The sequence below is a fragment of the Quercus suber genome, unplaced genomic scaffold, assembly GCF_002906115.3.
Source record: "Quercus suber isolate HL8 unplaced genomic scaffold, Cork oak 2.0 scaffold_162, whole genome shotgun sequence".
NCBI lineage: Eukaryota > Viridiplantae > Streptophyta > Magnoliopsida > Fagales > Fagaceae > Quercus > Quercus suber.
Window position 1 is genome coordinate 906,997 of NW_027069623.1, and position 65,329 is coordinate 972,325.

The 65,329-nt window shown below is 35.8% G+C and overlaps 3 protein-coding genes and 1 pseudogene across 3 annotated transcripts; 3 read left to right on the forward strand and 1 right to left on the reverse strand.

Moving 5' to 3' along the window:
- The first annotated feature begins 4,221 nt into the window (after positions 1-4,221).
- Positions 4,222-10,049, forward strand: LOC112006819 (xanthotoxin 5-hydroxylase CYP82C4-like; annotated as a pseudogene).
- Positions 10,050-34,049: 24,000 nt separating this feature from the next.
- On the forward strand, positions 34,050-36,725 carry LOC112006794 (cytochrome P450 CYP82D47). The gene is made up of 2 exons (XM_024039108.2): positions 34,050-35,083; positions 35,762-36,725. The coding sequence occupies exons 1-2, from the start codon at positions 34,133-34,135 to the stop codon at positions 36,383-36,385; spliced, it is 1,575 nt and encodes a 524-aa protein (XP_023894876.1). The 5' UTR covers positions 34,050-34,132; the 3' UTR covers positions 36,386-36,725.
- Positions 36,726-42,081: 5,356 nt separating this feature from the next.
- On the forward strand, positions 42,082-45,182 carry LOC112000977 (cytochrome P450 CYP82D47). Its single transcript, XM_024033147.2, has 2 exons — positions 42,082-43,172; positions 44,184-45,182. Exons 1-2 carry the CDS (start codon positions 42,207-42,209, stop codon positions 44,805-44,807), a joined length of 1,590 nt encoding a protein of 529 aa, XP_023888915.2. The 5' UTR covers positions 42,082-42,206; the 3' UTR covers positions 44,808-45,182.
- Positions 45,183-47,472: 2,290 nt separating this feature from the next.
- LOC112006796 (cytochrome P450 CYP82D47) lies at positions 47,473-50,043 on the reverse strand. The gene is made up of 2 exons (XM_065777733.1): positions 48,973-50,043; positions 47,473-48,496 (listed from the first exon to the last, which is right to left on the reverse strand). Exons 1-2 carry the CDS (start codon positions 49,943-49,945, stop codon positions 47,856-47,858), a joined length of 1,614 nt encoding a protein of 537 aa, XP_065633805.1. The 5' UTR covers positions 49,946-50,043; the 3' UTR covers positions 47,473-47,855.
- Positions 50,044-65,329: the final 15,286 nt, after the last annotated feature.

Sequence of the window (65,329 nt, forward strand, 5' to 3'; positions counted from 1 at the left end):
AAAATCAAGCTTTGCCTGTTAGAAAGGTCTTGGTTATCCCTCGAAGTATAACCATATATTTCCTCATCTACTGTTTTATTTTTGAAAATCCTTAGATTTAACCATAGCCCCTCGAGGGAAAAGAGGAGCTGCACGTGGCCGTGGAGGGGGTCGTATCATGCTCTTTTGGGGAAGTTAAAGGATTAAAGATGTTAGGTGGGAGGATAAGTTCTATCGGACAAGATTATTTGAACACTTCGTAGATTTTAGGAATTTTTTTTTGGGAGTTTTGAACTCTGATGGTCCAGAATTAGTAAATCGATACGCTATGGTAGGATCGAGTATCTGGTTCGAGAGGAATGCAGATCGTACGGTGCAAGGATCACTACCATACCATCAGATCTACTCTGATGCAGTGGCAAGATTACAAGAATTCTATGCCGTTTTCATACCATCTAGTTTGCCTTGGCCTGTATTTCAGTCTGAGCATTGGGTACCCCCCTGATCCGCCTTTTTACAAAGCTAACTTTGATAGAACTCTCTTTAGGGGCTTCTCATCAGCTGGCATTGGAGTTGTTGTTAGAGACTTTAAAGGTACTGTTATCAGAGCTTTGTCTAAATGGATTGGTCTACCTCCATCCGATGTGGATGTGGAAGCTCTTGCTTGCAAGAGAGATGTTTCTTTTGCTATTGAAATTGGTCTGCAGGAAGCTGTTTCTGAAAGGGACTCCGAGATGATCATTAACTCTTTAAATTCAGATTGTTCTTCCCTTGCCCATTTTGGTCATCCAGTTGAAGATTGCAGAGTTCATGTGGGCAACCTTAGATTCTTTGCTTTGACTCGTGCGTAGAATCTGTAATGTGGTGGCAAAAAAATTAGCTAAGAAAGCAAGATATTTGCTTTCCCCCCAATTTTGGCTTGAGGACATCCCTGTTGATGTCTCTCCATTTGTAATGCAGGACAGAAATTTTATGTCAAACCATTAATAAAATTCCAGTTGGTTTACTCAAAAAAAAAAAAAAAAATTGTTACGCATTTGTAAAGGTTTTTATTTGTAGATTTCGAAGAAAGGGGACAAATGGTAGGATGGGCTTTAGACCTCTCGTGTAAATTTTGACTGCCATCAATGGCATCATCCCTGAAGTTTTCTTGTGAAAGCTCAATTATTTGTTTCTTCATATCTGTTTTAGAGGGTTCAAGAATGGGACTGGAGCTACTGTTCCTGTAAAGTGGTTTTTCTAAGTGATGAGTTTCTTTGAAGTTGCAATGGTGGATAGGAGTGTTGTCATGAGAGGGGGTAGTATCTACAAAAATCACAAGCTAGTAAAAAAGCTTAGACACAAATATAAACTATAGTCTTCCTTTTTTTTAATAAAAAGAGTCTATGCCTTTATGAGATAGAAGTTAAAAAGTAAATATATATAAGTAAGCCAAATTTTAAAACAAATTGAAAACAACTCTCACCACCATTGACACTGAAGAAATCTTCACAATCAAATTCTAAGTAGACTGTAGATCAATATATACTCTCTGTTTTTACCTTCCTCTTTAGAACCTGCATAACGAGCACCATTCTGTTAAAGTTGCTGTATAGTTCACGAGGAAGTCAAGAGGAAATGGGTCTAATGGTTTGAAAATGTAAAACAGTTTACTAAAATGTGTAAGCTACGGAATTCAAAATCTCCCAACTTTGGCCTACACTTAGTGGCAGAGTTAGGAATTTATTTTTGGGGGACCATATATATATAAAATGTTTTTTTGTGTGTATGAAATCTAAAATAGTAATGTAAAAAACTTCATAATTTAATATGTGCTATAAACAACAACTAAATACATGTTAATATAGTAGTATATACTATATATTTTAATTAAACTAATCAAGTACATTTATAAATTATAATGCCATACGGTGTATAATATATTGATTATTATAATAACAAATAATATATTATAAGGAAAATAAAAAAGAAAGCAAATGGAAAGTAAAGTGAAGAAATCAAAAGAAAGCAAATGAAAAGTAAAGTAACATAGGAGCATTGTATAGGGGTGAGGGGTTTACCAAAGCTTCAAGCTCGTCTTTCACTTTTTCTTGTCTAGTCTAGTCACACAAAACTTTTACTTTTTATATTGTAAACCCAAAATTGCAGCAATAGTGGAAAAATGAAATAACTTAAATAAAAAAAAAAAAAAAAGCAAATGCCAACAGAGACAGAGAGAGTGAGAGAGATAGGAAAAAGTATTTTGTATCAAGTGATACCATGTCATCCGTATTAAAATCCAATGAACAAGAGACATTTATGCAAAAATAACTACCCACTAACACATGTCTTTCATTCGTTAGTAGGTTAGTTATTTTTTGCTGACATGTCTCACACTTATTGGATTTTGGTATCATTAACATGGTATCATTTGATACCAAATACTTGAGAGAGAGAGAGAGAGTCACTTGTGAGAGCACCGTGGCGAAATTTTTTGCAATTGTGTGGGGGACATGGTGGTGCGACAAATCAACAAAGCTGTTGATCTTTCAATTTTTCTACTACTGTGGTACAAGTAAGCCGTAGATGTGTGTTGGGATGAAAATTAGAATTTTTTCCCTTTTTATTTGTTGAGGTAATTGTTAAAATATCTATGTGTTCATTTTAAAAATGCTAAATGTTTAATTATTGTAATTTTTTTGACATACATATTTATGGATTGTATCCTATTTAAATGAAAGTTATGTTTATTTTTAGACTTTCTTAAATATATATGTATATTATTGGGTATGCGGGGCCAAAATGATAAGGTTCTTTTAAAAAATTTCAAATTATTTAAGATAATTCCAAAAAAATAACTTCCTTAATTTTTTTCAAAAATTTGGGGGGCGGGGACAAAATTTATAAAGCTCGACACCTCTCGACAGCTACCTCGACACCTGCTATCTGTCGAGATTTAAAAAGTCAGATTTCCAATCTGATTTTCTTGGGATCCGTGAATATGTTTTTGGGCCTTCTTTTCTTCTAACCCTAAACATATAAAAGGATTATTTTAAGAGCCGTTTTGGGTGACACAAGTTGCATTATCATTGAGCAATCTCTGTTTAAGCAAATTGTAATCAACAGACGAAGTTCTTGACCTAGTTCATCTTCCATCAAGAAGTTGCTGTGTATTTGCACCATAGGGTTTTGTAACCAAACATCTTCCTGCTATTCATCAGAAAGGATGATCTGAAGAACTTTGCAGCCAACCATTCTTCATCAGTTGGTGTTTTGAAGTCGCGTACTTGGATCCGCGTATTGGTTAGTCACGTACTTGGGAGCCGTGCATCAAAGGTGGAGACTGTCACTACAGATCAAGTCCAATTGGGTAATGGGGTAAGGGTTCAACTGTAGGTTAGTAAGGTACTTGGGATTCGTTTACTTGTAATCGCTTGATTTGATAATAGTGGAGTTTCGGGAGTGGTGACCTGAAAATCACCCGGTGGGGTTTTTGCCATTACGGTTTTCCCCATTCGTAAACAAATTACCGTGTTATTTATTTTCCGCTGCATATTTAGTTGATTGGTGATTTGTTTGTGCTTCCATAAAATTGCATGATTAATTGATTAATTAATTACTTGGCTAAATTAATTAATTAGGGTTGATCACAAGGGGTCATTCATATTGTGACCTATTAGCTCTTATCACTAAACCAAAAATGGGTAAATGACATATTTGGTATATATCCTTTATACTATATTTTAATTTGATCCCAACCTTTTAATTGTGTCAGTTTAGTCCATAATATTTCAGTGTCATATCAATTTAGTCATTGCCATTATTTCTTAGACAAAAATTATTGATGTGACAATCATCCAAAATAAATAATTAGTTTATTGCCACATTAATAGAAACTAATTTTTTATTTTGGTCATTTACCATGTCAACAATTAAATTGACACAACACTGAAAGGTTATGGACCAAATTGACGTAGTTAAAAGGTTAGAGATCAAATCGAAACATGATATAAATGATAGGAACTAAATATGTAGTTTATCCAACAAAAAATTATGGTTATTGTTAAATTGATGTAAAAAAAAAAAAAGGATTATATATGATTTTGGATGCTAAAGTTTAGTTCATTACGGAATTTCAGTCCATAAACTTAATATTAGGCCCTAAAAATGATTTTAGTCAAATTGTTCTTGGAGTGGACTTACATATAACTTGACTCGGTATTCATATCCATGCATATTGCATGTCTATTTTCCTGTTGAACCATGGATGCATATCTACAATTCACTGTTGTTGCTGTGTTTATTTCTTTGGTCTCTCTATACATTGCTTCGAAAGGCAAAGAAATACAGCAACAGCAAAGAGGCTCTTGAACCAGCTGGTGCATGGCCTATAATTGGCCGCCTTCAGCTTCTTCTTGGTGCTGATTATCTTCTCTACCGAACATTAGGAGCAATGGCTGATATATGGCTCAGCATTCAATATCGACCTAGGCAGTCGTTGAGTTTTTGTTGTGGGTAGCTGGGAAGTAGCAAAGGATTGCTTCACCATTAATGACAAGGCACTAGCTTCACGTCCAGCAATAGTAGCTGCAAAACACATGGGTACACTTGTGCAGTGTATGGTTTTTCACCCTACAACTCCTTCTGGCGTGAGAGGCGAAAGATTTCAACGCTTGAACTTCTCTCAAATCATCGGCTAGAGATGCTCAAGCATGTTAGGTTCTCTGAAATTGAGACGGGGATAAAGGAGCTATACAGTTTATGGGTCCAAAATAGCTCTTCTCCTTTGCTTGTTGATCTTAAACACTGGTCAGTAGAGTTGACACTCAATGTGGCGGTCAGAATGGTTGCGGGGAAACGTTATATTGGTTCCTTAGTGTTGAAGTCAGTCCTGCTACTCAAACAGAGCACACAGTGAAAATAGAAGAAGCAGACTCAAATGACTAATTAAATGACTAGTTTCATATTGGAAATGATGTTGTTTAATTAGGTTCATTTTATGATTAATGAGACGGATTGCTTTGGATGATGTATCTGGTGTTGAATCTTCCAGTGAGTCTTCCAGTGCTCTGTTTCCTCATTAAGCTACAGAATTGGTTACTTCAGTGCACAGGGAAGAGGGAAGTTCCAACCATTCAACCACCATAACTGCTTCCAGCTGTCATCCCTTAATTCACGGAGTTGGTTATATTCAGTTATATTAGTTTTGGACTGACCTTGATGTAATTATACTATATAAACAGCTTTGATGGTTGTATGTACATTAAGTCTAAGAAATATAATTTTGACTCAAGTACTCTCTCCAGAAATCTCTCGCTCTCTTTCCATTCTTTCTCTTTCTCATTGTGTTGTTCTTATTTTTCCGCCATTGTTGTGCACTCTAGCAAGCTCAGAATCTTTCATGGTATCAGAGCCAAGATCTATGGCTTCATGTTGAAGTCAGTCCTGCTACTCAAACAGAGCACACAGTGAAAATAGAAGAAGCAGACTCAAATGACTAATTAAATGACTAGTTTCATATTGGAAATGATGTTGTTTAATTAGGTTCATTTTATGATTAATGAGACGGATTGCTTTGGATGATGTATCTGGTGTTGAATCTTCCAGTGAGTCTTCCAGTGCTCTGTTTCCTCATTAAGCTACAGAATTGGTTACTTCAGTGCACAGGGAAGAGGGAAGTTCCAACCATTCAACCACCATAACTGCTTCCAGCTGTCATCCCTTAATTCACGGAGTTGGTTATATTCAGTTATATTAGTTTTGGACTGACCTTGATGTAATTATACTATATAAACAGCTTTGATGGTTGTATGTACATTAAGTCTAAGAAATATAATTTTGACTCAAGTACTCTCTCCAGAAATCTCTCGCTCTCTTTCCATTCTTTCTCTTTCTCATTGTGTTGTTCTTATTTTTCCGCCATTGTTGTGCACTCTAGCAAGCTCAGAATCTTTCACTTAGCTGCTTCTGACAGTGGCGAGGCAAGGAGGTGTCAAAATGCAATCAATCAATTCTTTCATCTGATGGGCATATTTGTGGTTTCGGATGCATTTCTATTTCTAGGTTGGTTGGATTTGCAGGGGCATGAAAAGGCAATGAAGAAGAATGCTAAGGAGATGGATTCTATATTGGGAGGCTAGCTGGAGGGGCATCGTCAAAGGAGAGTTTCTGGTGAGGTTAAGGCCAACGGTGAGCAAGATTTCATTGATGTCATGTTGTCACTTCAGGAAGAGGGTCAACTCTCAAATTTTCGATATGATGCAGACACTAGCATCAAGTCGACTTGCCTGGTATATATGTTGGTTGTTTTGGTATAATATTAATAGCTTATTTTTTACATTAATTATTATCTAACGTGTGATTTCACTACTTTAACTAACCATATGATTCATATGAATTTGTAATATGACTGTGGTGGAGTTGGCTACCCACAGAGTTTCTAGGCTGAACCTTAATTCTGAGCCATCTCAAGACAACATAGAGCCCAAATATTAGGCCTATTCTTGGATGGCCATGCCTTCAAATTAATCCTACTTGCCTCAAGATTTGACTATTTTCAAGGGTTTCGAGAACGCTAGATTGGATATAGAAGCCATATATGACCATGTTAATATGGTCTATTATAATTAGTGCATAATCAAATTAATGTTACCAATGTAAAAGTGATATTGTTCTAATCACGAATTATCACACCTTAATAAGTTGTAAAAAAAAAAAAAGTTTCATAGTTAGCATTGATTTCTATGAGAAATATTAATTGAAACTTATTCCTCTTTAAACGAATTAAATAGATCTTTAAGGTCATAAAATTTTTATGCAGGCACTTATCCTTGGTGGCAGTGACACTGCATCAGGGACGTTGACATGGGCCATCTCATTACTTCTGAACAATCGAAAAGCGTTGAAGAAGGCACAAGAAGAATTAGAGCATCATGTTGGTATGCATTGACAGGTTGAAGAATCGGACATGAATAACCTCGTTTATCTTCAAGCAATTATCAAGGAAACTCTTCGTTTATACCTAGCTGGTCCACTCTTAGGACCGCGTGAAGCATTGGAAGCTTGTAACGTTGTTGGCTATAATGTTAAAGCTGGCACTCGCTTGTTAGTGAATGTATGGATGTTATGAACTGAAATATGGAAGGAAGTAATGGAGGAAATAGAGGAATGGGGAAGAAGAGATATTGGTCAAATTGTTATGAACTGAAATATGAAAGAAAGTAATGGAGGAAATAGAGAAATGAGGAAGAAGAGATATTGGTCACTTCGAGGGGACCACCTCCAAATAGAGTCAAAACAAGAAAAGGAGAGTAACTGAGTAATTCCAAGCTTCCCTTTATTATTCCAAAATTGGGCTTATATACAATTACAATCACTTACAATCTCAGTAACTACCAATTGCAACTATCTGTAACTATCTCTAACAATTTTCTAACTAACTATCACTAACAGCTCACTTAACTACACACGCCTCTATATAGCACCACTGCATGCACGCCTCATCACCACAATAGGCACATCTCATCACACTGTTAGGCAAGTCACACACACCCACTACTAATCCAACTGTTAGGCATATCACACACACCAGCTGCCGAGCCAGCTATTGGCACATTAGTCAGGTACACTACTAAGCCAACACACCTAAGCCAGCACCCCAGTATCTTAACAACTCATCCCTCCTTAAAACAGCTTGCCCACAAGATGAGGGAATTGCTGTTGAAGGATAAGCAAATCCTCCCAAGTAGCATCATTTGCATTTCCTTCTTGCCACTGAATCAGGTGTTGAGTTATAAGCCTATTTCTAAGCTTGTGAGACCTAGTTTGGAGAACAACAACTAGTTCGGAGAATTGCAACTAGTTCAGGTGTAAGAATGCCATTAGAGTTCACTGATGGAGGCAAGGCAATAGCCACATGATTGTGTCCAAGCTTAGCTTTCAAGCAAGAGACATGAAATATTGGATGTATGCTAGCATCAGATGGTAACTCTAGCCTATAAGCAACCTCTCCAATTTTCTCCAACACCTAGTAGGGACCAAAGAACCTAGGGGAGAGCTTATGAGAAGCTCTTTGAGCTATTGATTGTTGCTTGTAAGGCTGTAGCCTTAAGTAAACCCAGTTACCAACATTGAAAGCTCTCTCATATTTGTGAAGGTCACATTGTTGCTTCATACGAGCTTGGGCATCTACCAAATTTTGTTTGAGTAAAGTTAAGATATGTTGTTTGGATTGAAGAAGAGAATCCACAGCTGCCACTTGAGTTGTTCCAAGAATGTAATCCAACAAACGAGGAGGGGGAAATCCATACACAGCCTCATATGGAGTTAATTTGGTAGCTAAATGGTAATTGGTGTTAAACCAATACTTAGCTAAGTAAAGCCAATCAGACCATTCAGTAGGTCTATCTGCAGAAAAAGATCTCAAGTACTGCTCTAAACATTTATTCACCACTTCTGTCTGGCCATCAGTTTATGGGTGATATGCTGAGGACATAGCAAGTTTAACCCCTTGAAATTTGAATAGCTTAGCTCAAAATTTAGCAGTGAACACTGGGTCCCTGTCAGAAACAATGGAGGTTGGCATACCATGCAATTTGAGGACATTTTGAGCAAACAAGGCAGCCACCTTAGCAGCAGAAAAAGGATGAGACAATTCAATGAAGTGGACATATTTAGTAAGCCTATCCACAATCACCATTAATGTGTCCAACCTTTGAGAAATAGGTAAGCCACTTACAAAATCCATACTAATAGTAGTCCAAGGCTTATGAGGAATGGGAAGAGGCTGTAACAACCCAGCTGGCTTGCAAGTTTCATGCTTCATTTGCTGACAAACCCCACACTCTCTGATATGGAGTTTCAAGTCTGATTTCATTCCCACCCAAAAAAAATCTTGTTTTAATCTATGGAAAGATTTGAGAAATCTAGAATGGCCACCTAAAGGACTGTCATGGACCAAGTGAAGCACCTTGGACTTCAAACTGTTCTGTGGATCCAAATAGACCCTCCCTTTGTACAGAATCAACCCATTGTGCAAAGAAAAGAATTTAGGACAGGCTGAACCAGATTGTAGCTGCTGTAGCAGCAGTTGCATCACAGTGGAGGACTGATAGGTAGCCTTCAACTCTTCAATCCAAGGACTTGGAAAAGAAATTAAACACAGACATGGAGAGACCACATTAGAGTTAGAAACAGCTAAATCCTCAAACCCAACACCTAACCTCCTAGACAAGACATCAGCTACCTTGTTCTCACACCCTTGCATATACTCCACCACAAACAAATACCCCAACAATTTAGTTAACCATTTCTGTTGGGCAGGAGTAGCAATTTTCTGCTCTAAGATATACTTCAAACTTTGTTGGTCAGTTTTTATAATGAAATGCCTGCCTAAGAGATAAAGTCTCCATTTATGTACTGTTGTGACTAATGCCAATAACTCTTTTTCATAGGTAGATAATTGTAGTGCTTTGCCCTTAAGGACTTGACTATGAAAAACAATTGGTCTATGATTCTGCATCAAAATAGCCCCTAAACCACTACCTGATGCATCACACTCAATAATGAAAGTTTGATTATTAACCAATAATGTAACTATCTCTAACAATTTCCTAACTAACTGTCACTAACAGCTTACTTAACTGTACACAACTCTGTATTGCACCACTGCACGTACGCCTCATCACCACAATAGGCACACCTCATCACCACAATAGGCACACCTCATCACACTGTTAGGCACGTCACACACACCCACTACTAATCCAGCTGTTAGGCATATCACACACACCAGCTACCGAGTCAGCTGTTGGCACATCAGTCAGACACATTACTTTGTGAATGTTGATTTTAGAGGTCAAAACTTTGAACTTATTCCTTTTGGGTCTGGCAGACGATCATGCCTTGGTGTGTCATTTGCCATCCAAATCCTTCACTTGACACTTGCTCGTCTACTTCATGCCTTTGAATTTGCAATCCCATTGGATCAACCTGTTGACATGACTGAAAGCCCTGGTACAACTCTTCCAAAAGCAACTTCATTGGAGGTTCTTCTTACCCCAAAACTCCCGGCCAAACTCTATGGCTATTGAAGTGCTTGTTCGCAATGTTAGAGATGTAAATGAATAAAATAGGATTGAAGTGTTGCTGGCATAAGTAGGTTCTTAATTGGGCATATGTAAAAGCAAATAAGGATGTTCGATCTAGTGGTTTGTACTCTGTGGTAGTGAGGTGGTTTGTCTGCATGCTTTTATTTATTTATTTTGATAGGTCCATACTTTTAATTATGTTCATTTATAGTATTTAACACTAGATATAGTCTTTCTTTGTTTGTGACCCACTGCTTGGATGCATTCACATTTGAGATCATGTAACAGCTTGGATACTCCCACATTTCAAATATTATCGATGAAAAAACTGAATTTCTTAGAGGTTAAATAGGATAAGAAATCCTACCGCTATTTTCTTTGTTTCTCATTTCAAACATTACAAGGTTTTTTTATTTTTTTTTTATTTTTTATTTTTTATAAATAATTTGACTATAGCTGTGTTTTAAAAATGTGGCTATAGGTTTTTATTTTTATTTTTATTATTTTATTATTTTATTATTTTTTATTTTTTCCAGAGGGTTAGCCATCCTAAGATGCAAAAGATTCTTAATCACAACAAGTGCCTACATCACAAAACTAGCATAACATAGATTAGAACCAGCATACCTGAAGCAACCTGTTGAGGTGAATGACAGGCGAAAGTGTGATGCAATAAAAAATTAGAGTGATTAATGGCCTACAAAAATCCCTCTCCCTAAAGTGTGTAATTAATCATTCTATAGGTTTCAAACAATGAATTTTCTAAAAAGATTATTTTTTGTTTTATGGGTATAAATATCCTCTATCGCTATTTTAATTTAGTGGCTATAAATATCATCTAACTACAACAAATTTACAATGAGAAACAAAGAAAATATTTACCTGCATTACCATGCATTTGAAATCCACGCTTCTTCAAAACCAGCAAGTTCATCTGGAATAAGCACCAAAACATTAGTCCCATGGCGAACGATGGCATAAACACAATCTGTCTCTAAATACTTATGAAAGATAGCAGGAACAAAGCTTCATTTAAATTGTGTAAAGTTTGCAACGTATCCACCTTACCATCTGAATTAAGCTTCCTTGTAACTGAGTGACCCTGCATAAGCAATGCAACCATCGTAATCAACATGGCCACATTTCCACGTCTAATAATATAGAGACCATTTCCTTATTCTTTCTTCCATTAACTTTTATCCACAAGGGCTTGGAAAAGGAAATTAAGTGACTATGAACCACATGAGGTCAAGTTATATATTAAATAGTGAGTTCCAGTTAGCTCAATTGATAAAGTCGCTGATGATTGTATAAGAGAGCTGGGATGCAATCCCTGCCTACACAAAAAACTGATTGGTGTCTTGATTTGATGATAAAGAGCTATCATCAGGAGTAGACACCATAGGTTAAAACTCTCTTTAAAAAAAAAGTAATATATTAAATGGATCAACTAAGGACAGCACTGGCGGAGCCAGAGGGGGGCGAGGGGGGGCACCTGCCCCCCCTGACTCCTCAAAATTTTTAATAATAGTAGTCTAAAGTAGTTATATACTGACATGGAGGAAACAAAAAAAAAATGAAAGAAAGACTTTTACTTGTTGGAAGTGACCAATCCATTGCTTTTGTCTTGTCCTACTACAACTTGCACGGTTGCACTTATTTCACTATTTTTTATTTTTTATTTTATATCATTATTTACACCATTTTTACTATTTATGATACTTTTTACAGTATTTTATCCTTGAATGATACTAGAAATACCACAAATTTTACAACTTATGTCTTACAAATTGATATGTCACAGATCACAAAAAAATCATTTCAAACATTTATTCATTATATTTTTTAAGTAACACTAATCACATTCTTACTCCATCAGTTTGTAAATTTTTAGTAGTTATGAATTGGTTAATTTTGTTTATTTATTTTAATAATATGAAATATATTCATATTTGCTTACAATTGTTTATTTATTTTGTTATTATTGTTGATTAATATTTTTTAGATTAATTTCACTTTTAATATTATCTTTTAATTTTGCCCCCTCTAGGCTAAAATCCTGGCTTCGCCACTGAAGGACAGTATGATAAAAACATATATAGCTCAATCACATCTTGCTCAAAAATTGTGCAAGTGAAATGGTAGTTATAAATTTCATGGAATTTATTATTGGGTTTTAAATCTCCTAAGCCAAAATAATGAGAATATGCACGTAGGGGAAAGAATAATTGAGGACCAAGTGCACTAACACACACTGCACCCGTTCAACTTAATATTTGTTTTAAGAAATTTTTACATCTAGAGACCATGTACAAGTTTCCCTATTTCTGAACTATACTATCAATTTCCAAAATTTTAATTTAAGGGTCGTAGATTACTTTATCTTTGGGTGGAGCTGGAGATCAATTGGCTAAGTTTGGAGTCTATGAAGCATAATAAAGGGTCCCTTTCAGTAACAATCTTCAAAATTGAAAATTAAACTATCCTTAAAATTTAAAATTTAAAATTATAATAATAAATACATATTAGAAAAATTCTTAAGTTGGGATGGAATTTAGATACTAATAACAACAATAAAAAAGACTTACCTAGTGGATATCAGAACAATGATCAGAAAAGCTCAATCCCTTGTGTACTATGAAGCAATTGAACTACCAAGAGGCCCTATACAATCAAAAAGATCGTAACCCAATTCTTAAACCACAGAATTCCCCAAACTAAAATCCCTTATAGAGAAGAAATTAAACTCAAAACACTCCCTAGTATCTTTCAGTTTCAAACCACCAAGACAAAAATGTGCTACATTGTTTTAGGGGGAGATGCTTTGTTTTATGTTTTTATTTCTATTATTGTTTCTTGTTTCACATGTTCTACGTTGGCTATTGATTTATATTATGAGGTAATTCATGATATATGTCTTTTATTTTTCTATTTTGTGAAATCAAGAATTTATTTTGTTTACTTGTATTTTTCACACGTGTTTATGTGTTTGTTGAGTGTTTCAGGAATATACAAGTTTATTCAGTCGTGCTGTCGCCTACACTGGCAACTGATAGATAATAGTTATGTTGAATTGTTTATTGGGCTGTTTTGTAACTTTGAGCATTTCAATTTTGTTATGTGTTTTGTCATGGATTGCCAAAAGGAGAATTTGTTAGGTTCTAAGACTTTAGGATCTAAATGTATTAGATGTGTAATGTTGGTAAATCATGATCAAAATTTAGAGTCTAAATTTAGGCTGCTCAAAGTATGTTTATGTGTAAAGTTGGAATCAAGTAATTGTAGGAAATTACTATTCAATTTCTGCAAGGCTCGATCGATTGAAAATTAGACTCGATTGATCGAATCTCGTGCAGATTGTTTTTTGTTTTTTTTTTTTTTTGCAGAATTTCTAACTCAGTCCAAGCCCATATGTCGTGTAGGGTTTTATGTTTTGCTTCAAGTATAAAAAGAAAAACCCTAGCCACGTTTTAGATGTTGTTGATATGCTGTGTGTGTGAATCTCTTGTGAGATCTAGGGGTGTTTACCTTCATATACACTTAAGGTTATCAAGATCAAGATTGGTGTCGAGAACTTGGTGATCTTTCTAGTTGCTATTTCAAGAGCTTAAAGATAAACATAAGTGGGAGTACTTGTGGTTGCTGTGGATCAAGAAAATAAGTAGTCCGTAGACTCGGAGCTGTCACGTGGTCATGGTAGTAAGTTTTCTACTTGTGGTAGTAATAGCATGTTAGTGGTCTAAGTTTTATTGTAAAAACTTTAATTTTTTCATAGTAGATTTGTTTTACCTTGAGGATAACTAGGTTAAATCATCCCCAGGTTTTTTATCGATTTGGATTTTCTAGGTTATCATATCGTTGTTATTGGGAAATTTAGACCCCGGTTGATAGAATTAACAAGTTTTAAACCCAAGTTGTTAATTAGATTTATTATGAATAAAATTTGTTAAAACAAACAAACATTAATATCATGTCAATAATAAATGCAGCGAAAAAGTAAATAAGACAAGATATGATGACCCAAGAAAACCAATGAAATCAACTAGTTTCACAGTAAAAAACTTGGGGGAAAACCCTTCTCGAAGAGCAATGCATTATAGTAAAGAGAAGTTTCAGATCTAGTATAAAACTTTTGTCCTTAGACTCTACAATCCCCGTAGATGAACTTACAGCAGAAACCTTCTACCGCTTCAGAATCTCTGAACTCTTCAATATATGAACGCCACCCTTTGATGTTGCATGGATCCCAATACATGACTAACTATTGTGCACGAATCCCAGTACGTGACTCACTCAATCACCAACTAGAAGAAGATGTTGGCTGCAAAGTTCTTCACTTCATCAATAATGAAGATCAAGAAGCACTTGGTTACAAAACCCTAAGGCGCAAATACGCAGTAGCTTTTTTTAGAGAGAATAAGACATCAGTCACCTTTTGCATATATTCTCCTTGTATTCTCTTATGTGACGACATCTAAAATAAGCCTTATATAGGTCTAGAGGTGTGAGAAAAGAAACTCTACACAAATACATAAGCCTGGCCCAAAAATCAGATCTGAAAATTTTGATTTTCGTAACCTCGATAGATACCTTGATAGATAGTATCTGTCGAGCCTCATTAAATCTCGATAGATAGCTAGGTGTTGAGAAGCTGTCGAGGAAACATGAGCTTTCTCAATCAATCCACCAGTTGTCGAGAAGGTGTTGAGATTGCGATAACAATCAACTGAAGAGCTCGATAGATAGCTAGCTATCGAGAGGTGTCGAGCAGGTGTTGAGTTATCTATCCGCAGGTGTCGAGCTATCTGTTCAGCTTTATTAAACACCTTTTTTTCACTTGTTTCTTGGTCCAATCTTCATGGCTTTAATACTAGACTTGAACAATATGTTTCTTGAAGTATTAAATACATCCTAGATCTACCTAATTACAAGTAAAGTGTGTTTTGTTAAAGGATTAGACAACTATATAAAATATTGACATATGTTTCTAACAAGTGAACCACATATGTCCTAACAGTTGTGTTCTTTATATTTCCGCATTATTTACATGATATGATTTACTTGTGTTAACCTAGATCTGAATAATTTATCTAAATAATCACTTGGGTAAATAACTAGGTTAAATAACTTATGTTTTAAGGGATCTAGAAACGTACAAAAAAGACTCCAACTTTGCAAACAGCCACAACTCAACCCTTTAACCACTATAGTTCCTTTAATTCATGCACATACAAAACAAAATTTGAACTTTTTAAAGCATCTTCCATATGGCTCTCCCATACACAACCAAGAATAGCTCCATAGGACAACAGTACAATGATAAAACAATCTTCTTGCTCATGAAAAACACAAAAAAAAAAAAAAAAAAAAAAAAAAACCAAAAGACTACATTTTTTTATCCATATTAAGGTTGAAATGTATTGCTGAAAATAAAATGCACTATACTCAAGAAAGAGTTTTAGGTGCATACTTCCAGTCCTGCATAAACTGCTAAGCACATTCAGCTAGGCCATAACCTGTTCAATGAAAGAAGTTTATAAGATTAAGTTGAGAGTGTATTCTTTTATTATGATGAGCTAAACGCTATATTGTTGTCTAGATATACTCTGAAAATGCTGCTAGCATGGGCAAGGAAGAAACACAATTTAGGAGTTCAATGGCATCATAAATCAGGAAAGCAGTTGCTCCAATTCATAGAGGAGGTCCTATCATCAAGATAAAGCAAGCACTTTCATTTTAAAAATAACTCCAACCAAATTCATACATGCAAAACTAAATCCAATTTACACAAGATAAAACTACAACTTCAAAAATTAGAATGCATGATTGAGCACAAGATTATAATTCCAATCAATTGAATCCACACAAGTGTCAAAATAAAGTAAATAAATAAACCATGTTCCTTCTAGAGCTAATGCAAACTTCTCTTTGCAAACAAACAATACTAGCAATACTCACACTTTCTTCTTCCCTCCCTTCTTTCCCATCGAAATTCTCTTATTCTTCTTGCAATTTCAACATCAACCAACATAATCAAAAACCCTAAAAGAAGATGGGCTTTGTATATATATGTGCATACAGTATGAAAGAGAGTGAGAGCTAGTGAGAGGCAGATCAGTGGCATACTGAGGTGGATCAGCGGCATACTGAGGCGGATCGACAGCAGAACGTTGAAGGCCACAACGTTGGCATGGTGAGAGGGCTTGAGAGTGAGAGAACTAGTTCTTGACGGCGAGGGAAGATCAAGGGACGGCAGCACCAGTGGAGGCCTAAGCTTCGTCAGTAGCGGCACGGTGAGGAGGATAGGCAATAGGGAGGGGTAGATCAGCAATGAGGGTTTGGGAGTCAAAGGAAGAGAGTGAGAGAAGGTGAGAGATCTTGTTAGAGAAAGAGAGTAATCTGAGTGCTTAACCTTTCAAATATATTTTTATTATTATTTAATTTGGCTATAGCCAAGTTTATATAAACATGGCTATAGGGTTTTTAATTTAACTTTCTTGTGGACCTATAGTAACATTTCAAAAACGTGGCTATAGGTAGTTTAAAAAAAAAAAAAAATTCAGATGAACCTATAGCCATGCTTCTAAACACTTAGAAATGCGGCAATAGACTCAACCTATAGCCGCGTTTTAAAAACATGGCTATAAGTCTTCCTTTAAAAAAAAAAAAATATATTCGGTTGGACCTATAGCCATGTTTAAATGTGGCTATAGGTCCTTTGTATAAAAAAAAAAAAAAAAAAAAAAATCAGATGGACCTATAGCCACATTTCTGAATGCGGCTATAGACTTAATCTATAGTTGCGTTTTAAAAACATAGCTATAGGTTAGCTATAACCGCGTTTTTTGAACGCGACAATAAGCCATATCCAAAAAAACGCAGCTAAAACACTTACAAATGTGGCTATAGGTTAGCTATAACCGCAATTTTTGTAAACGTGGCTAAAAAAGTGAGACTATCGCCCATATTTTTTGTAGTGATGGTTTGATTGTACCATGCTCTCTTAAAACACCATCCAAAAATCAAGATTGAAGGAACTGGAGATTCAATGAGCTTGAAGTTGCTACAACTAGAATTCTCAAATCCCTAGAACCAAATCTTTGAGTCGATACTTGGTGACATGAGCAGAATGTTCAGGCACAATAGTCACATATAGAAGAAGTCCGTGATATTCCATAAATTCAGAGTTACATTGGGTTATGATAATAAATTCAACAAGTGGTAATAGTATTAAAATAGGGTTATTTTATATTGTAAACTTCCATTCTACATGCATAGTGATTTGTTTTGCCTATGAGGTTGATAGTTAAATCTTCATTTTTTCTTTGGCATACTTTTTCTATTGATTTTTTCTAAGTTACCATATTAAGTTTCTCATTTAATGCCATAATTGTTTATTTTGAGTAATTCTTAAGTATTTTCGGAACACGAAAATAGTGTTTTATTCTCTTGGGGTTTATCCATTAAATTTATGGTAAGGTCTGAATGTGAGAGGAAAAAACATAGTTTCTTGATACTCTAAAAATATGTAAGAATTTTCTGATATTTTATGCAATATTGTGTGTGTGATTGCTTAAACCAAGGTAAAATAATAATTGAACTAATTAATTCACTTTGACTTAAAATTGGTTTGTTAGTACAGCCGAGGCGTAATCATACCGAGAAAAAAAAAAGACCCAATATAAGTGAAATTGATAGGAAGGCGGGAGCTATATGGTTGAGATTATTATTATTATTATTATTATTATTATTGGGTTAAAGAATTACTATTTGGCTTATCAATTTTTTGGTGGGTGTGCCATATTTGGCTTTGTCACTATGGCCTCTTTGTTTGTGCTGTGCTATGCTTGGCGTGTCATATTGCTGTTTTGCGATACTAAACAAAAAGATTATGCATATTATTAGAAAATTTCCTAATGTGGTTATAAAAAACTTGAAAACTCGAAAATATGTTGAAAACATAAGAGCTGTTTAGACCCTCAAATTAAAGTTACGACTCAATTGATTTTACACTAACTTAATACTAAGTGCGGAATAGTGTAAATGCGAGTGGATAAACAAACAAGCTACTCTGATCCATATTCATAATAACATAGAAGTAAAATGAAAGGAAAAAGAGTAGTGAAAAAGGATGCAAATACAAAGACAACACAGCGATGTGTTATGGAATAGGAAAACAGGGTCCCCGGTGTAAAACCTCTTCGCAGCCCTCCAAGCGGTAATCGATCCACTAGACAATCAGTTGGGATACATGAGTTAGCAAAAGACCCTCCAAGCCTAATCTACCCGATGTACCTAAGCCCTCCAAGCTCCTACTCCAACAAGGCTTCTCAGAACCATGTCTTGTCTAGCTTTCTGGATCCTGCAACAAGCTCCATGTTGTATCTACCATCCTTGGCTTCTCCCAATGCTTCCTAGCAGCACTAAGACCTCACTGAACACTCTGAAAGGGTGTGATAAGTGTTTGGGCTATCAACCTCTCAATGGTATGGAAATGGAGAGGTAGGAGTTGAGGAAAATCCACAAGCAATTGTGTAGAGAAACATGGGTATAACAATCTCTAACTTTCAAGGTTTATGGTTAGGGTTTTCTCTTTGAAGCATTTCTTAACATTTGTGGGTAATGTGGGTATATATAGTGTAGGCACAGAAAGTGTATATCAGAAATGACAGTCTGGTGAAACAGAATGTTTTGCGGGTGTCTCGCGGGAAGGCCTTACCCGCGAACTACTCGTGAAACACAGCTATCTCTATCCTGTCTTGACTTTTCGCATTCTAGCATGTGCAGGTCATATGGATCACTTCGCGGAATGCTAATTCGCGAGCTATCCGCAAAAAACTCTTTAGTCTTTAATTGCTTGAGTCTTCACACTTTCTCTCTCTATCATACAACCCTTACAATTAAATTCTACAATAAATACAGGGTACAAAAGATTGAATAAAATTACAATCAAATTTAGCATGGAATAAAAGCCAACAAAACACATAGTTGTAAATTACAACTTTACAATCTCTTCCTTTGGCTATTCTGTGACAAAACCCCAACAACAGACTCTAGACTTAAACGTGAGTTTGGAAACAGTGGCAAAACTCACTCACACCTAATCTAGAAGCTGTGAAGCAGTTGCATGTATGTACCTATAACCTGAAACACTTGCACACAAACAAAACTTTCATTAAGCTTATAACAAGTTGAGTACAAGGTATGTACATGAGCAAGTAAAGTGTAATCAAGTTTGTAAACACTATAAAACATGTAAGCATATCTTGATCAAACAAGAACAGTCATTAAGGAATGACTACAATGAATATTTAGCTAGTAAATGCTCATCCGGACACGCAATGCAATTAAGAACAATCCCAAGGATCAATTGCATGTCCGACATTCAACCGATGCAAAATATGCGAAGTATTTGCATCTAGGATACAAAATCCTACTAAGGGTACAAGAGTGAGGTACTTAAGATATATAATCAACATCTAAAAGTACTAAAAAAAATGCTACAAAGCATTGAGATAAACACAAATACTGAATATAAACTGAAATTAAAACAGAGTATTAAAGCTTTAAAAGAAAGCAATAAAGACAACTAAACAAGGGTTAGAAAGTTGTGTGTCAGCTTTTTCTTTTCCTTTTGAGCTCACAAAAACTCCCCTTTCACTATGCACACTTCCCTTCTTGTGATGCTCTCCCCCTTACTGTATGCTATCGTCCAATCTATAAATTCTATACAAGGAGAACGCTTTCCCCCTTTTTGGCATGAATAGCTAAAGGCTCTCCTCTAACTTGCGTTGAATCTCATTTAGTTGTGTCTCAATGGCAGTAAGGCGCATTTGAACCTGGTTGTTTGTGGAGTAGATGACATTTGCAAGTCCTGACACAAGCTCATGCAAGCCTTTAACCAAAATAGTGAACAAGTCGGCATAAGAGCTAGATTGACCTGGCTAAGTGCTAACATTCGGAGGCTCAGGAATGTGAGAAGACGTAGTCTTGGTATGCCCAGGGGTAGTATGAGCAGCTAAACCATGACCTGAGTGAGTGACATGTTGAACAGATTCACTTTTTGGTGTTGTGGACAGATTTTCCTTTTGCCGCTCAGCAGAAGAATGACTTTTGTTCTTTTGGAGAGAGGATATAGAAATTGGGCGATGACAAACTAAGATCTTTCCATCTCTTGGTGGATGAACTCCTTCATGTAACATGATCTTCATGAGAAGACTATAGAAAGGAAGACACATTTTTGCTGCTGATCGTGTTGCCGTTTTTCTTATAATCTAGAAGATATGAGCACAAATGTCAATCAGAGTTCCTGTGATGAGATCACACAAGAACTGTACCTATCCAAGATTGATGGATCTCGTGTTGGATAGCGGATATAGATTGAAGAACATGATAAAGGTGAGAGTCTTTAGTTCATGTTTGAACTTCGCTGTTCTAATGGATGTGCCTTTGGTTGAGATTCAATGTTCATCTCTAAGAATATGAAGAATATCTGTCATTGCAGGAAATCTGTCATCATATGGAGAGCTGTCCACATTTGTAGATCGAGTGATATGAAGACGAGTGCTGCAGAAGGTCTAGTGGGGGTGTCTTGAAAAATGTTGGAGAAGGTCTGAGAATCCAGGGGAGTCTTGAATCTCTCGCTATTTGAGACTTCAGATGAGTGTCGTGTCGTGTCCTTTTTGACACTGGTGATGGTGTAAGGTCAATTACAGGGTCTTTACCGTGAGAAGAACGATGATACATCTACACAAATGAACACACAGCAAAGAAACAAATGCAAAACAAAAAGAACAGACCACAAAACTTGATTAGATCCAAGTTAGTCTAAAACATAAGTAAAACAACTTAAAACAGAGCATACCAAACTCAAAACAACAATGCTATAACTGATAGAACTTGTAAACATAAACACAATGCATGAATATAAGTGACTGTGCATGTGTGTGCATGTGCTGATGCATGTGAGTGCAGCATGAGGTGCATGGTGTGTGCCTAGAGGATGCATGGTGTGTGCCTAGAGGATGCATGGCATGGCATTGAGGCACAAATTGGACAAAGTGTGTAAAACACACACCCATTGACCAAAACATGGCAAACATGTTTAATCAAGAGTAATGCAAGCAATGGAACTCATTCGAGTCCACTACAACACAAAAGTGTCATATGGACATTTTGTCAAACACCTAACATGCAACAATGAGCAACACCAATGAAAAATGCATGAACAAGATGAATTTTGCCTTAATACATGCTAAGAATGCCATATGGGGCCAACACAGATACAAACACAGCAAATGGGACTCAGCCCAATCAAAATTTTGAAAAATTTTTCACAAAAATAAAAACCCCAACTCTTTTTTCAAAAATTCCCAAATTTTCAAAACCCTAAGCTAAAATCTGCATAATCTAAGTAGAAAAGATGAAAAGAGTGTTAAAAACACATACCTTGAAGTGATTGAGCAGAGATTATCTTGAAAAAGATGGGTTTTTGAGAGAAAATGAGATTTAGGTTGAAGGGGGATCGAGAGATGCAGTGCGAGGGAAATGAGAGAGTGTTTGAAAAACTGTCACATCTGCCTTATTAAATTGAAAACACGCATTTTTTGCAGGTTAGGCAGTCGCGAGATTACTCGTGAGGCACACTGAATCTTTCACGAGAAGCCTTTAGTCGCGAAACAATCGCGCGACAGTCGCAATAGCCTCTATATGAAATTGAAAAATTTCCACTTTTTGCCTAAAAACAATTTCGCGAGAAGGGTTTAGTCGCGAAATACTCGTGAGGCAGTAGTGAGACATTCTATATGAAAATGTGACTTTTTAATTTCCCTTAAGCACATTTCTCGGGAAGCTCTAAGTTGCAAGCTTCTCGTGAAACATCCTCTGAACCAGTTTTTGAAGAAAAATACAAAAATGCATTTTGAAGAAAAACTAAAAACACGAAAGTATAAAATCACTTTAAAAAACACATAAAACACTCAAAAATCTTTTTGGGTTTGAACAGCAAGTACTTAAGCATACACATCACATTTGAACATGTACAATCACACAAATGAGATAAGCATTATTTGAACAAAGTCTTGTGTGTTGTGAGTGAGTATCAAATGTGGAATAGTCCTTAGATCAGAGTGAAGTTTCAATGATCAATTTAATCAAGTCATACACATGAACATAACTGGTACTAAATTTAGTGGACTATCTCAATTATACAAATGAACATAAATGACCTCCCACAAGAGAATGATTACTAATCCTAAAAGCTTTTCATTTGGCTTTTGCATAAATCATAACATTTGATTTTTTTTTGGATAATACATCTCTTTTTGAGATTGGTGCTTGAAATTTTTGATATTTCAATATTGAGAGTTAGCCTTTGGCTTTTGAGCACCATACATTTCAATATAAAAGTCGCTTTCAATATAAAGCTTGTCACACATAAAGAGATATATTGGCATTAGTCTACGCAAGTATCAACACCATCAAGACTATTGACCAATCATTCATGACAAGCTTGAAGATCTATTTACAACAATCACACATAGTTTTCAAGATTTCTCCCACACAGATATATGTGCATACAAAATAAGCTAAGCTCGTAAATGCACTACGTCATTAGTATAAAGGTACTAAGCCAAACTCACATGTGATATACACAACACACGCGATCAAACTTTTTGAAGATTTTGCAATTTTTATGGGTTTTTTGAATTTTTTGAACACACTAAAAAATAGAACAATTAAAGTAAGATCAACAAAAATAGGTACAAACCAAAACTTGTAAAAAAAAATGCTATAAACCAAAAGCAATAGACACAAATTGAATTATGCATGTCATGATGTGTGAACATATGCCCCTAAACATCGTAAGTATTAATGCATGAACATGTCGTAATGTTTATGCATGAGTATCCTTTTTCACCCATATGTTACATGTGTTTGGGGTGATATCCCTATAGGATTGGGTACGAGTGTTGTGGCCTTCAAACCTTCTGGAGAAGCTTGCCAAACAGGTGGTGAATGCATCGATCATCTTCATCACATCCATCACTCTGGAATCACCATTTCGACCTTTTGATTACTCAGCAGCCCAATTCCTTTTGTTGTTTCTTGGTCCTCTTAACCTTTGAACACTTGCATTCTTCAATACTCTAAGCTTATGACAGTTGGGTCTAGTGTGTCCTTGAATTCCACAATGATGACAGAAATGTTGAGTTCTCGGACCTCTTTGTGACTTTGGGAGTGATTTCCCTTTGGCTTCAGATTTGACCACTGATTGGTTACGAGGCTTATTCAACACCCGTTGGTCAGTCACATTCATTTTCTTCTCTGGCTTCACTTTCTTAGCCTTTATGGTAGTTACCATCGGTTCTTTGGCGTTTACAAACTTCACTTCCTTAAAGATATTGACAGCTGAACTACTCTCTCCAGTATATCCCAATCTGGTTTTGTTGGAAAAAGGTTTTTGATGAGAAAGGACTTCATCAAGCTTCTTAGAGGAGACTTGCTCTACTTTAGCAATTGCTTGAACTACCTTAAGCTCAAGGAATTTTATCTTTGAGTAGGCTTCTGTCAGCTCTCCATTTAGCATCTCTATCTGACACTTGGCCTCCTTGTATCGCACTAGGAGACTTCTATAGTTCTCTTCTGCCTTCTTCATCCTTTTAATGGCTACCTTAGCAATTTTTGCATATTCACCGGTCTTCTCAAGGAGGGAATTATAGGTCTCTTGCAATTCTACTATTTCTTCTTCTTCCTCATCATCAGATTCCTCAACTATCTTAATTGACTTCAATTCAGTGTGCTCACCAATCTCTTCCACTAGCAGACTTAAATCATCTGAAGAATCCACATGAGCAATGGTTATGAATGCAGAGAAGTTTCCTTCTCCATTACAGCTTTCATTTGAATCTGAATTAGAGGAATCGAAATCACTGAAAGTAGTGGCATACATCTTGCCCTTCCCTCTTAGATAGTTAGGACACTATTTCTTGAGATGTCTATGGCCATTGCATTCATAACACACAATGCCTTGAAGTGATTAAGAATCCTTCCCTTGTTTCTTCTTAAACTCCTTCTGTTAGGATATATGTGATTCACTTGTTAGGAACATATATCACTATTTTATGTAGTTGGCTAATCCTTTGATAAATCGCACTTTAGTTATAATTGGGTAGATCTAGGATGTGTTTAATACTTCAAGAAATATGTTGTTCAAGTCTAGTATTAAAGCCATGAAGATTGGACTAAAAAAACAAGTGAAGAAAAGCTCTTCACTAAAGCTGGATAGATAGCTCGACGCCTCCCGACAGCTAGGCTATCTATTGAGCTCTTTAGTTGATTATTATCGCAATCTTGACATCTTCTCAACAGTTGGTAGATCGATCGAGAAATCTTCTGTCCCCTCGACAGTTCCTCAACAGCTTCTCGATAGCTGTATTTGTCAAAGTTTAAAGTTTGACACCTCCTCGACACCTCTCGATTGATCGAGGTTATGGGAATTCAGATTTTCAGATCTGATTTTCGGCCCATGATGACATGTATGTGTAGGGCTTCTTTTCTCACAACCCTAGACCTATATAAGGATTATTTTAGAGGTCGTCACGTAAGAGAATACAAGGAGAACATATGCAAAAGGTGACTGATACCTTATTCTCTCTGAAAGAAGCTACTGTGTCTTTGCGCCTTAGGGTTTTGTAACCAAGTGCTTCTTGATCTTCATTGTTGATGAAGTGAATAACTTTACAGCTAACAATCTTCTTCTAGTTGATGATTAAGTCGTGTACTAGGATCCGTGCAATTAGTTAGTCACGTACTTGGATTCGTGCATCAAAGGGTGGCATTCATATATTGAAGAGTTCAGAGGTTCTGAAGCGGTAGAAGGTTTCTGCTATGAGTTCATCTACGAAAATTGTAGAGTCTAGGGAAAAAAGTTTTGTACTAGATCTGGAACTTTTCTTTACTATAGTGGATTGCTTTTCGGGAAGGTTTCCCCCCCAAGTTTTTCTTACTGTAAAACTAGTTTGTTTCATTGGTTTTCTTGGGTCATCATATCTTGTCTTATTTATTTTTTTGCTGCATGATTTTGACATGATATTGATGATTGTTTGTTTTAACAAGTTTTATTCATAATAAATCTAATTAACAATTTGGGTTTAAAACTTGTTAATTCTATCAACCGGAGTCTAAATTTCCCAATAAGTGGTATCAGAGCGAGTTTACTCTGATTGGATTAATTTCCTGAGTGTGATCTTTGAACCTCGTTGTTATGGATTGTGGACAATCTCTTTTGATTCCTCCTTTATTTGATAGAACTAATTATGCGTACTGGAAAGTTCGTATGAAAATTTTTTTACAGGCTCTAGGTGAATAGGTATGGCAAGCTATTGAAGTTGGCTAGATTAAGTTAAAGGAAGCGCCGGTGGATTGGGATGATACAACAATTATTACGGCAAATTTCAACAATAGAGCCTTGAATGCTTTGTTTTGTGGAGTGGCCAATGAGGAATTCAAGAGAATATCATCCACAAAAGTTGCCAAGGAAGCATGGACTATTCTTGAGACCACCTATGAAGGTACCAAAGCAGTAAAGACTGTGAAGTTTCAAAGACTCACTAGTAGTTTTGAAGAAATAAGGATGGAGGAGGATGAGACCTTTGATGAGTTTTATGTCAAACTCAAGAATATTGTGAATTCTGCTTTCAACCTTGGAGAATGTATTGCAGAATCCAAAATTGTTAGGAAAATCCTTAGGTCTTTACCTGAAAGATTCCATGCCAAGATCACTGCCATTGAAGAAGCAAAGGACATTGATTAAGTTCCTTTGACTAAGCTTGTAGGGAACTTTCAAACCTATGAGATGGGATTAGGCTCAATGGGAAAAGGTGAAAAGAGTAAAAACTTGGCTCTGACGGGTATAGAAGAAGAGATTGAGGACTCTGAAGATGAAGATGAAAGTAAAGATGAAGATGAAGATAAGGATGAGGATTTAACTTTCATAACTGATGAGATTATCAAGTTTTTTCAATTTAGGAAAAAGGATAAGGACAAACCTCCTAAGAAATCTAAATCCTCTAGAAAGGGCAAGAATGAGGAGCCCCTCAGCCAATGCCATGAGTGCAAAGGTTTTAGTTATATGAGGATAGAATGCCCAAACTACCTTATGAAGGAAAAGACCAAGGAGTCAAAAGATAAAAGGTTGGTTGCTACTTGGAGTGATACTGAGAATGACTCTTCCGATAAGTATATGAATGAATGTCGTCACGTTATGGCCTTTGCTGCTTCAACTGATAAGGTAATTATGGAGAGTGTTAGTGATAGTGAGGATTCTTCTGATGATGAAGTATCTAAGAAGTTGACCCTTCAAGAAGCCTATGATAAGCTATGCACTAAATTCATAAAATTTGAAAAGACTTCTCATCTTTGTAGAAAAGAGTTTAATGAGGTAAAAACTAAAAAAACTGATCTATGAGTCAAACTAGATGAGACTACAAGGTTAGTTGAGACTCTTGTTGTGGAGAATACCTAATTAGAAGAGAAGGTCAAGAATCTTGAGGTTAAGCTTAGTCAAGCTAGAACTAAAATAGAGAGGATGTCTAGTGCAAAGCTGGATGATGTATTGAGTGCTCAAAAGCCTAGTTTTGATAAGACTAGCTTAGGATATGTTGTCTCCTCCGGTTTCTCCTCGTCCACAGCTTTTGGATTAAAGACTGTTTTTATGCCCTAATCTAAGAAAGGTGATAAAGGTATGAAATCCAAAACTGTTTTGGCTAATTCTAAATCCTTTGTTAGACCTCATGTTTGTCATCATTGTGAATTTTCTGGATACATTCGTCTTAATTGCTTTAAGTTGTATCCTTATAAGCAATTGTCTAAACGGTCACAAGTTTACTCTCAAGGACCTACACCTTTGTTTGGAAAGTTATTAAAAGTCTTGAACTTTTTAACTCAATTCTAGGAAAATTCTAATTCTTCTATATCCTTTAGTAGATATACAAGGACATGTGTCGTTTCATCTTCACGCCCAAAGACTCGTGCTGTGTGGGTGAGAAAGGAGTCTAAGACTTAATTGTCTTTTTTGTTTGTTCTCTGCTTTAATTCTTTCTATCTAAAGTATGACTTTCTTTACTTGATTTCTTATCTGTTTTTGGAATCATACTTTCATGAATCTGCACCTTTCTATCATGCCTTCATGCATATGCATCTTTCTTTCTGCTTTCATATTGTTTGTTTGTTTTTGTTTGGTTGTTTAGTCTTTATTTTGTTGGTTTTCAAAATAAAAAGGAAAAATCAGAAAAAAAAAAAACAAAAACAATGCATGTTTTGTGTACATTGGTACTTGTGCATCTTGGATGGCCATTGAAACAAAATTTTCTAAATTTTGTATCTTTTGTAGTTTAGATGAGCATCTCTATATATAACTAAGTAAGTGAGTTTTGTGACTCGTGTTTGTGATGAGTAAGGTTAAGTGATCTCTTGTACTTAACACTCGTATCACTCTTTTTGATGGGAAGGACTATAAAATCCTAAGAGAAAGGCATAAATAACCATCTTACTACTGTTGCCCGCCAATCATGAATGACATATGTATACTTCGGCATAGCAAAAGTGCAATGTCAATGACATTTGTGTGTTTCGGCATAGCAAAATTAGAATGTCAAATATCATTAGGTATTTCTTTTCTCTCTTTTATATACTCATGCATGATATGCTTATTAAAAAGAAAAATATGCAAAGAAAAGTAAAAAACAAAAAGATCAAAAATGCTTTTAAATATAATTCAAACGTGTATTCTAGGAGATGTGAGAGTTCTAGAATGTTCCTCAAAGGTGATAGTCCCCATCAAATGATTGTGTGTAAGTTAAAGTGATTTTCTCATATCTCAAATCATCATAACATGTAGATGCTTATGCAATCTTGCGATATTTTTCACACACAACACGCAATATTCTTTACTATTCTTGATAAATTTGCAGGTACAATGTGATTTGGCCATCACAAGGTTTTACATGTGTTAATGTAGGCTCAATTAACTGTCTTGACTTATTTTTGAAATATAAAATTGGTTAGACTTGTTTAATGTGTGTGTGTGTGTGTGTTTGAGATCCATGTGCTTGACATTTTTCTTGTTGAGAGATTTGTTTTTCACATGTTTTGCATATTTCTATTATCTTGTTATCCATAGCATCTTGTTTCATTACATTCATGCATTTTTATGGATTCTTTGTGCCCCCTTGACCATCTTTGATCATCTTTATGTTTTTCGGGTGAAGCTTTCTAGCTTCTTGTACTATTTGTCAATCATGACAAAAAGGGGGAGAAATTGTGGAGACAATGTGGTTTCTTTTTAAGATTCTACATGTTAAGGGGAGAAATACATGACTCTGTAAGGGGGAGATGTGTTTCATTTTGTTAGGGGGTGTGCTTACGTCTTTCTTCTTGTACACCGATCTTGTGACCATGTTTACATACATTGTGCTTATTTTTGATATATATATATATATGATGTATGTCTTCTTCACCTACCCTTACATTTGTTGTTTCTTTTCTATCTCTATACACATGTTTCTTATTACTTGTACGCAATCTATTATTTCTATTTCACACTAAGATGCCTTGATGAGTTTTGTTTAAAGTGTTTCAGAAATATAGATTGTCAAAGTCTACTTGCCATAAACTCTCTTCTTGCAAAGTTTTTCAAGAGTTTGTGTTATGATAGATTTTATTATATTTAACAAGTGAATATGAGTTGAGTGATTTATGACTTCTTTTATATGTTCATTTGTTTGTTGTAGTTTTGCCACGGATTGCCAAAGAAAGAGATTATTAGGACATATGTGATTTACTTGTTAGGAATATATGTCACTATTTTATGTAGTTGGCTAATCTTTTGACACAACGCACTTTACTTGTAATTGGGTAGATCTAGGATGTGTTTAATACTTCAAGAAACATGTTGTTCAAGTCTAGTATTAAAGCCATGAAGATTGGACTAATAAATAAGTGAAGAAAAGTTATTCACTAAAGCTGGACAGATAACTCGATACCTGCGGATAGATAGCTCGATAGCTGCTTGACACCTCCCGATAGTTAGGCTATCTATCGAGCTCTTCAGTTGATTGTTATCGCAATCTCGACACCTTCTCGATAGCTTGTGGATCGATCGAGAAGTCTTATATCCCTTGACAACTCTTCGACAGTTTCTCAATAGCTGTATTTGTCAAAGTTTAAAGCTCGACCCCTCCTGATCAATCGAGGTTACGGGAATTCAGATTTTCAGATTTGATTTTCGGCCCATGATGACATGTATGTATAGGGTTTCTTTTCTCACAACCCTAGACCTATATAAGGATTATTTTAGAGGCCGTTACATAAGAGAATACAAGGAGAATATATACAAAAGGTGATCGATGTCTTATTTTCTTTGAAAAAAGCTAGTGCGTCTTTGCGCCTTAGAGTTTTGTAACCAAGTGCTTCTTGATCTTCATTGTTGATGAAGTGAAGAACTTTGCAGCTAACAATCTTCTTCTAGTTGGTGATTAAGTCGCGAACTGGGATCTGCACAATTAGTTAGTCACGTACTGGGATTTGTGCATCAAAGGGTGGGATTCATATATTGAAGAGTTCAGAGGTTCTGATGAGGTAGAAGATTTCTACTATGAGTTCATCTACGGGGATTGTAAAGTCTAGGAACAAAAGTTTTGTACTAGATCTGAAACTTCTCTTTACTATAGTAGATTGCTTTTCGGGAAAGTTTCTCCCCCCCCCCAAGGTTTTTTACTGTTAAACTAGTTTGTTTCATTGGTTTTCCTGGGTCATCATATCTTGTCTTATTTATTTTTCCACTACATGATTTTGACATGATATTGATGATTGTTTGTTTTAACAAGTTTTATTCATAATAAATCTAATTAACAACTTGGGTTTAAAACTTGTTAATTCTATCAACCGGGGTCTAAATTTCTCAACACCTTCCTATCACCTTTGGAGGATGAAAACTTCCCTTTGCTGAACGGCTTCCCACTGTTTTTCATCTTTAGAAATTTTCGGAAGTTCTTTGCAAGAAATGCTACCTCCTTCTCCACATCATCTTCTTTGAGGGAATCATCCATTCTTTCGGTGATGGTTTTAAGAGCAAGAGATTCGCTTGACTTATGAGAAGGCAATCCCAGCTCATATGTTTGGAGAGATCCAATGAGTTTTTGGATTTTGATCTCATCCAAATCTTTATTTTCCTCTATAGCTGTGACTTTTGCACAGAATCTCTCTGGCAATAATCGAAGGATTTTCCTCACTATCTTTGAGTCCTCCGTTTTCTCACCCGAGTTAAACTTGCCAATAACCACCTAGTTTAGCTTGCAATAGAATAAGTCGAATGACTCGTCTTCACTCATTTTTAGCTCTTCAAATCGAGTAGTTAGCATCTGCAACTTAGTATCCTTCACCTTTTTCGTGCATTCATAGGTGGTCTCCAATATCTCCCAAACTTCCTTGGCAATTGTTATGTGAGAAATCCTGTAAAACTCATCTGGAGAAACACCACAAAAAATTGCATTCAAAACTTTACTGTTAGCGTTAGCTATCACAATTGCTGCCTTATCTCAAGTGGTTTAGTGGCCTTCGGCCTAGTCCATCCTGCTTTTACTGCATCCCAAACAGTATTATCTATTGAACACAAGAATTCCCTCAACTGAACTTTCCAAAAGGCATAGTTGCTACCATCAAAATATGTGGAACATTTAAAGATTGAGACCGGTCCATCTCAAACTGGGTTAAGGATCGCACCAAGGTAGTTAAACCACAGTAAGTGCACCAGCTCTAATACCAATTGAAAACTTGAAAATGTGTTGAAAATACAAGAGCTGTTTAGACCCCCAAATTAAAGTTATCGCTTGATTGATTTTACACTAACTTAATACTAAATGCGGAATAATGTAAATGCGAGCGGATAAACAAACAAGCTACTCTAATCCATATTCATAACAACACAGAAGTAAAATGAAAGGAAAAAGAGTAGGAAAGAAGGATGCAAACACAAAGACAATACAACGATGTGTTATCGAAGAGGAAACCGAAGTCCTCAGCGTAAAACATCTCCGCCACCCTCCAAGCGGTAATTGATCCACTAGACAATCAATTGGGATACATGAGTTAGCAAGAGACCCTCCAAGCCTAATATATACGATGTACCTAAGCCCTCTAAGCTCCTACTCCAACAAGACTTATCAGAACCGTGTCTTGTCTAGCTCTCCGAATCTCGCAATAAGCTCGATGTTGCATCTGCCATCGTTGGCTTCTTTCAATGTTTTCTAGTAGTACTAAGACCTCACTAAACACTCTGAAAGGGTGTGGTAAGTGTTTGGGCTATCAACCTTTCAATGGTATGGAAATGGAGAGGTAGGAGTTAAGGAAAGTCCACAAACAATTGTGTAGAGAAATATGGGTATAACAATCTCTAACTTTCAAGGTCTGTGGCTAGGGTTTTCTCTTTGAAGCACTCCTCAACATTTGTGGGTAATGTGGGTATAAATAATATAGGCATAGAAAGTATGTATCAGAAATGACAGTCTGGCAAAATTGAATGTTTCGCAAATGTCTCGCGGGAAGGCCTTACCCGCGAGCTACTCATGAAACACAGCTGTCTCTATCCTGTCTTGATTCTTCGCATTCTAGCATGTGTAGATCACATGGATCACTTCGCGAGATGTTAAGTTGTGAACTACTCGCAAAAAACTCTTTAGTCTTCAATTGCTTGAGTCTTCACACACTCTCTCTCTCTATTACACAACCCTTAAAATTAAATCCCACAATAAATACATGGTACAAAAGATTAATTAAAATTACAATCAAATTTGGCACGGAATAAAAACCAACAAAACACATAGTTGTAAATTAGAACTTTACAAATATAATTCATTCAGAATCATCTTATATTTTTGTTTTGCAACACCAAAACAAAAAGATTATTCGTATTATTAGAAAAGTTCATAATGTGGTTATAAAAAAAAAGGGTCCATTTCATATGTTGTTTTAGTAACGTTGTTTAAGTATTGAGAAAATACGTGTAGGTGAAAAAGTGCTGTGGAAATATGTTTTGTATTGTTTAAACAACGAAAACTATTATTTAAATAACACTAACAAACAGCCCCTAATTCATTCGGAATCATCTTTAAACGCATCTTTACTTCAATTTTTTGTAACTACTAGTACAAAAACCGTTTCTCAATAATAGAATCCAACCAATGAACCAAATAAGGTTAAAAAAGTTGTTGATAAGATATTAAACTTCAAAGAAACTTCCAAGAAGTTAAACGAGAAAGAGAAAATATAAGCGGACTTAGAACCAACTAATTAAGCAGCCACCACCAACTATTTTCTATTTTTTAAGCTAGAAGATTGACTCTACAAAGTCTGAATCACCCCCAACTTGAACCTGTTTCAAATACTAATTTGCAGCCACTTCCTAGCCAGTCCAAAATTAGGCCATCATGACCATGGATTTTCACGATGCAATAAATTTAAGTGAAGCTTCCTTCAAGTGCATCGCATGTAACACAGATCCAAGTAGACCATGTCCTTCAATGCATGTTTTGCAATGGCATTCCAATTTCCAGCGCGGGGTTGTTGTAACTTGTAACTTGCAAGACCATTTTTGGTAGGTAAGAACTGTTTTCTTATAATGCCTTTGAATAGACATCTTTTTATAATAATAAAAAAGTGATAATAATCTTTGTAGATAATGATAAATGGATGGACGTGTGATTTTTTTTTTTAAGTGCGCGTTCGGGGTTGTTTACAAAGTTAGTTTTTTTTTTTTATACTATTTAACTTATTTTTGGTATTATTTAGAATCGGCTGAATAATAGATGTAATTGATGCAATTATTTAAAGTTCATAAATAAAAAAAAGCCCTCACTTATAAAAAATTATATATATATATATATATATAATAATATTTATCTATATATTTTAATTACAAAAATAATTTTTTAATTTTTTATTGATCAATAAAATGTATTAAAAATACCTTATTTTATCGTATGGAAAAAAAATAATGTACAGTCTGTTCACTGTCACACTCTACAGTGACAGTGCACGTTGCACACAACTTGATAAAATGATAGTATGATAGTACTAAACTGTTGAGTATATAATATTTTATAATCTAAAAAAGTAAAAAAAAAATTCATAGCTACTGTGCAAGTGCAAGAGATCTCTGCATATATTTATTAGCTAGCCCCACCCACATGGTTACATTGCCTACACATTCACTAACCCAGTAACCCACCCACATGGGCCACACCCACACCCAATGTATACCTACTCAAATTAATATATATATATATATATATAATTTTATGCAAGCTTTTACTTTATGAATTATTATAAATTATCACACTAACTAATAATTTGATGTATATCATATTATCTCAATTGTATACAGTAATATTAATTTATTGAACTATGTAATATTAATATTTATTTGTGCAGGTTTAAACTTTAAAGTATAAAGTGGTTATGGCTTTAGAAAATTTGCAATAACCAATTAGTAATTTTGCGTATCAAAAAGTAAGAAAAATAAATTTTAAATAAAAATTTTTTAATAAATTTTTTTTAATAAATATTTAAATATTAAAAAGACCCCACTTAAAATTTTGGCTTAAGACCCTTAAAGTTATTGAGCCGGCTCTAGCATTATTTATAAGTCTTATTGCACTTTTTTGTACTATATATGAGTCTTACGAGATTAATTCAACTACTTTTTAACTTTATTTATAATACTTTTAACAAAAAAAAAAAAAAAAAATTTAGCCATAACTAAATAAACTATTTCTAAACATTAATATATTGATCACATTCAAACTCGGGTTCTTTAGTAAAGAACAAGAGACTTTTAGGAGTTGGACTCCACGTGTAAAACAAAAGAAAAGACAAAAGGGAGGCCAAAAGAGTTGTATATTGGGCAACTATAAATATAGAGGTTAACCGAACAGACCTCTCACATCTCATCTTTCAGCCAAAGCAATTATTGCGAGAGACATCTCTATCCTCTATTTCCACCCAAACTTCTCGTTGTCTCTCCCTCTAAAATGGACTACTCCTTTCTACCATACTTCAACACAAACCTAGTTGGCCTCCTTGCCATGCTTCTCTTTTCCTATGTTATACTAAGAAGATTGAGAGCTACCAAAGCTCGAAAAGCACCAGAAGCAGCCGGTGGATGGCCTCTAATAGGTCATCTCCGCTTATTAGCAGGAGGTTCTCAACTTCCCCACATGACATTGGGAGCCTTAGCTGACAAGTATGGACCAGCATTTACCATTCGAGTTGGGGTGCACCCAGCTTTGGTGATCAGTACTAGCGAGTTAGCCAAAGAATGCTTCACCACCAATGATGTTTCCCTTTGCTCTCGACCCAAAATAATTAGTGGGAAACATTTTGGTTACAACTATGCCATGTTAGCTTTCACTTCCTATGGTCCTTACTGGCGTGAAATACGCAAGATTACCTCTTTAGAGCTACTCTCAACTCGCAGGCTTGAACTACTCAAAGGTGTCAAAGCCTCTGAGATGGAAACCTCTTTGAAGGAGCTATATAAGTTTTGGGAAGAGAAAAAAAGTGGCAATAAAGACCATGTTTTGGTGGACATGAAGCAATGGTTTGGGGACCTAAGTCTCAATGTGATTCTTAGAATGGTTGCTGGAAAGAGGTACTATGGTACTAGTGCTGCGAGTGATGAGGCTCGAAGATGTCATGAGGCATTGAGAGAGTTCTTTCATTTGGCTGGGCTTTTTGTGGTTGGGGATGCTATTCCTTACCTTGGATGGTTGGATTTTGGTGGGTATGAGAAGGCTATGAAGAAAACAGCAAAAGAGTTGGATGGTATAGTTACAGAGTGGTTGGAAGAGCACAAGGAGAAGAAAGCTTCAGGTGAAGCAAAACTAGGAGAGCAAGATTTCATGGATGTCATGTTGTCTATCCTTAACGGAGCTAACCTTGCCGGTTTTGATGCTGATACTGTCACCAAAGCCACATGCTTGGTAAGCACTACTCATCATTTTTTTTTTTTTTTTTAATTAAAAGTTTGTGCATAAGCCAAATAAACTTAATATTTTTACTAACGAGTTTTGACCATCTTTTGAGTATCAGTTTGGGTACACACACACACACAAAAAAAAAAAAAAAAAATCTTTTTACTTTTTGTAACAGTTATTATATAATATGAGATTTATTTTTAGGACATATATCAGGAAACTATTTTAATAAATTTTTTATGGAAAAAAAAAAATTAAGAGCATGTTTGGTAGAAAAATTTGAGTAATGTTATTTATATTTTATTGAAATATGTGTGAGTGAAAAAGTATGTAAAAATACGAGTAATGCTGTTTAAAAACTGAAAATGAGTTGTTTAATAACTCTACCAAATGGACTAATTGTTTTGACAATTTTTTTAATTTCTCATAATTTTTTTCAAAATAGATGATTAATGTTTGCCTTAAATCCATATAATAATATAATATAATATAAAGACTCCCAGGTATTTTTGGAAATAAATTAGATTGTAGGTCTCTGTCAAACATTTAATATAAAAATTATAAAAGATTATATATTTTGATAATCACAGTACAAATAAATTATAGAAAAACTGTGGTGTCTAAACAGACTTTTAATTATTGATTTTTGTTGGTCTATCTTGACATGGAGATTGCATTTTGCAGAGTATGATTGCAGGAGGCAGTGATTCAACCACAGGTACTTTGACATGGGCTCTTTCACTATTGTTGAACAACCGCCATGTTCTAAGAAAAGCTCAAGAAGAATTGGATATCCATGTGGGAAAAGGAAGACTTGTAAATGAATCCGATATCGATAAGTTGGTCTACCTCCAAGCCATTGTTAAAGAGACACTTCGATTATACCCAGCTGCACCACTTCTAGGACTACGTGAATTCGCTGAGGATAGCACCATAGGTGGCTACCATGTTACCAAAGGCACTCGATTAATGGTGAATCTTTGGAAGATTCAAACAGACCCTCGTATATGGTCCGAATCACTTGAGTTCAAGCCAGAGAGATTTCTAACAACCCACAAGGATATCGATCTTAAGGGCCACCATTTTGAGTTCCTTCCATTTGGTAGTGGTAGAAGAGCTTGTCCTGGACTGGCTTTTGGTCTTCAAATGACAAGCTTAGCATTAGCTAGTTTGCTACATGCTTTTGAAATCTCTGCTTCATCAAATGAATTGATTGATATGACTGGGAGCTTAGGACTTACAAACTTCAAAGCTACACCACTTGATGTCCTCGTCAAACCACGCTTGCCTTCATTCTTTGATGCATAAAGAATAATCTATCACATCAAATAGTAGAGCTATTCTGGTTTGGTGAGGGATTGCATCAGAATTTAGTTATGTTTGATTTGTATTGGTTATGGGGTAATAATTATATAAGAGTCCCATGTGCTTTCTGTTGTACTACAATTTCTGTTAATAAATTATCAGTTTCCTTTTCAAAAAAAAAAAAGAAAAAAAAAAAGAAATATATATATATATATATATATATGAAAGAGGCTTGCTGCTGTAAAATTCATTGCCCAGCATGATGTATGATTCAATAAATTCTAAAGTTGGTTTACTCTTTAAAATTTTGCCCTCTTCCTCCTGGCTTTTGTTGCATAATTTCCCTTTCCGAAATTATTATAGACTTGCTTATTACTATTAGAGGAAATAATATTGTTTTGCTCAATTTGAAGTACTACTAGTTAAGACTATTAATGTGGCTCATTTTGCACTTCTTGATGTATTCAACGTTAAGATTTAAATATCTTTTATCTCAAATATTAAATTATAAAAAATTATTTTAAAAAAACTCAAAATATTAGTGTATTGTCTAAATTTAATAAAGTTTTAATCTTAGACTACAATTAATTTTATTGCTAAATTTCATCATTTAAATATTTCATGACAAAAGGTACACCCACCAGAGGAAAAAAAAATTGGTTCACCCTTTAAAAAGTGGATCCAAATACCAAATATAATAATAATAAACAATAGTACCACATACTAACAACTAGTCGCAATTTATCATGTAAGACAGTTATAACAAAGAGTATAATTTATAAATTAAAAAAATATATATCCAGCTAAAATTTTTTTATGAAAAATTAAAACACANTTGGACAGGTGTCCAAGGTATTATGGAAAATCCTAAAGTGAGTTAACATACACGTACAATTATCTCCTTGCTTTTGGTGGGAGCCGCTCAGCCCGTCTATTTGGCGTGTTCTACTGAGTTTTGCAGACATTGTAGAATAATAATTCAATTTTGATGCCCTTTGCTGACTTTTGGCTAGTCTGTGATGGCCATGGAATCTGACTTTTGGCTCCCCTTGTTGCTTCGCAAGGTCCTGGACCATGTGTATTGGTGTTGAAGCCAAAGTTGCTATGTCTATGCCGTTTGATGCAGAGTTTACTCTCTCATTTCTGCTGGTTTTTGGCTTCATAATCTGTTGAGTTATAAAAATTTCTTACTGATTTTTTTTTTTTTTTTAAAAAAGAAAAAAAAAAGAAAGGAAAAAAAAAATCTTGATTTTGGTGAATTTGTGTCTGTTTCGAAATAGTTTATTTACCTTTTTGTTGAAATTTTTTTTTTAGTAAATGTTAAAGTATGCTTGTACTTCCATAAAGTGAGAAAAAAAAGTTATTTTAAAAAGTTACACATAAAAATTAAAATTAGTTGAACTTATAAACTCAAGCTAAAAAGATGCGACCATATATCTGAACAGAGATTAATTTCAAATTTTCAATAAAGATTTTGTGTAAAATCAAATCAATCCAATTCAAACTCCACTAAAAATCAAATTCCTAGAATGGATCCAAGACCCCTCGCCCCTAATCAGGATATGGCGATGAAGATTCTTTCTCCTTGTGACACATGCAAACAATCATCGCTGCAAATTATTTATCACAACATCAAATATATCATTTATCTTGAAACCCTAGGTTCTCTTTCTCTAGGAACAAAATGAAGAAACACACACACACACACATATATATATATATAACGAAAACCAAATTGAATTTCATGGTTTTGTGATTTTTTATTTTATTTTATTTATAACAAATAATAAACATTACAGACAAAATGCGATTAACTTTTTGAAGAATTGGTGTGGCTAGTGCTTTTTGAAAGCATTTTCAATGTTTTCATTTGGAGTGAGGGAGAAGGAAGAGAAAAAAAAAAAAAAAAGATTCTTGATCCATTTCTTTGTTGACAAGTCTTAGAGGTTTAATTTTTGGTAAGTGTTTGGTTGCCAAGAAATTGGAAGGGAAAAAAAGAAGTTGTAAATTGAGTTTTCTTTTTTAATTCATTTTTAAAAATATTTTTTCTAATGTGAATTTTATTTATTTATTAAAATGTTGATGTAGTTTTTAATGTTAATTAAATATTTTTATTATTATTATTAGAATGATGTAGTTTTTAATGTATTTTTTCTAATGTGAATGTTAATTAAATGTTGATGTAGCCATGCCATCAAGTTCCATCACAAATTTCTTCTTCTTCTTCTCCAAAACAAAAAAAGTTCCATCACAAATAAAAATTTGCTAAAACCAAATTGAATATTTTTAAAACAAAAATACCAAAATGAATATTCTTTAAAAATATAAGGACAAAAAGTTAATTTGCCAGATAATAAATTGTATCATTTCATCTAAAATTTAATTACTGATGAGAAAAATATGTTTAAATTTTTTATGGCATTCGATATAATATGTCGGCCTAGTTTTAGAATAATGGTATGAAGTTCAACTATAGTCCCATCATAATTTTTGCTTTATTTGAAAGAAGATATTTTCGTGTCTTTCGATATTATCGACTCTAATTGACTTGATCCCAAATAAATTCTTGAGTCATCATTCAAGAAAGTGACAACTAAGGCTCCTAGGTACATTTCACCTACTAACATTCGTAACTTTTTTACCTAAATAGTTATGAGTGACAACTGACAAGCTTTGACAAGCATAAGTTAGAAAATTCCACCACAAATAAAAATTTTCTAAAACCAAATTGAATATTTTTAAAACAAAAATAGCAAAGTGAATATTCTTTAAATTATAGATATAAAAACTTAATTTATCAAATTGTATGTTATGTCATTTTATTTCAAAATCAATTGGTAATGAAAAAAATATATTTAAATTTTTCATGACATTTAATATCACATTATACAAGTTTATTTTTAAAATAATTGTAGAGAGTCGAACTCTCGATCTCCCAACATAATTTTTGCTTTATTTGAAAGAAGATATTTTGGCGTTTTTGGATATTATCCAATCTAATTGACTTGACATAAATTATTGAGTCATCATTCAAGAAAGTGACAACTAAGTTCCCTGGTACATTTCACCGACTAACATTCGTAACTTTTTGACGTAAATAATTATGAGTGACAAGCATTGACAAACATAAGTTAGAAAATCGTTACTCTTGAGTCTTGAGTTGATTTTAGATGTTAGAAATTGGATAAGTACATGCAGACCTACCCGCCTGGGTCCAAATTAACAATCTTGATCGAATCTTGAATCTATTATTTATTGGGAATTGTTAATCCCACAGCCGAAATGCTCAGATATGCGTACCCTTATTACACACCAACAAAAGTTTGTCTGTGCATCCATTAAGTCTTTCTTTCCCTATGAATAAGAAATTTTATTAGTGAACTCTGAATCATTAAGTAAAGGCTAAAGTCTTCTATAATTTTTGTCGATATACAGTGCAATATAGAATGTCTTGCACTGCCAAAAAGAATTAAGCCACTGTCAAGAGGCTTTGTAGCTTAACTGATGTTGATGCCCATTTTTTAATATCATGGGCCAGCAAACAAAACCCCAAGCCTGGTGGGAAAAGCCCAAGAGAGCAGGGAAAGAAAGAAGAATCAGTGAAGTGGCATAAAAAGAGGACTCGTTGCAGAATTCCTCTAGCAGAAGCAGTTGAGAAAAATGGGAGAAAACAATCTTCAACATGAAGCCCATAAGAAAAAGTAAAAGCGGGCCCACGAAAGGCCCAAAACGCATTAAAGAAAGAGGAATCAGGGGTGGCAAATGGGCGGGTTGGGTTATAAATGGGTTGAGTATGTAATTATCCATTTATCTATTTATGACCCGTTTATATATAAATTAATTATCTATTACCAACCCAACCCATTTAATTAGTAACTCACTCATTTAACCTAATATGACTTAAACACCTCTAAAACTACTTGAATACCCTCTTGACCTCAAAAATTACCAAAATACCCTTAAATACCTAAAATGATACAAATACCCCTACACTTCCAAAATTACCAATATACCCTTGGACATCTAAAATTATCCCCAAAATCTCTAAAATGAGCAAAATACCTATGAAACCTCTAAAATGACCAAAATACCCCCGATATCTCTAAAATCACCATATATGCTTAAAACCTACTAAAATGACCAAAATACCTCTAAAATCTCTAAAATGACCAAAATACCCCCTAAAACCCCAAAAATGACCAAAATATCCCCGAAACCTAAAAATGACCAAAATACTTCTAAAACCTAAAAAATGACCAAAATAATCTCGAAACCTAAAAAATGACCAAAATACTCCCGAAACCTAAAAATGACCAAAATACTTCCAAAACCCAAAAAATAACCAAAATAACACCGAAACCCAAAAAATAATCAAAATACTCCCGAAACCTAAAAAATGACCAAAATACCCCCGAAACCTAAAAACGGCCAAAATACTTCCAAAATCCAAAAAATGACCAAAATAGCCATGAAATCCAAAAAATGACCAAAATACTCCCGAAACCTAAAAAATGACCAAAATACCCCCGAAACCTAAAAATGACCAAAAATACTTCCAAAACCCAAAAAATGACCAAAATACCCCCCGAAATCCAAAAAATGACTAAAATACATCGGCAAATGATTTTTATTTATTTATTTATTTATTTATTATTATTATTATTATTTTTACTTTGAAGGATTGAACAAACGAATTATTAAATCCTATCCTATCGTGTCGGCCATGCAAAAAGATATATTAAACTAGGGGCGGGGGGCAAGTGTTAATATTTACTTACTAGCCAGTCTAGACGCATTTTAGGTAAAAATATAAAACTGTTATTAATGATGAAAAACTATAAAACCGTATACACAATAGGAGCAGCTGCTTTCATGGGAGGATTGAGAGCATAGTTAAAGATAAAAATAAGTTGGCATGTTAAGCTAAAATAAATAGACCTATAACATATAGGTTACCAAAAATAATAGAAATTTTTGTAAGTTGTACTTTTGTCTACCCAACAATTAAAAACCTTTCCATTTCGGCAAATAGAATTAGAACATTTTTTATAATTACAATTTCAAAATTATTTTTTATGTAAATAAACCCATAATATATAAATATAATATAATGAATATGTTATTTTATTTTGAATTTTCTTGCATTCAAATATAGCTTAGCATACATATGAATGAATTGTTATTTTGCAAATTGATCTCAAATACTGTATCAATATGTATATGTTCGCTTGCACCTCTTCACTTCCCCAGCTACAAGCCTACAACGATCGAAGGTGTTAGCCTTGGCCTTCTAGTTCGGTCATGTCACATTTCTTCTTCTTTTTTCCATATGATTATTTAGGCTAAAAATTTAAAGCATTCATAAGGACTGAATGCTCTGTAAAGCTGAGCACAATCCCTCACAAAAAGCCTCTGTCTCTTATCTTTATAGACTCTAAAGTCTAAAAGGCTATTGACCTACAGTTCTGTTTTTTTCACAGAACAGAGTAACTTTTTTACTCCAAGTCTCAAATTAACTTTTTGTGGCGTCTCTTTGATCATTTCATTTATTTAGTTTATAATGTGATGTCAAATGTAATTTTTGCCCTTCTTCAAGTTAAATCTTAGCTTCACCACTGCACTAACCGCGTTAAAAAGATCAACGATAGTGGGCCATGTCCAGCCTTAAAATAACAATTACATAGAAGATGCATTCCTCAGATAGATATTGATCCAGGCAAGTATACAAGCATGAAGTATGTCAATTGTCAAACTGGGACATGTTCTCTTACAAGTTACAAGTAACCAAAAATATCCATCTCCTAAAACAGTTTAAGCTACAATAATGGACTTCCTTTTACCACATCTAAACACCAATATTATAGCTGGATTGATTGCAATATTCATCGTAGCCTACTTTATCAACGACAGGTTTGGTTCTGCTAAGAGGAAAAAAGCACCAGAAGCTGCTGGAGGATGGCCTCTAATTGGTCACTTGAACCTATTCACTGGATCCCAGCTCCCCCACATAAGTTTAGGAGCCTTAGCAGAAAAGTATGGACCAGTGTACACAATCCGAATTGGGGTTCATCCAGCTTTGGTGGTTAGTAGTTGGGAAATAGCTAAGGAATGTTTCACCACCAACGATGTGGCCACATGTTCTCGTCCTAAATTCATTGGTGCTAATCACTTGAGTTACAACTATGCCATGTTTGGGTTCAGCCCTTATGGTCCTTTTTGGCGTGACGTGCGCAAACTAATCGCTTTGGAGCTACTCTCAAATCGCCGGCTTGAGTTACTCAAAGATGTTAGAGCCTCAGAGATGGAGACCTCTTTGAAAGATCTGTACAAGGTCTGGACCGAGAAGAAGGGGATTGGGTCAGGTTCTGTTTCTCTAGAGATGAAGCAATGGTTTGGGGACTTGACACTCAACGTGGTTCTTAGAATGGTTGTTGGAAAGCGATTCTTTGGTGCCATGGCTACAAGTGATGAGAAAGAGGCACCTAAGGCTCGTAGGTGTCAAAAGGCTTTCAGGGACTTCTTTCACCTGTTGGGTTTGTCGCTTGTGGGAGATGCTATTCCTTGGCTTGGATGGTTGGATTCATTATTGGGAGGGCATGAAAAGGCGATGAAGAAAACAGCGAAAGAGATGGACTTTTTGGTTACTGAGTGGTTGGAGGAGCACAAGCAGAGGAGAGCTTCAGGTGAGGGTAAAGGGCATCAAGATTTCATGGATGTCATGCTTTCAATCCTAGAGGGTGTTGACCTTGCTGGCTTTGATGTTGATACCGTGAACAAAGCCACATGTTTGGTACGTATACCTAATTAATATAAAATACTAATTGTATCTGAATCAATTATTTAGGAATAATTCTAGGAAGAAATCTAATTTCACATGATCAGATCCCACAACATGTTGATGCACATTTGTGTGATTGTGAGTAGTAGTTACTTTTTGTCTATTTTATTTACATGGATCTATCATTTTTAGTTAACCACTAACAATCGCATAAATTAACAAATTAAAAAATTAGATATAAAAATTGATGGGTAAGTAATATTGTTGATTATTTAGGAAACTCTACAACTTTTTGGTTTCTTTCAAGTAAAAATATTTTCATTTTTCTATATTTGATTGTGGCTTAAAAATGAGAAAAAAAAAAGTTTTTGTTAGGAAAACAGATCCCAAATGAAAAGAAAAAGCCTTATGGAGAAGTAGAACCTAATTTTGAAATCTACCTGAAAATTTAGGTGGAACAAGTGACTTGTGTTGTATGGAGTCATAAAAAATAATAATAATAATAATAATAAGAGAGTAAAATTTCAAATGCCTGTCAACCTTTGGCCTTTGGAGAGAGAGAGATTACCATTTAAAGATTTTTTTAATGATGATTTGAAGTTTATTTGTGATGGTCTGTCAAGTTTGTAATGTTCTAGTAAACATTTTCAAATTTTTTTAAGAGTAAGACAACGTTTTCGGCTCAATTGGGCTTGTTTTTCCTTGATCATTGAAAATGTTTTCCATTGATGTGTGTTTTTTACTATAATAAATACTAAAAAAAATGTGGAATTCGCTTTCCACATAAACAATTGCAGCCTTAGATACCGTGATTTAACAATACTAGCGAGGATAAATTATGTGCACAAGCATGTTTAAACAATAACCGTAATCTTAATTATTTACATCAATTATGTTTGTTCAAAATTAATGTAAAAAATTCTAAATAAATGATCTCAGCTAAGTAGATTTTTGTTTAAGAACCATTAATTTTGGTTATGAACAACAACTATAAAAAAAAAAAAAAAAAATTATACCATGCAGAATATGATAGCAGGAGGCAACGACACAACCATGGTTACCTTGACCTGGGCACTCTCACTATTATTGAACAATCGCCACGCTTTGAAGAAAGCCCAAGAGGAGTTGGACATCAAAGTTGGTAAAGGAAGATTAGTGAATGAAGCTGATATCAATAACTTGTTCTACCTTCAAGCCATTATCAAGGAGGCACTTAGGCTATACCCACCTGGAGCACTTTCAGGACCAAGAGAGTTCCATGAAGACTGCATCATTGGTGGCTACCATGTCACAAAGGGCACACGTCTAGTGGTCAATTTGTGGAAGATCCAGACAGACTCTAGTGTGTGGTCTGACCCATTAGAGTTCAAGCCAGAGAGATTTCTCACTACTCACAAAGATGTTGATGTGAGGGGTCAAAATTTTGAGCTCATACCCTTTGGTAGTGGTAGAAGAGCTTGCCCTGGGATATCTTTTGGCCTTCAAATGCTGCACTTGACTCTGGCTAGTCTCATACATGCATTTGAAATCTCAACCCCATCAAATGCACCGGTTGATATGACTGCCACCTTTGGATTAACAAACATCAAATCCACACCACTTGATGTGGTTGTGAAACCACGCTTGCCATCAAATCTTTTTGAATAAGTTTGCTTGTGGAATATACAATTCATATCAAGATCTTCGGAGTATTGCAATTTGGTTTGATGAAATGTTGTCTCGGTATTTTTCTAGCTACTTTCCCTTGCATAGTATTTGCTGGTTTGTAGAATATGCTCAGTTTGGCTTCTTTTTTTGGATAGAGATGCACAGTTTGCTTAATTATCCGTTGCGGTAAAGAGTAGAAATATATAGTAAGATTTCACTCTCACTCTTTAAGTGGCACAGATAATTTATCCATGAAACTTTAGCAATCAAATAAATTAAAGCTTGCGTTGTGTATACAATCTGATCAGACTCTTGGTCTAAGAGAGTGTTTGAGGAGTGGTGAAAAAATAAAAGGATAAACTACAAGTTTGGTCCTTAACTTTTTTTTTAAGCTATGTATTAATTTAATCCTTAACATTTCAAATACGTCAATTTAGTTTCAAATTTTTTAGCATTGTGTCAAAATGGTATCTGCCATTAATTGATAGATAAAAAAGGTTGACGTGGCTAACAGTGATATTAAAATAATATTTTTTATGTTGAAATTGCCAAGTGTATTGCCACGTTACATTAAAAAAAAAAAAAAAAAAAAAAAAAAAAAAAAAAAAAAAAAAAAAAAAAAAGGGTGCTTCTAAAATATATACACACACGTAACATGAGGGACTAAACCGCCACTTGTCTTGCTTCGTTTAAAATAAAGAGGTAGAAAAATAGAAACAATATTTTAACCAAACGAACAACTCATTCTATGAGTTATTTTAGCTTATTTTGAGGTTCTTTACTTCTATATCAAAAAATAATTGGCTAATTGCAACTTAACCACCTGTGGTTTGATCAAATTTAAATTGTCTAACCATAATTTGAAATTTGACATTTTATCCTTGAAGTTAACCAGTTAGGATTTCATAACTCACGTTGGATATATCAAATCAGTTATATATAAATTTTCTTATTATTCTTATGTTCTTCATTTTCCAAAACATAAAAAAGAACAAGGCTAAAACAAGATCAAAGAGCAAGGGTTTAGTAAAAATTAAGAACAGACATTAGTCTCATTTTTAATATTTCCTTTGCTTCTTGGTGGCTTTAAATGCATAGACACCATAGTATAATAATGGAGCCTATAGAGATCCAAACACATTATGCTCGTTTGGAAGGCTCCAAATCTGGGCACCTGAATTTTTAAACACATTCCAAAATTACGGAAATATGTTGGGATAGAATTGATACCCCACAGTCCACATGAAGCTCTTGAAGAAAGCTGCCTTTCAATCTCTACTTTACCCATGTGTGTTCGATTTCAGAGTTTTGTTTCTGTTCCATAACGTGGTGTTCAATGATTTGAGGCTCCTTTTTTTTTTTTTTTTTTTTTTCTCACGTTCTTTTCCTTTCTTTTCTTTTTGTTTTAGTCATAGACTCAATAGTACAGACTATAGATTCCTGCAAAATGCATTGTACAGTTTTATCTATACGAGTGGGTACAAGTCCATTCAGGTCTTGTAGAATTCAGAAGGTAGCTCTTGTTCTTAATTTTCACTAACCTCACTCACTTTTTATCTTGTTTTCCTTTGTTCTTTTATGGTTTTTTATGTTTTGAAAGAGAAAACATAAAATGGGAGCAAAATTACTATTTAGCCCAATTTTTAAAGAAATAGTTACAAATTCTAGCTAAACTAACTTTAGTGGGTAAAGTGCCAAATTTTAAACCATGGTAGGCAACTCAAATTTTAGCCAAATCACATGTGGGTAATTGAATTAGCCCAAAAATATTTTTTTTTTTTTTTTTTTTTCTCACGTTCTTTTCCTTTTCTTTTCTTTTTGTTTTAGTCATAGACTCAATAGTACAGACTATAGATTCCTGCAAAATGCATTGTACAGTTTTATCTATACGAGTGGGTACAAGTCCATTCAGGTCTTGTAGAATTCAGAAGGTAGCTCTTGTTCTTAATTTTCACTAAACCCTCACTCACTTTTTTATCTTGTTTTCCTTTGTTCTTTTATGGTTTTTTATGTTTTGAAAGAGAGAAACATAAAATGGGAGCAAAATTACATATTTAGCCCAATTTTTAATAGAAATACGTTACAGAATCTTAACTAAACTAACTTTAGATGGGTAAAGTGCCAAATTTTAAACCATTGGTAGGCAACTCAAATTTTAGCCAAATCACATGTGGGTAAGTTGCAATTAGCCCAAAAATAATTTTTGAGTACTCCTTTTATAGAGTTCATTCAACAAATAAAGAATCAACAAAACACACTCAAAAGGGGAAGCAAATACTGTCGCTCACATTTTATCAAGACATGCATGCACAATTTGTAGAGGATGAAGTGGCGTGGATAGAACTTATTAGAAGACATACTTGAATGTATGATGTATCTCACATGCTGTTCAAATTAATTTGATGTAACTCTGCTGTCAATAATTTTATTAGAAAGTTAACGTATAATATCCTTTTAAGAAATTAAATTCTAAGTTTTATAGCCTCCTATCATAATATGTCATATCATCATATTATATTGTTTTTAATTCACTGTTAGCAATGTCAATCTTTTTCATTCATCACTTAACGGTAGAGACCATTTTGACATAATACCAAAACATTTAGGACTAAACTAACACATTTAAAACGTTAAAGATCAAATTAATACATAGCGTAAAAAAAAGTTAAGGACTGAACTTGTAGTTTACTCTTTTATTTTGTTACCACTCTTCAAACACACTCTCTTAGACCAAGAGTTTGATCAAATTGTATACACAATGGAAGTTTCAATTCTTTTGATTGCTGAAGTTTCATGGATAAATTATCTGTGCCACTTAAAGAGTGAGAGTGAAATCTTACTATAAATTTCTACTCTTTATCACAATGGATAATTAAGCAAACTGAGCATCTCTATCCAAAAAAAAAAAGCCAAAATGAGCTTATTCTACAAACCAGCAAATACTATGCAAGGGAAAGTAGCTAGAAAAATACCGAGACAACATTTCATCAAATCAAATTGCAATACTCCGAAGATCTTGATGTGAATTGTATATTCCACAAGCAAACTTTATTCAAAAAGATTTGATGGCAAGCGTGGTTTCACAACCACATCAAGTGGTGTGGATTTGATGTTTGTTAATCCAAAGGTGGCAGTCATATCAACCGGTGCATTTGATGGGGTTGAGATTTCAAATGCATGTATGAGACTAGCCAGAGTCAAGTGCAGCATTTGAAGGCCAAAAGATATCCCAGGGCAAGCTCTTCTACCACTACCAAAGGGTATGAGCTCAAAATTTTGACCCCTCACATCAACATCTTTGTGAGTAGTGAGAAATCTCTCTGGCTTGAACTCTAATGGGTCAGACCACACACTAGGGTCTGTCTGGATCTTCCACAAATTGACCACTAGACGTGTGCCTTTTGTGACATGGTAGCCACCAATGGTGCAGTCTTCATGGAACTCTCTTGGTGCAAGTGCTCCAGGTGGGTATAGCCTAAGTGCCTCCTTGATAATGGCTTTAAGGTAGAACAAGTTATTGATATCAGCTTCATTCACTAATCTTCCTTTACCAACTTTGATGTCCAACTCCTCTTGGGCTTTCTTCAAAGTGTGGCGATTGTTCAATAATAGTGAGAGTGCCCAGGTCAAGGTAACCATGGTTGTGTCGTTGCCTCCTGCTATCATATTCTGCATGGTGTAATTATTTATTTATTTATTTATTTTTATAGTAGTTGTTCATAACCAACATTAATGGTTCTTGTAACAAAAATCTACCTAGCTGAGATCATTTTTTTGTATTTTTTAAATTAATTTTGATTAAACATAATTGATATAAATAATTAAGATTACTGATGTTTAAACATGCTTGTGCGCATCATTATCCTCGCTAGTATTGTTAAATCACTAGTCTCTAAGGCTTCAATTGTTTATGTGGAAAACGAATTGCACACTTTTCCAGTATCTATTATAGTAAAAAACACACATCAATGGAACACAATTTTCAATGATCAAGGAAAAAACAAACCCAATTCAGCTGAAAACGTTGTCTATACTATAAAAAATTGGAGATGTTTACTAGAGCATTAGTAACATGACAGATCATCACAAATAAACTTCACATCACCATTAAAAAAATCTTAAATGATAATTTCTCTCTATTTACTTCATCCTCCTCTCTCTCTCTCTCTCTCTCTCTCTCTCTCTCCAAAGGCCAAAGGCCAAAGGTTGACAGGCATTCGAAATTTTACTCTTTTTTTTTTTTTTTTTTTTTTTTTNTCTTGATGCCCTTTAGCCTCACCTGAAGCTCTCCTTTGCTTGTGTTCCTCCAACCACTCAGTAACCAAAAAGTCCATCTCTTTCGCTGTTTTCTTCATCGCCTTTTCATGCCCTCCTAATAATGAATCCAACCATCCAAGCCAAGGAATAGCATCTCCCACAAGAGACAAACCCACCAAGTGAAAGAAGTCCCTAAAAGCCTTTTGACACTGACGAGCCTTAGGTGCCTCTTTCTCATCACTTGTAGCCATGGCACCAATGAATCGCTTTCCAACAACCATTCTAAGAACAACGTTGAGTGTCAAGTCCCCAAACCATTGCTTCATCTCTAGAGAAACATAACCTGACCCGATATCCTTCTTCTCTGTCCAGACCTTGTACAGCTTTTTCAAAGAGGTCTCCATCTCTGAGGCTCTAACATCTTTGAGTAACTCAAGCCGGCGATTTGAGAGTAGCTCCAAAGCTGTTATCTTGCGCATGTTACGCCAAAAAGGACCATAAGGGCTGAACCCCAACATTGCATAGTTGTAAGTCAAGTGATTAGCACCAATGAATTTGGCACGAGAACATGTGGCCACATCATTGGTAGTGAAACATTCCTTAGCTAAGTCCCAACTACTAATCACCAAAGCTGGATGAACCCCAATTCGGATTGTGTACACTGGTCCATACTTTTCTGCTAAGGCTCCTAAACTTATGTGGGGGAGCTGGGATCCAGTGAATAGGTGCAAGTGACCAATTAGAGGCCATCCTCCAGCAGCTTCTGGTGCTTTTTGCCTCTTAGCAGAACCAAACCTGTTGTTGATAAAGTAGGAAACGATGAATATGGCAAGCAATCCAGCTATAATATTGGTGTTTAGATGTTGTAAAAGGAAGTCCATTATTGTAGCTTAAAGTACTGTTTTAGGAGATGGATATTTTTGGTTACTTCTAATAAGAGACTATATTACAGTTCAACATATTTGTATACTTGCCTGGATCAATATCTATCTGAGGAATGCATCTTCTATGTAATTGTTATTTTAAGGCCGGACATTTGATCTTAGCCAAAAGGCCGAGAAAGGTATATTTTAAGGCCGGACATGGCCCACTATTGTTGATCTTTTTGATGTGTTTAATGTATCTTTTTTCATACCCTTACACGATAGGATAGGATTTAATAAATCATTTGTTGAATCCTTCAAAAATAAAAATATAAAAATCATTTGCAGAAGGTATATGTGATTCAGTAGTGACGAATGATGATGTCTCATCTTTTATTATTAATGAACATTATGTGTTTTTTCCGGAGTCTTCACATGAGCTTCTGCCTTCTGGTCACAGGAAAATTATTATATGGTTCACTTGTTACTACCATGGTTTTCAATCCATCTTCCATTTGACTGGAAGATGAAAGGGCTTTGCAACGAAATCAGGTTAAATCTTTGGGTGTGCGCTTGTTAGAAAATTCTTACTCTTCTTGTAAAAGCCCATGATGAAATCTTACACGCTATGACTACAACAGGTGCACGCATTTTCCTTTTTTTTTTTTTAATTAAAATTTTCCATTTTTTTTTTCTTTGTTGTCATTTGACACGTTTATAGAGGCTGAGTCATTGTGAGATGACAAACGCCTTCCACCAGCAACTCCATGAAGAGTTTAAAAGATTCATTGTAATAAAAGATTTAGTGGTCGATCAAAGCAGTCAGAAAATTCTCAATATATCGACAGCAACTTTTAGGTCCTTTGTGGCATCTATGATGCTTGATTAAGTTGTGTATCGCACATGAATAATAATTCGGAAGAATTTACATATTCTTGCTATGGTATGATATGAGAGAATGATATTTAGGCGTGAAAGATGTGCAATGAATTTTGAGAAGTGATGTAAAATGGATAATATAAACTTTTCTTGAATAGAGAGCCACTTAGAAGTTAATTAACACACAAGAGTTTTAAAAAATAAAAAAAGTACTAGTAGAAATTATTGGAGCAAATAGTAAAATCATGGGAAATTTGGTGATCTTAAGGGAATCTCTGTAAGGGTTAAAACTATCACTTTACCTCGAGTTCAAATCATTTGTCCCACTTTTCCTGTTCTACCTTATACTCTACCAATAAATACTTGTTACGTGTTCACCTAATTAATTAAATACTATTATTATTGATTTATTAATACTACAGTTATTAATTTATAGTAGTATTTAATTAATTAGGTGAACATGTGGCAAGTATTTATTGGTGAAGTATAGAGCGGAGAAGGAAAAATAATTAATTAAATACTATCATTATTGACTTATTAATACTACAGTTATTAATTTATAGTAGTATTTAATTAATTAGGTGAACATGTGGCAAGTATTTATTAGTGAAGTATAGAGCAGAGAAGGAAAAATGGGACAAAAGATTTAGACTCACTTACCTCTCCCTCTCTTAAAAAAAATCATCACTTTACCGCAGGACCTATGTCACTTTTCAGCAAATTCCTTTATTTAGGCTTGCATTTAGTCATTTTGGCTATTTTTGCTCATTTTTCTTTTTGTTATAACTTTCAATTTAAAAGTCAAAACGTGGTCTATTCTAGGACATTTTCTCGAGTATGTAGGAGTTGATTTTTTATATTTTCCCAAGATTTCCCTTTATTTTTGGCGATTTTTCCTATTTTCTAGCCTAATTTCATTCTTAATACAAATTAAAGTTTTCTAGGGTTTCTTAAGGGTCTCATAGCCTCCTAATGATTTCTTTAGTATCCTGGCCATCCAAGGTTATGTCGGTAGCCCAGTTACCGACAGGGGACTTTGGCCAAGATCCGAAGAGAGCTAGAACGAATATTCAACTGGTTTTAGGCTTCTCAGACGAAGATAAGATTGGAACCATCCAACCTCATGATGACGCTCTAGTAGTCACCCTCAGAATTTGAGGATATGATGTGAAGAGGGTAATGGTGGATCAGGGTAGCGCGGTAGAGATAATGTACCCTGACCTCTACAAGGGGCTGAACCTAAAACTTGATGACTTAACACCATACAGCTCTCCCCTAGTTAGCTTTGAAGGAAGAATCGTCACCTCGAAGGGCCAAATATGGTTACTCGTACAAACTGACTCAGAAGTAGTGGATGTGGATTTCATTGTTGTAGATGTGTATTCCCCTTATACGGCAATTGTAGCCAGACCTTGGCTACATATGCTAGGGGCTGTTTCATCCACTTTGCATCAAAAAGTTAAATATCCATCTGAAGGGCAAGTTTGTGAAATCCGGGGAGATCAATCCTCGGCCAGACAATGCTTGGTGGCTGCCATCCAGCACAAGCTCGAAACTAAGTCCTCAGCCACGGCCGAGGGAGATTTATAGCAGTTAAAATGTCGGGTATTGCCTGGCGAAGATCTAGATGAGGGCGTTAAATGTGAAGATTTAATAAAATTTCTAATTGGAGACAATCCCGAAAGGTTCTTTCAAGTCGGATCTTAGATGCCTCTACTAGAGAGGGAGGAGCTAGTACATTTTCTTAAAAAAAACCTTGATCTATTTGCTTGGAACGCCTACGAAGCCCCAGGGGTGGATCCAGAATTCATTTGCCACCATCTGGAGGTCAACCCATTGATCACTCCTAAGAAGCAACCTCCTCGGCACCCATCTAAGGAGCATGCTGATGCAGTAAGAGAAGAAGTAACAAAGCTCAAACAAGCTGGAGCTATTAAAGAGGTTTTTTTATCCTGAATGGCTAGCAAACACTTTGGTGGTGAAGAAGAAGAATGAGAAATAACGAGTGTGTGTAGACTTCACTGACTTGAATAAGGCCTGTCCTAAGGACCCATTCCCTATGCCGAAAATTGATCAGTTGGTAGATGCCACGGTCGGCCATCCTCGGATGAGTTTCCTAGATGCCTTCCAAGGTTACCATCAAATACTGCTAGCCCTGGACGATCAGGAGAAGACTGTATTTGTCACCCCTATTGGTAACTACCATTACAAGGTGATGCCCTTTGGTTTGAAAAACGCAGGATCTACTTACTAAAGAATGATGACGAGGATGTTTGAACCGCAGTTGGGCAAAAGTATTAAAGTCTATATAGACGACATGGTGGTGAAAAGCAAGATCATTTCGGAACATGTAAAGGATCTTGAAAACATTTTTGAAATTCTAAGAAGGTATAAGTTACGTCTAAACGCCTCAAAATGCTCATTTGGTGTGGAGCCAGGCAAGTTCTTGGGGTACATGGTGACTCATAGGGAAATTGAAGTTAACCCCGATCAGATAAAGGCTATCCATAATCTATAGGCTCCTCGGAATCCTAAAGAAGTTCAGAAGTTGACCGGAATGACTGCTGCCTTAAATCGATTCATCTCCCGATCAGCAGATAGGTGTAGACCTTTCTTCTCGTTGATCAACAAGTGTAAGGGATTTGAGTGGATTGAAGAATGTGCTGTGGCTTTTCAGCAACTTAAGGACTATCTTGCTCGGCCACTTATCATGTCCAGTCTTGAACCAGACGAAGTCCTATTTGCCTACATTGTTGTGGCTCCTTGTGCTGTGAGCTTGGTGATAATACGGGCAGATCGCGGTGTGCAAAGGCCGGTCTACTATGTAAGTAAGTCGCTGCATGAGGCCGAGACTCGTTACTTGCAGCTGGAGAAGGCTATCCTGACAGTGGTGCTTGGAACGTGGAAACTCTCTCACTATTTCCAAGCTCATACGGTCATTGTTCTCACTCAGCTCCCGCTTAAGGCCATACTCCGAAGTGCTGATTACACTGGGAGGATTGCTAAGTGGGGCACAATCTTGGGTGCTTTTGATATCAGGTACATGCCTCGCACATCGGTCAAGGGCCAGGTCCTTGTAGATTTTGTGGCCAAGTTCATAAAGCCCAGGTTAGAAGAAATAACATCGACCTCGGACATGGATGAAAAATCAGTTGGCATGATTTCTCAACAAAGTCCCTCACATTGGGAAGTGTATATGGATGGTGCAGCGAACCAGAAGGGTTTTGGAGTGGGGCTAGTGCTAATATCCCCTGAAAAAATCATCATTGAAAAGTCGCTAAGATTGGATTTCTCGGCAACGAATAATGAGACGGAGTATGAAGCTCTACTAATGGGAATGGCTATGGTTTGAAGAATGGGAGGAAGGGCCGTGGAGGTGTTCTTGGACTCGAGATTAGTCGTTGGCCAAGTACAAGGTAAGTTTGAAGCAAAGGATGAGAGAATGCAAGGATACCTGAGCCGAGTTAAGCACTTGCAATCGGAGTTCGAATCTTTTAACTTGCTGCATATCCCCAGAAATGGTAATACGCATGCTGACTCTTTAGCCACGCTAGCTACCTCTTCGGCACAAGGCTTACCGAGGGCTATCCTCGTGGAGGACCTGCATGGCCCTGTAGAGTTGTGAAGAGAGGTAGCTCAAGTTCACCAAATCAGGGCCGAACTCAGTTGGATGGATCCTATAATTAAATTATTGGAGAAGGATATTTTGCCCGAGGAGAGGGGCGAAGCTGACAAAATTCAGAGGAAAGCGACCAGATTTTGGCTATCCGAAGACCGTAAATTATACAAACGTTCCTATTCAGGACCGTACTTATTATGCATGCATCCTGAAGCAGCTGAGTTATTACTGGAAAAGCTACATGAAGGAATCTGTGGGAGCCATACTGGAGGTAGATCCTTGGCTCATCGAGCCATTACCCAAGGTTATTGGTGGTCGAATATGCAAAAAGAAGCCCATGAATATGTCAAGAAGTGCGACCAATGTCAACGGTTTGCCCTAAACATTCATCAGCCAGGGGGAAGTCTTAATCTGCTATTCAGCCCATGGCCATTTGCTCAATGGGGTTTGGATATCGTGAGCCCATTCCCTAAAACCATAGGAAACAAGAAGTATCTTCTGGTTGGAACAGACTATTTTACCAAATAGGTTGAAGCTGAATTTCTGGCCAATATCAGAGATGTAGATGTACAGAAATTTGTGTGGAAGAGTATTGTCACTCGGTTTGGGACACCTCATACTCTCATTTCAAACAATGGCTTACAGTTCGATAGTAAAGCGTTCAGGAGTTATTGTGTTGAACTAGGAATCACAAACAGATACTCCACCCTTGCCTATCCCTAGGAGAATGGGCAAGTAGAAGCAGTTAACAAGGTCATAGTTAATGGACTGAAAAAGAGACTAGATGATGCAAAGGGTAAATGGGTGGAAGAACTGCCACACGTACTATGGGCATATAGAACTACACCTCGTAGGTCTATTGGGGAAACCCCATTTTCAATGACCTACGGAGTTGAGGCTGTCATACCTCTGGAGACTGGATTCCCAACTATGAAGACTAGTTCGTTCAGACCAACCAGCAACAATGAGCAGTTAGAAAAGAGTTTGGATCTGATTGAAGAACGGAGAGAAAATGCCATGGTCCGATTAGCACATTACCAACAAAAGCTCAAGCAGGGCTATGATGCCAATGTAAAGCTAAGGCCTTTAGAACTTGACGATTTGGTATTCAAGAAAGTTGTGGGCACTGCAAAGAATTCAACTTAGGGAAAATTAGGGCCCAACTAGGAGGGGCCATATCGTATTACTTCAGGAGCTGGCATTGGGACATATTTTTTGGAAGATTTGGATATTCATGTAATACCACACCCTTGGAATGTAAACAACCTTAAAAGGTATTATTATTAATCAACTCTTTATTTTAATTATTGTGCGAATTTATTATGTAAAATTTTTGGACCTCTCCTAAGTGTTTAAACTTAAATCCAATCATCCCTGAAGTCCTCGGACCAGATGATTTGGGTTAGTTAACACTCGTTTACAAGTTTCTTAAGTGTTTAAACTTAAATCCAATCATTCCTGAAGTCCTCGGACCAAATGATTTGGGTTAGTTTACACTTGTTTACAATTTTTCTGAGTGTTTAAACTTAAATCCAATCATGCTTGAAGTCCTCGGATCAGATGATTTGGGTTAGTTACCACTCGTTTACCGGTCTCCTAAATGTTTAAACTTAAATCCAATCATGCCTGAAGTCCTCAGACTAGATGATTTGGGTTAGTTAACACCCATTTACAGGTCTCCTACGGGTTTAAACTTAAATCCAATCATGCCTGAAATCCTCGGACCAGATGATTTTGGTTAGTTAACACTCATTTGCAAGTTTCCTAACTGTTTAAACTTAAGTCCAATCATACTTAAGTCCTCAGATCAGATGATCTGGGTTAGTTAACACTGTCTTATAGTCATTATCAAAGTTTAAATTTAACGAATCATGCTTAAATAACTTCGTCTTGTAGTGTTAAATATTGAAGTAATCCAAGAATCCAAGAAAATCTGTAATATCTTCACGTCATTCATAGAATTTTATAATTGTTAATAACTCTTGTATGACCTAGTCCTTCCAGTATTTGAATAAGGCGTTTACATCATTGGTCTGATATTGTCGTTAAACCTGCCTATACTACAATAGTAAATCTCATAATAAGTGCGACGAAAATAGAAAATAGAAGAATAATTTCATTAACTAAAAAGAAAAGTACATTGCAATCCCTTAAAAAAAAAAAAAAAAAAAAAAAAAAAAAACTAAAAACTAAAAACAAATACAAGTACAAAATAGAAATCCCTAGATGTCTAAGTCTTCGTCTGAGAAGCCAAAGGGTCAGCAGCATGGCTTGGCTGGGTGGCAACATCCTTAATCTAATCTTCAGTCTGCTTGCCCTGGTCTCCAATCTGACCAGACTCTTGGGGTGCTTCGGTAGGATTAGGAAGGGTTTGGTCGACTATCGGCTGCTCTGGATCTTCTATCAGTTCGCAAACATCTGGGTGGTAGAAGATGCTCTTAGGCTGCCTCAAGTCAGCCTCTGGAGGAACCCCAGCAGCATCAAGGGCTTTCTCCCAAGTTACATCACAATACTCCCTGTAGACCTTCGTGAGCTCTTCAGTAAGTCTGAGTTGGGTCTCCTCCACCCCAAAAGTATATGCTGCTTATCTCTCAGCCTCCACTGCCTCCTTGGCCAGTTAGGCCCCTTTCTCGGCCAACTGAGTAGCTTCCTTGGCTTTCTTTAGCTCAGCACGAAGACCTTTGATCGTCTCTCTCTCTGTCTCCAGATTGATCTCGGTTATGCGCAATTGCTTGCGTTGTTCTTCGGCCTGCTTTTCAGCAGTCTTCAGGCCAGTGTCTTTATTATCCCTTTGGCTTGTCATATCTCTCAGTTGCTCGGACAGCCGAGAGTAATCTTCCTTTAGACTACTGAGGGATTTCTTAACCTCAGATCGAGTGTGAGCCTTGGCCTGGGCCTCATTAAAGGTTCTCTTGTTCCATTCTTCAGCCACGTAAACCTGCTGAGTGATCTGTATAGTAGAAGAAAGAACTTCAATACAAAGCAATTTTTTTTTTTTTTTTAACTTAATTGATCAACATTTTAATAAAAAGAATGGACTGGTTCACTTACCATGGCTAAATCCCTTTTGAGGGATAAGAAGAGTTCATATTGGCTGAAGCGCCTATAAGACTCCATATCCTTTGGAAGGAGGAGTGGCTGCTCCAGGGCTTCAGCAACCAAACTTGTCCTCCCCCCATGGTAGTTTCTAAAGGAAGTATCCTAGGGGATGAGAGCACCGTCCAGCTCCAGTTTAGGGGACCAGGTGCACGGCCCTCAGTGCACCTCATCGTTGAGAGCTTCGTCTCGGCTCTCGGTGGACGAAGCCTTTTTGCCCTGTTGGCCTTTGTCCACCTTCTGTTGCTTTGCCCCTTTTGTAGGCATCACCTCCATCTCCTCGTTGATTGTAATGGGCCTCTTCTTCTTCATATCTGGCAATGGTTTTAGGTCCAGATCAGCGGGAATTTAGGGAGGTGGTGGAGGAAGACTGACAACTGGCTGAGACGTCCCAGTATCCTTGGGCCCAGCCTTCTTATTCCTATTCTTCATCAGATCTTTTAGACTTGCCATATCGTCTTCTTCGTCCGAAGAGACTTCTGGAATAGCTGTTATTAAGATAGGAGGGTGGACACTAGATTGCTTGTCAACTTCCTCTTCGGCGTCTGAAATGCGTATCACTCAAACCTCTTCTAAGGCCTCTTCGAAGGTAAATTTGTCAATTTGCTCTTCAAGTGATGAAGTAGAAGAAGCAACACCCTCGCCTTCTGCTGCTGGCTTAATGGGAATTTGCTGAACCAGCTGGACGAGCAGCGGTACACCCTGCGGGTTTGGATGTGACACGGGGGGAAGATCGAACGGAGCCAAAAAATCTTTTCGAGCAACGTCAATGCGGTAGATGCGATGGTCTCCTTGTCTTATTGCATTTCCGACCGGCTGGAAATCGGATGGTTTGGGCGTGTAACCAAGAATGAGGGGAACCGATCAGAGTTGCTCGTCTTCACTCATAAAAATTTTCGATCGTAATAGATAGTTGAGCGCGCGGTGTTTGTAAGACTCAGCCGAGGAGAAACATGATTTTTATCTGTTAACATCACAACAAAAGTTAGTCAGAAACTTGAAAACAACAAGACAGAGAGGACAAAATTGTAAAGAAATGTCAATCCTAAATCTACTGTTAGCAAGCCTAAATCTAAGATGCCCCCACCTAGCTCTCCTAGTCGGGTTGGGTAGTGAAGACCGTCATGCCATGCGCCCGAGACAATCAGATAGTCGTCTTTCATCCCTTTGTTAGACTTGGGAAGGCAAGAGACGAGTCTAACAGCGTTGGACCGGGATTTCAAATAATATCCCACTCCTTTCTGACCGTGGCACTCGTACATATGTACCATGTCCCGCTAGGTGAGTCCTAATCCTAGATGATGGTTTAAATCATCGATGGCTCCTAGGACTCTAAAGACGTTGGGCGCACATTGTTCAGGGCTAAACCTATGGTTTCGAAGGTAGTTAGTGGTAATGGGGCCCATAGGAATAGTCATTCCTTCTTCCAAGAAGGCGATGATGGGGATTATTACTTCACCCAACTTCCGATCCGTTAGTATTCTTTCTAGAGGGCAATATCTCAAACCCACATCTTCAGGTATGCGGTATGTGGCCCTAAATTCCTCCATCTGAGCGGGGCTGTCCACTAAATACAGGAATCTACCCATCTTAAACAAACAAGAAAGGAGGGACTCTAAACGCAGTGACTACTCGAAGGCCAAGGAAGGTGTCTGAGGAGAAGATAAAAGACTTGAGTATATGAGAAATTATACGAACAGGATCGGAAAATGATCTTTGAACTCGTAGAGATGCTTGTAGATTCTGGATTTGATGATTGAATAACTTGGTCGATTTGAATGCCTTTGTTCGCTGGAAAGTCTGAGAATCTGTAAAGTAAAGGAGGAAAGACCTCTTCTAGGGCTTTATATAGAGACAAACGAAGAGGTAGGAGTTATCCCGCTCGAAATTCCGAAAAAGAACCACATACGTTGGATCAGTAGTCCACCGTTAAATGGCAGAGACAAAATGCTGCCTGGAGTAATTAATAGCACTTTGAAAATCTTGAAACGGCAGCAGTAGTTATGAAGCGCATAAATCTATGCTCTTACACATGTGAACTAAGATATTTTTGTATTTTTGACTTTTACTTCGTAGCAAATCAAAATCTTATTTTTTTCTCCTCAGATGCGAGGGAAAAATTAAAATTTTGAGGGGCTATTGTGGGGGGTAGAAACTTAAACTTATGTATTAAGCCCAAAACCCTATGTGAAGGTTATTATGTGTCCGAAGAGGCGAAAATTGTTGAGGAGCATTCCGCATGAAAGAAAGAAACCTGGGAGTGAAGAAGATCCGTTCGAAGAGAGCACCAGCGTTCCGAAGAGATCATTCTCCTCGAATGTAAAGATTCTTGGTCAAGCAAATATCTGGGGGGTTTGAATGATCTTACTAATGACTTCAGCGATCTGGATAAACTTTGGACATGCCTGAAGATAAGAATAATGGAGAAATATCTAAAAGGAAAAGCTGCCACCACCACATTAAATGCACTGCATTTGCTTTTTTGGCCGTATCAATGTGGAAAAGACCCCTGAACAGTGTTAATCCAGCTACCACCACTCACAGAAAGATGAGGAAGAAATCTGACGTGATACATACTCAAATGGACACTTAGATGAAGAATAAGTGGATTGTGGAGATGATGAGGGAGGATACTATATAAAGAAAAAGCTTCTAGAGAAGAAGGGACTTTTTGAGAGTTGTATTGATTTTTCATTGAATAATATTCCTATTCAAACATCAAATTAAAAGACTTTGAAGTGTATTTTTTATCAGTTTCTTCTTAGCACTATAGTTAATTATTGCTTAGTCCACAATCAACTTAGCTTTTTCACAAATTCTCTACAAAGTTATTGTTCTAAGTTCATTGGGCTCATAATCCAAAGCTTTTGGACTTGGGCAACTAAAATATACCCTACAATATATATATATATATATATAAAATAGTAAAAATAATTAAGCCACTTGGGAAATTTGTCCAAGTTTTTTATACTAAGAAAACCCCTAAATTTTTTCCGGTCTTTGTGTAAAAAAAGTCTAAAAAGACACGTAACAGAGGAAGACAGCAGTCATATGACTCATATCTCACAGTCATATATCCTTACGATTTCGGATTTCATGGTCTTTGGTCAAATATTACGATGATTCGTTAGAATAAGATAGTGTCACAAAAGGCACACGTCTAGCGGTCAATTTGTGGAAGATCCAGACAGACCCTAGTGTGTGGTCTGACCCATTAGAGTTCAAGCCAGAGAGATTTCTCGCAACTCACAAAGATGTTGATGTGAGGTGTCAAAATTCTGAGCTCATACCCTTTGGTATTGGCAGAAGAGCTTGCCTTGGGATATCTTTTGGCCTTCAAATGCTGCACTTAACTCGGGCTAGTCTCGTACATGCATTTGAAATCTCAACCCCATCAAATGCACCAGTTGATATGACTGCCACCTTTGGATTAACAAACATCAAATCCACACCACTTGATGTGGTTATGAAGCCACGCTTGCCATCAAATCTTTGTGAATAAAGTTAATTTGCTTGTGAAATATACAATTCACATCAAGATCTTCGGAGTGTTGCAATTTGATTTGATGAAATGTTGTCTCGGTATTTTTCTAGCTACTTTCCTTTGCATAATATTTGCTGGTTTGTAGAATATGCTCACTCAGTGTGGGTTTTTATTTTTATTTATTTATTTATTTATTGCTTTTGTTTTTGTTTTTGTCTTTCTTTTTTTTGGGGATGGAGATCCTCAATTTGCTTAATTATCTGTTGTGATAAAGCGTAGAAATTTATAGTAAGATTTCACTCTCACTTCTTAAGTGGCACTGATAATTTATTCATGAATCTTTAGCAATCAAATGAATTAAAGCTTGCGTTGTGTATACAATCTAATCAAAGCACTCTTGGGGTTGTGATAAAGCGTAGAAATTTATAATAAGATTTCACTCTTACTTCTTAAGTGGCATTGATAATTTATTTATGAATCTTTAGCAATCAAATGAATTAAAGCTTGCGTTGTGTATACAATCTAATCAAAGCACTCTTGGTCTAAGAGAGTGTTTAAAGAGCGGTAAAAAAATAAAATAAAAGGAGTAGAATAGAAACAATATTTTAACGAAAAGAGATTATAAAAAAAATATTTTAACCAAAAGAACAAGTCAGTTTTATGAGTTTTTTTTTTTTTTAAATAATTTTTTTAAAGCTTATTTTGAGGTTCTATACTTCTATATCAAAAACTACTTCTTCTTAATAAAATTTTTAGTTCTCCTTTTAAAGAGTTCATTCAACAAATAAAGAATCAACAAAATGCACTCAAATACTGTCGCTCACATTTTTGCAAGACATGCATGCACAGTTTGTAGAGTATGAAGTGGCGTGGATAGAACTTAGAAGACATTCTTGAATGTATGATGTATCTCACATGCAGTTCAAATTGACCTGATGTAATTCTGCTTTCATAAAATATATATATACACACAGGGACAGAGCTATTATTGGACCTGATTATACTATGTGTAAAATTTTAAAAATTAGGATTTGACCCAGCAAAATTCTTCCTAACCCCCCTTGGCCCAACGAAAATTTTCCTTGCCCCCAACATAATTCTTGGCCTTGTATTGAAATAAAATTTAGCCCAAACACTGCAACAAATATTTAAAATATAACTCAAGTACTCCAACAAAAATTAACCAACAAGCCCGTTTTTCAAAATTGACAAAAATGCACTTTTAGTCTTTATATTTTAGACTAATTTTTATTTTAGTACATAGTTTTTTGGAGCGCTTATGTTGATAAATGAAAATAAAAAATCATTAATATTTTAGTTCTTACCGTTTTCTTAGTAATGAAAATGTTTTAGATGAAACACAGGGTGTACTACTGACGCACGAAACACTAAACACTGAAGTGACTAATAAAAAATGAAAGTTCACATTTTAAAAAATGTCACGTTAGCATTTTAATTTTAAAAAAATAAAAAAAAAAACAAAATTCTTAACTTATGATTTTTTTTCTTCTTTCTCAAAACAAAGCCTTATGATTTTTTTAAAATAAAATAATTTAAATTCTTTTTCTTATCATTATTATTATTATTATTTTGTTGAAAGAACGTGTTTTTTGTGTTCTTCAAATGAATTGGTTGCTGAAACAGTGAAACCCAGCAAATCACCGAACTCGGCCAAAAATGAAAATCAAACCGAAGTGAAAGCCTTCAACAACACAGTGAAACCAAAACAAAAACAGCAGATTCGAGATTGAAGGGACTAAAGGCACTTTTCCTGCCTGCCATAAGTGATCAAGTGTTTGATCCACTCATTACCATCATCTGCCATGACCCACTAACCTCAAAATCAAATAAACAAACTGAGTAATGACCCAGTAGCTAAAGCCTCGTGCAACACAAGTAAAGTCTCTTTGCACCTAAACGCCACCTACCCAACAAACATCTTTCCCCAAAATCTCCTTTTTATTTTTTATTTTTTTATGTTTTTTCACACCAGGAAGAATGAGTTTCCTATGTAAAGAGATGCTTGGACCTTGTGAATACCATGGCAGCGATGGTGTACGGCAGTGGTTGAAGGCAAGGGATCGGGCCAGTGAGAGAGGAACAGGGAGAGGGTGAGGTAGAGAGAGAATGTTAAGAGGAAATGGTTGGATTTGGAGGTGAAACAATAAGAAACAAATGGGTCTGATATGAGATTTTGAATGCGTATATGTTTTTGCATGTTTGGTGGCTAAGAAAATGCAAGAAAAAGAAAGAAAATTAATGTATTAATTTATGTGTTTTTTTTTTTTTTTGGTCATAGTTTTGTAATTTAGATTTTTTTTCCAATTTAAATGATAACAGGGAAGCTTCAAAAAGCATTTTTAAAATGTCAATTAAAATTTGCCTTACAATTTTACGCACTATATTTAAACATTTATTATAAACTTAACACATTATATCTTTCTAAAGGATTAAATTTATACGGATGTGATATAAAATTTAAGTTTTACACTTTCCAATTCTAATCTGTCATATTATTATATCAAAAATTAAAAAAAAAAAAAATATATATATATATATATATTTATATAACCACATCCAATTAGTTCTAAAACTCATTTCAAAACCCAACCCAACTATGAGCTTAATGAGATGTTATTAAGTGTAGCACAATTTATTGAGTTTTTTAGTAATAAATTGATATAACAATTTCTTATTGGATAGTGTAAAATATGTGTTTTACACTCTATCTTTACAAAATTTGGACTCTTTTTTTAAATGATAGAATAGTCTGAATTTGGTAAGGTGGGGTGTACACCATTTAATAAGAGTGTAAGGTTGAATTTAATCAACTATTTAATTGGCTTTATTCTATGACCAATTTGCTTGTAATTTAGCACTTAGCAACTCTGTATTTAGGTGGAAAAATTGTAAGGGTAGTGTGTGAGAAGTTGTGAAGAAAAGCTCAAGAGTGTGCAAGAAAAACAGAGGTTCGCGGCTAGGGCTCGTGGGTGGATCGCGACTGGCAAGCTGCCAAAAGCTGGCACGTGAGAGGCACACTGGGAAGTTGAAGGGTCGCGCCAGCTGTCACGCTACAGGACAAAAGTTCCAGACTGGCCAGGCTGTTACGTCGCGACTTGAACTCGCGACTTGGACAAGCCGCGAGACCAAGTCGCCAACTTGCCCTGTTTGGCAAAAACTGACGTTTTGCATTCCCTTCTCACCCTACTATATATACACCATTATACCCATCATATTAAGAGAGCTTCTAGAGAAAATTTTGTGAGAGAAAACTCTAGAGAAAAACAAGATTGCCTCATCCCCAATCTTCATCTAAAGAGACTCTACAAATTCCTCTACTCTCTTCCTCTCTATTGTCATACCCTTGAGAGGTTATTTACCAAACCCTTATCTCACCACACCCACGTCTGTAAGAAGGTCCATTTGGTACTTAGGGAAGCAGTTTGGGAAGGAACCAATATACATTGGTTGATGCTATGGTCAAGTAGGGGAATCCGGCAAGCTAAAGAAGAAATAGGTTCGGCGTAACCTCGTTGGAGCAAGAAGTTTGGAGGGCTTAGGTACTTGGGTAGATTAGGCTTGGAGGGTCTTCTGCTGTTCATGTATCCCAACTATATTCTTTAGTGGATTTTATCACCGCTTGGAGGGCGGCAGAGAGGTTTTACGCCGAGGACTTCGGTTTCCTCTTCGATAACACATCATGTGTTGTCCACGTGTTTGCATCTCTCTTTCCTTTATCTTTGCCTTATATTTACTGCTGTGGATGTGTTTATATTTGGTTTAGATTGTTTTATCAATTCTGTATAAAGTTTGTTATCATATTCCGCACATTAATTGTTTGATATAAAGCTTGAATTGGTATTTTTGTATCGGGTGGTCTAAACGTTCAAGGTGTTTTTATACCCATATTGAACTTTCAATTGGTATCAGAGCGGGTACACTTGTTGTGGTTTTTATACCTAAGTGTGATCCTTGACCCCTTATTGAGATGGATAGGTCTCAATCTCTCACTGTTCCACCATTTTTTTATGGTAATAATTATGCTTTTTAGAAAGTCCGAATGAGAGAATTTTTATGCTCTATAGAAGATACCGTTTGGGATGCGGTTGAGATAGGTTGGACTAAACCAGAGGCTCCTAAGGCCAATTGGGATAAGACAGCTCTTGCAGCAGCCAATACTAATAGCAAAGTTTTGAATGCTATTTTCTGTGCTATGTCTCCTGATGAATTCCACAGGATATCTCACATGACTGTGGCCAAGGAAGCTTGGGAAATTTTGGAGACAACTTATGAGGGGACTAAGAAGGTGAAGGACACAAAGCTT

What these genes read in the sequence shown, in the direction of transcription:
- LOC112006794 (XM_024039108.2), top strand. Translation starts at nt 34,133, where the DNA reads ATGGACTACTCCTTTCTACCATACTTCAACACAAACCTAGTTGGCCTC. An exon ending in TCACCAAAGCCACATGCTTG is followed by an intron (nt 35,084 to 35,761) that starts GTAAGCACTACT and finishes TGCATTTTGCAG; the next exon opens with AGTATGATTGCAGGAGGCAG.
- LOC112000977 (XM_024033147.2), top strand. Translation starts at nt 42,207, where the DNA reads ATGGACTTCCTTTTACCACATCTAAACACCAATATTATAGCTGGATTG. An exon ending in TGAACAAAGCCACATGTTTG is followed by an intron (nt 43,173 to 44,183) that starts GTACGTATACCT and finishes TATACCATGCAG; the next exon opens with AATATGATAGCAGGAGGCAA.